Source organism: Pleurodeles waltl, chromosome 1_1, assembly GCF_031143425.1.
Source record: "Pleurodeles waltl isolate 20211129_DDA chromosome 1_1, aPleWal1.hap1.20221129, whole genome shotgun sequence".
Taxonomy (NCBI): domain Eukaryota; kingdom Metazoa; phylum Chordata; class Amphibia; order Caudata; family Salamandridae; genus Pleurodeles; species Pleurodeles waltl.
In genome coordinates, this window is record NC_090436.1 from 78,426,258 (window position 1) to 78,498,346 (window position 72,089).

Below are 72,089 nucleotides of genomic sequence, written 5' to 3' on the forward strand. Positions count from 1 at the left end.
GCTAAGTTTGTCAATGGGTGCCCTGGCCCAGCTGGAGAAGTTCGGGTGACTCCCTGTTCCCGCAGGAGCAGCTACAAAAGGTCAATGGGGCTGATCCCAGAACACTGCAGGGGACCACTTGAAAAATTACTGCACAGGCAGACTTAATGGTAAGTCCAGTGGGTCCCCTTGGGTTTTCGAGGTCACAAGGGGTGTGGGACCCATAGGGCACAGCTGGGCCTTCGGTGCAGGGCTGGGAGCAGAGTGAATCAGTGAGCCCTTTGTGCCCTTGCTTCTAAGGGCACAAAGGTGCCCTTGGAAGCAGGAGGTAGGTCACTTTTAGGGTTGTTTGCAGATCAGCAGGGGTGGGAGGTCCAGGTGGTTCCTGAAGTCCCTTGAATGGAGCTTCCTCCTGGTCCTTTTTCACTCCAGAATGGGCTGTACTTCTGGGTGTCCGATGTGAGGTGACCAATACCTGGGGCTATTGCATGGTTTGGCCACTGGAGGTCGCGGTGCCAACAAACTTGGCATACTCGTAGATTTTGTCCTCATTGCCCTACGGGTGAAGTTTGGTCCAGGTGCAGTGTCCTGTCCCTGGTCAGTAGCCAGTCAGTGAAGTATCCTACACTGGGTCTTTGGTCCCTTGGGGTTTTAGAGTGATGTCTTCACTCTAGAGGGAGACCTTTGGTGATTTTTGAAGAGCAGAGGTCCTCTGGGGGTTCCTGGAGTCTTCCTGATGGCCAAGCAACCCCTCAGAGCTGACTGTCTTGTCGAGTCCTTGGTGCAGCAAGCAGGGTTTGGCGCCTTTTCTTGGTGCAGCAGAACTTCAATTCTCGAGCCTTGGGTCTTCTTTGTTGCTGGTCTTCTTTTGTCCATGGAATCTACTTTCTTGTTCTAGGGATGCCCACTAAATACTGTATTTAGTGGGAGTTTTAGGGGGGACCCTACTAGCGACCAATGGGCCATGTACCTTAGGGTGGATACACCCACTAAATGACCACTTCCTGTGGGCAGAGGTCACTTCTCTACACCTGATTGGCTATTTTCCTTCCATGCAAATAGAGAAAAATTTAATGGAGAGGTCACCACGCATGCAACATCTTAGGGGTGGTGCAAGCCAGGACTGACCGCCTCCTCCTGTCCTTGCCTGGTTTCCCACTGTTGCTGGAGCCAAAAGTGGGGGTTTGCAATGGGGGCTGCCATCTGCTGCTAGCAGCAGGCCTTTGGGTTGATTTTCAAGGGTGCCAAGCCCTTTGAAGCTTACCAGCCGGGCAGTGCATATTCCTGAGGGAGGCGGTGTTCGCACCGCCACCCAGTAAGGGGTTTCTTCTGAATCCCAAAGAGCAGGATCTCTCACCCCAGGGATTCAGACTCTTGTCTGGTGGTGCCAGTATGGTTGTCAGTAGTCAGCAACCATGCCAGGGTAGCTTTTGCAGGGGGCACCTCTAAGGTGACCCCTGGATGCACTGTGCAATAAATCCAATACTGGTACCAGCTTGGATTTATCGTTCTGAATTGTTTGATACCAAACACCCCAGGGTTCAGGGTTTCCATCATTTAGCTGTGAAACTCTTATTGACCAGTGTCCAGCACATGCACTTAAAATGGCTGCTCTTTTTACTCACTATGTCCAAGGTTTGGTAAGGACACAGTGGGGACATATTGCTCATGTACCCATGCCTACACATACCATATAATGCACCCTGCCTTAGAGCTGGAAGGCCTGCCAGAGGGGTGACTTACCTATAGGGCATGCAGTGTATGGTGGACACTCAGCCTGCAATGGCAGTGCAGGGTGTTCCTGAATGCATGGCCTTAGAAGTGGCACAATCAGTGCTACTGCCCTCCGGGGCCTACCCTTAGTACCCCATGCCCTGGGTACCTAACTACCATTCACTAGAGATTTATAGTGGGTGGCAGCTAAGGGTGTCTCCACTTGTGTCTATGCATCACAACAGTTTTGTGGAAAGAGATCTGGCCCCAGGTACCTGGTTAGTAGGGGGACTGGGCACTAACAACTTTAATGCTATATCATTTACCAGGCAAAAAGTGGGGGGGCTAACCAAGTCAAAAGAGGCATTTTCTAACAATTGGGGTGTGAATCAAGATCATTCATATGAAGGAGTCGGCTGAGGGGATCACAGGAGATTGCCTTGACTATTTCTGACAAAACTGAGGCCCTCATCCTCAGCTCCACCCCCTCCGCCTGGGACAACACCTGGTGGCCTGCCACACTGGGAACCACACCGACACCCACCGATCACACAGGCAGCCTGGGGTTCATCCTGGACTTATCGCTATCAATGACCCAGTAAGTCAACGCTGTCTCTTCCTCCTGCTTCAACACCCTCTGCATGCTTTGGAAGATCTACAAATGGATCCCTACTGGAACCAGAAGGACGGTCACCCAAGCCCTGGTAAGCAGCAGACTGGACTACGGCAACGCCCTCTATGCATACAGAACCCCTCCGCACGCCTCATCCTGGACATCCCCCGCCACAGCCACATCACAGCCCACGTGAGAGACCTGCACTGGCTCCCCATCAACAAGAGAATCACGTTTAAGCTCGTCACCCACACTTACAAAGCACTGCAAAACAGCGGACCAGAATACCTCAACAGACGATTCGCCTTCTACACCCCGACCTGCCAGCTTCGCTCCCCTGAACTTGCTTTCGCCACCGTTCCACGCATCCACAGAACGACCGCCGGTGGCAGATCTTTCTCCCACCTCGCCGCCAAGACGTGGAACACTCTTCCTATTCACCTGCAACAGACACAGGACCTGCTAACCTTCAGGAGACCCCTCAAAACCTGACTGTTCGAACAGTAGCAACACCTCCCCTACCCCCAGTGCCTTTAGACCCTCACCGGTGAGTAGTGCACTTTACAAATGCTATGCATGATTGATTGATTGATAGTGCTGGATGATCTCCTCTTCATATAATGTGGGTTTCAGAAAAAGTTGCAGAGAGTTGGAGGTGTTTGTTGAGTGTTGTGGTGAGAGGAATATTGATGAGAGTGCTTGGGTTATGTGAATGTGGGTGTTATGATCCTTTTGCAGCATGCATGAGATGGTGAGGATAGTGCATAGAAGTGAATGTAGAAGGTACATGTGGAGTGTGAGTAAGCTGAGAAATGGGGCTTGTCTGATGCAGGGATTCTACTCCGTGGCCATTACAGGGCATGTCATAGGCCAACAGGAGTTGCCTATGAGCTCATTTGCAATCAAAGGATGAATCTCTTGCTGATGAAAGGAAGGGTCAAGACTTCTAGCTTCTTGCTGATTGCTTGTTTCCACGTGACGGTGACGTATATGACTCAATTCTTTGTAGTCCTTCAGGCTTGGCCTCCTATAGTTCATTAAGGACAAGATATCATGTGGATGGGACTTCCCTCTACTGCCTGGTTGATTGCTACTGGTCCTACATGTTACCAAACAGTGTTTTCCTCTATCCCAGATGCCTTGCTCATAGCAATGCACTATATCATGGTGTCTGTTTCTCTCAAAGAAGATTCACATGCCCTCCATGTTCCTCCCTATTGTATAGACATTGCCTTTCAGATTGTTCATTACTGCTGGTTTAGATCTATAACAGATCAGCCTTAAATGCCACAAAACATTTCAGCAGAAAGTAATGTATTAATTAGCAAACTGCTTTAGGTACTGACAACAGCAAATATCAGGATTGGCTTTTAGAAACTGATTGTTGGACTAAATTAAACTTGTTTTTTGACCTTTTTGAACCTGTGTGTTAAAGAAGTTGGACGGATATTAGTGATAGCTTTAGTGCTTATGTAATCTCTAAAACTGATGCAGATTGGGTCTGGCAGTCATTGCAGTTGTCTTAGCAGTAGGATGGCATACTTTTGAGTACCCTGCATGCATTTAGCAGTGTTATATATCCATCATAGCCTGGCTTTGAAATATTGGTAAGTGCGATTGCAGTAGACCAGCCATGCAGATGCTAAGAAGCCTGTGACTATGGAGTGGTGATCAGTGGGAGGAGGGTCAAAAATGTCTCAGCACCTTTAGTTGAATACCCATGATTTGGGTATGAAAACAATTTAAGGATTAAATGAAAGATTCTCTTCAAGTAGTTCCCCATGATTGGGCACTACCTTAATTGAAATTAGCTTAGGGTATCCAGCCACAAATTGGAGTCGCTAAGTACTTGTTGCTGACGATACTACCCGTGTTCCTATTTCCATTAGTGCTCACACAGTAAGATGTGGTACACCACACAAATGGCAACTGAGGGATCCAGTAGCTGATCAACTATTTGGCGAAAGTCATCTGCTAAGACTAGTAAGAGTTGTTCTGGGCCTTGGCTAGGGCCTGACGTAACATGGATGGGGTACAGCAGAAACAACAGGGGAAGGAAATTATGTTTTGAAATTGAGGTAATGGTGAGTGGGGAACCTCCAAAAATCAATATATGGTTTGCTGATGAATTTCATGACAATAGATGTGAGTATGTATGATGACATTAACTACAATTTATCAATTATTTTTCACCAGATATTTGTATTTACACATATGTAGAATATGGATTTAGGGCCTGATTATGACCCCACCGATATATATCACCAAGACAGCGATCAGAGAGATCCCTCCAAGCCAGCAGCCTCCTGACCTCCGCATTATGATGTTCCTGTGGGGATGGTGGCACAGTCTGTGTGGCAGCATTGGATTTGGCTCCAAGAGAGAGCCAATGCCGGTTGCACTAACTGCACTGCCAGTAAGTTGGGTGCACTGTTGGCATGCACCATGTTGTGCATGGCAGACAGTGCACACACTGACTGTGCTGCCATGGGGGGGCCTGTGTACTGCCCACAACATGGGTGATTTCCATTCTGGGGCCCCCTGGGGCCCATTACCTGCCTTTCAGCTGACCTTTTCATGCACCTTTTCATGGCGGGTGTCCCCACCATGAAAAGGTTAGCGGAAAGGCAAGTCATACTATAGAAGGTGGTGCCACTGCTGGCACCACCTCCATTTTCTCCAGCTCTCCCCACTGCCGCGGTGACACAGTAGTTGGCGGCGGTCTTGTGGCGGTCTGACTGCTACCATCCTAACCGTGCAGTCAGACTGCTGAGGACGCAGCGGTCACACTGCCAAAGTTGGTGTGGCGGTCTTGGGATCGCCATACTCATAATCAGCCCATTAGTTTTTTAGTGTTAGAAGTATGTTATGTTATGCTTGTTTTTATGGCACACATATCAGCCAGGGGTTATCCTGGCACCCAAAAAAGGGTAAAGCTGCCTTAACTGGAGCCTATTGATCCAGGCAGGTCTTTAGTTTCCTGTGGAATTCAGTGATGGACCTGGCAGCTCTGATGTAGAATATGAAGTCATTCCAGGAGTTGGTGGCCAGGTAGTAAAAGTTATAACCCGACTCTGATTTGGTGGTTATGGGGCACGTGGGAAAGGAAAAGATAAGTGAAGTAAAGGTGCTTGTTTGGTGTGTGGAAATAGAACGTTGTGAAGACCCTTTTAGAACCCACGCTGGTCACCCCTGTCTTTGCCTTGTTTTATAATTCATGTATATTCTGGCAGGCCAGGCTGTTCTAAGCAATGGCTTTTTTACACATTTCATCAGTAGTTTTATTCTAGGAAGGCAAGGTACACGTTGCTTGTTTAATCAGCCTTTTGTTCAACATAGAATCAGTATTGCTTGTCCAAGGATGTCACGCGAGGTACACAATGTGCTATGTAATGTTGCCTATTTTAGGAGCTCCTATCACCAAGACATTACAATAAATGAGAACTGTATTCCTAATGTAGTACAGTTTAGTATATAACCTGTGCACTTGAGGGTAGAGGGCATTCCGGTCACGAAAATTCTGGGACGTGTACTGCTTGTCTCTCGGTTTTGCTGATGCTGATCCTCCAGCTTCCTGAGGGGATTGCCATCTGTCTGACAGGTCAATTCCTGATACTCCATTCAGGTATGTGGCTGGGGCTGATCTCTTAGATCAGGCCAGGCAGAGGGTTACAACCACTGTGCTCTCAGTGGTAGGCATAGGGATAAGGTAGGAATCTATTGATTACATATAACATCTAGAACCACACACAACATGGTGGGGTTGTTTATTTTCTTCACCCTCATCATAATGTTGGTTAGCTTGCTTTGTTTCAACTGCCTAATTATCGCAGCCCATGCTTTTTACACCAGATTGTGATTGCTTCAATAAATGTATTAAAAAATCTTGCAACTTTGTGGCTCGCCTTAGCATGCGTGAGTCTGTTTCCACGACTTCCCTGTGGAATCCGAGTGTCATGCTCAGGTTGCCATAAAAACCTTTTACCCTGACAGGTTTGGAGGTTTGGGTGACGCACTGTGAGCTAGCCAGGAGTTCGGCAGACAGCTACTCATGGTGGGGGGGTAAATTCAGTCTACCACACTCTGCAGTGATGCCATCATAAATCACACAGTCATATTACCAAATGTAAATATAGTGCGGCAGAAAAGCCACTTTAGCGCCACCCTAGCATACAACAAATGGCGCTATGGCGGTGCTATGGTGGTGCTATGGCGGCATTAAGGTGGCGCTAGGGGCTCTTAAGTATGCCCCATTGTGTTTTCTTCACGTAGTCCCCCTACCAGTCCGCATTTGTCTCCATTTCCACTGCCCTTTTAGTCCCTCTCATGTGCCCTGCTTTTTGTATAATGTAATTTGACATTTTACATAACATAAATATTGGGAAATCTACAGCTCACCCCCTCAATCTTATTTACCAAGCTACACCCCTTGAATTAAGATTTCAATGAGCATCATGCGTGACCTCACTTGAACACAGAGTATGCCAGCCTAAATAGGGCTAATTTGAATGTCGATTCAATAACTAACTACAATTCTCATGCGCATCTTGTGCAAGTCATTTTGGCACTCAGACACCGGGTGCGCAACAGCACCCAGTGTCAGCAGTCGGGCTGCTTCCTCACCTAGACAAAGTAGAAGGACAGCAGCCTGTTTGAATGTGAGCTGTAATTTTACAGGTGGCTGTGTAAATCCACAAACATACACTGAGCATTATTTGGTTATGCAGTGCATTTTTGTAAGTTTGTTTTTGTAGTTTATTATCTTGTCTCCTGATCCTGGGGCTCTGCCTTTGTACTTCTTAGACCTGTCTGTGTTCATCACACTAAGCTTGAGTTGAGGTTGCACACTCCCTCATTTTTTGCCTGCATGAGCTCGGGGGACCCCCCGCACTGCAGTGGTTGCTGGGGGCTTTGTTACGTCCCTGCTTTGCATCCTGCAAACCGACCGACAACTAGATTTCAAAGGGATACCTCTCTGAATAGTAATACACTCCTAAGAGCTCCTTCCCTCGCCTCCTTGTTGGGCGAGGTAAGAAGATGTAGCCCTTACCATTGAACTAGTTTTCATGGTGTAATGAGGGACCTGATGATGAAGTATGCCACCTCAATGTGGGAGAGACTCACTGTCTTAAAAAAAAAGCCTGTACATTAGAGATATAGGCCCTCATTATGAGTGTGGCAGTCTTAGGACCGCTGCACTCGCAGTGGCGGTCCTACCTCTGCAGGGCTGGAGGCAAAGACCACCATATTAGGAGAGTGGTGGTTTGGCCGTAGCTAAACTGCCACAATGCCGCCGGTACCGCCAGGGTGGTCGGACCGCTGGGCCAGAGGTGGTGACTCCCAGCCTGGCGGCACCCGTGACACTCCCAGCGGTATTATGACCCAGCAGACAGCCAGGCTTTCTGTGGCGGTTGCACTGCCACGAAAACCCTGGTGGTAACGCACCTGGCAACAGGAATCTCCATTCCTGTCACCGGCACCCTTCCCCCCACGTCCACACACATGCAAGCACCTTCCCCCCATTTCCATGCACGCACCCTCCCCCTCACTTCCACACACATGCAAGCACCCTCCCCACCCAACTGCCCACAACTAGACACACTCATACAAACGCACCCCCCACAATCATGCACACCCTCACTCCCTCCACTCCCTCTACATCCATTCATGCGCTTCCCCACCACATCCATTCATGCACTCTCCACCCTGCATCTATTTAGACACTTCCCCTCTCCGCATTCATGCACACGCTCTCCCACTCTCCGCATTCATGCACAGGCACTGATGCACATGCCCAGACACCGTATCCATTCACACACATACACGCACACACCACACACATGCACCCAACACCCCTCCACCCCATCCCCTATTTCGGCCAATCAACTTACCTTTTCCGGCGAGGTGGTCGTCCGGGAGGGGATGGGTCCTGCCATTTTCCACCACCAGCACCGCACCGATGACAGGACTCCGCCATTACGTATTGTAATATGGTGGGTGGAGTCTTGTTGGCATGGCGGTGCTGGTGGTGGAACGCCTCTCTTCCTCTGTCGGGAAGTAAATGGGTGGAAATCCTATCTAACTCAAAACATGGCTGTCTTCGGGCCACCAGCACTGGCGGTCTGTTGGCGGCAGTGGCTTCAGCGGTCTTGGAAAAAGACTGCTGAAGTCATAATGAGGCCCATAGTATTGAGACTGAACAGTTTTTGTTTGGACCAAGTGCAAATTTGTGTGTTGTATATGATTGCTTTTGGGAAATGAATGCATGATTATTTGTAAAAAAATACTTCTGCTCATCCCTTTTATGCAGGCTTTGAGCCCTAATATTCTCCAGGAGGTTGGTTGTGTTGTGGTCAGTGTGAACTTTAGGGAAAAGTTGAAGTTGCCGATTAGAATAAGCGAGTAGGAGGTTAGCGCCAGCAGGATGATCAGGTCCACATCAGGTGCAGTGCAGAAGTTGGCTATTGGTCAGGGCTGCTGGAAGTGAAGGGTATCTCCCATTGTGAAGATGCTTGAGGTTCTGAGTTTAAAGTCCAGGTGTTCTATGTGGTTGTAGGATTTGCTGAAATAATGTAGCATTTGAGTCTTTCTTTGAAGTTGATGGCAAGACCTCCTCTGGGGTTTGCTGGCCTTGTCCTGTAATTCGTATATGGGAAGGAGGGAGGGGGATTTCACTACTCAAATGTCCATAGCGGATACTGGGTTAAGGCAAGCTTGATGAGGAAGAGTAGTTCTCGAGAGAGGTTATAGAGGAGGTCTAGAACGTCTGAGGCATATTTGTTGAGCGAACAGTTGTTGAGGAGATGGCAGGTGAGGATGGGAGTGGGTCTTATGTGTGGTGTTGTTTTGCGAGGTGCTGTTGTGTGCAAAGTGTGCAGAGGCTATGGGATGTGTGTTGTGGGGTCGCTGGAAGAGGTCAGAGGGTGTTGGTGGGAGATACACAGGAGAAGCATCAGGAGACACAAAGAACATACCTTACTTCTGGGTGGGGGAGATTTGGGTGCAGCACAGAGAGGGGAGTCTGGGTTTCAAGGAGTGGAGGACTTTGGCCGAGTAGAATCTCAGATTGTGGTGGGCAGGCGATGGACCAGGAATCCTGGTGCTAGGCGCTGTCAGGATGAGGATGGGTGCAGAAGGGCTTGCCTTTGGCATGCCAGCAGTGACTCTGCTCTGCAGTGACAATTAAGAAGGGCTAGGGTCAGGAAGTATATCTGAGGAATGGTGAGCAGGGCTAGGCAGGCAAAGTAGGAACGAAAAAGAGTAAAAGAACGCAAAACAAGGCAAAAAGGAGGCAAAGAGAACACAAAAAGAGTAAAGAGTGAATGTAGAGTGACAGAATGGATAAATGGGTAAAACGAGCTAAAGCGAGAAGATTGAAAGGACACTAAAGTGAGAAAAAGTGACAAAGCAAGAGAAAGAGTGGAACACAGGCAGAAAGAAGGAAAAGTGAAGTAAGTAGAGCTGGGAGAAAGAGAAAAAGAGTGAGAAGAAGCAAAATATGAAAATGAGAAACCAAAGAGAGAAGCAGAAAAGCCATTAGTAGAAAAGAGGCAATTGGAGGAGGTAGACTGGAAGCCACATTCTAATGCAATGGAGTAGGGTCTGCATGGGTCAGGCCTAGCCGAAAGACCAGTAAGATGCTCAGGCAGGGCCAGGCATCACCTTCTAATGGCTGGTCCACTCTGCAAACACCATTACGAATGTCCAAGGAGATATAGCGGGCAGTGTGTGGGGCTAGGTAGGTAGAGTAGGGGCAAGCAATGGGAAAGAGGTGCGGGAGCTGAATGTAGGTGAAAGGTGCAAAAAAAGGACTGAAAGAAGGTGAGAAGGAGACAAAAAGGAAGCAAAAAGGAGGCACAAAGAGGCAAAAAGAATGCGAAGAAGAGGCAAAGAAAAGGCAAAAATAGGCACAGTGCAGAGTCAATGAAGAGTGAGAGAGTGTAAAAATTAGGAAAATGAGTCAAAGGCGAGAATATTGAAACAGAGCTAAAGTCAGAAAGAGTAACAAAGAGAGAGGAAAAAGTGGAAAGTTGACCGAAAGAGGAAAAAGAGAAGTGGGTAGAGTGGGTAGAAAGACCAGAAAAAAAAGTCGGAAGAGGCTAAAGCAGAAAGTTTGCAGTGAGACACCAGAGGCAAAAAAGAGCCAAACAGAGGGAGAGAGGTTAGCATCTTTAATCTAATGCAATGGAACAGGGTCCTCATGGCTGGGCCTTGTGACGGGTAAGGCTGTCAGCCAGGGGAGGCACCACCTTCTTTCTAATCCATACCGGGCCATGCAGGGCCTTCTGTACCAATTGCAATTATAAATGGAGAATTAACACTTGTTTCCTGAAGGTTTCTTTAAATGGGGTACATTAGTGATGGTCAACATACTATATCTGGACAGTGATAATGCGTCCCGACCTGGGTACTTTACTTACACACTGACTCATTTTAGGCCAATGAATCTTTTGACCCTGATTGGAGACCCCTTAAGACGAGATCTCTATTGTGCATTGTAATCAATGAATCAATAACCCCATCACTATTTACAATAACGATCAATCAAATCAATTAATAAGAATCGAAACACGCCATGACCCTCCACCATGAATAACCACACAATTATAGTAAGAATTTTTATATTTATTCCCTATTGGTTACACTCTACTAGTAGGTTTATTAGTCTCAATACCAGAAAACACATCAACAATGTCACAATGTGGCAACTCAAATATGACTTAGGCAAAGCAAAGATCATGAACATTAGAACAAAGCACGACGTCAACATGAATCAACTTTAGCAGAGTATAATTAGCGCATTTATTCAACAAAGCAAAGATTCAGTCATTTGTCTATTTGCATTTGATTTAGTGAACTCCTTAACTATCCTCTAATCAGCATCAGCATGTTGGGCTTCATGCAAAACAGTTTAGTAACACAAATTTAGAAAACATCTGACTATGAGAGCAGTTGGTACCTAGAAAGGAAAGGCAAACAGACAATTACAATTCATCATCATATAGTTACCATCCGTTATGGGTCAGCATACAGAGTCAGTCTTCGTCCTCAGGACAGCAGGCGATTCGCCATCAGCCAGGATAGAACAGCAAAGTCTCAGCAAAACAGGGCAAAAGTTCTTCCCTCATAAGGAGGAGAAGTAAATATCAGGCAAGGCAAGAAGAGTGAGAATGGTTTAAAGTATCAGAACAGCAACGACTAAACCGGAATGTCAGAATAACACTAAGAGTGTCCCTCTAATGCCTCGATAAAGACGCGTAATGACTAGGTAATGGCTGAGTGAGAATGGCAGGATAAAAGGCACGCAATGGCTGATTTCTCCTTGTGACATGTTAAAATTGAATTTCCCAGACAAGTCTCTAATTTCCATTGGTCAATATTTGGTGCACCACTATCTCTGTCCAATGATCCGTTGATCACCTTACTAGAATTTTCACCTAAGGCAGTTCTCATGGAGCTTATTGGTTCCTGTGATTTACGTCTTCATCGGGTAAAATGGCAGGTAAGAAAAGTTACACGCGTTGCTCCAGTCAGTAGTTCCATTGTTTTTACCAGTTCAGGCGACCTTGCACCTGTTGCGAATTACACTGTTGCATTCGTCAAGAATGTCTCCTTGAGCAAGTCGGGTCTCATGAGAAAGAATTTACTATGGCTACACACACATCTCTAGCTTCTGGAAAAGTACAGTTTTATGTCCTTCAGGAAGACAGTACATCACACGTTAGAAAAACACATTTAATATGAGACCAGGCAGCTAGGCCCAGACCCTATGCTAACTAAGGCCTAGTGACTAATTTAGCAACATCTTAATATATCACTTTCAAAGCTAATACAAAATCAAACATTAGTACTTTGTTAATTCATTATTAGTCAATTTCATTTAGCATCGTATACATTGGTGGCCACTCCCCGTGGGCACATTTCAAACGCGTACATTAGTTGTGCATTAATACATTTTCTCTACCGTTTTATTATACATTATTTTGCAAGCATGTCATGTTAATATTGAATATAAAAGCTACACTCCAACAATCCCTCCTCTGATAACTCTTGTCATCACAGAAAATCCCCTTCTTCTGAAACTAATTCACTTTCTTATCTCTTTCATTTCTATTTCTTCCCCTGATTTTGTCTTTTCATATTTTGCTCTGAACAATTTTTCCCTTTTCTTTTCTTCCTTCCTTTCATTGCGTTTTGCCAAACTTGCTTTAATCCTTTTACTAATTTTGCATGATCCAAATAAACAAGCCAGAATAATCACTATTCCCTGTATTAACTTTCCCAATATCCCATGCCAAATATTACTAAACCAGCTTCCCACTTTAGCACGTCCTTTTACAACCTTTTCCCAAACTCCTGGTTCTTTCAGTTCCTTCAAATCTGCACTATCTCTTGTTAGGTTAGTAAGCATACTTCTAATCTCATTACTATTATCAGGTATATAGGCACAGCAGTGACGCTCATTAAGCATCTTACAGACTCTGCCATTTTTCGCTAAAAGAATGTCTAAAGCAAACCTGTTTTGAAGAGTCATAGCCCTCTCCGCAGCAAGTTCAGTATCCATCAGGAGTATAGCTCCTGTGAAGTTTGTCAGCATGTTATCTACAATGGTAGACAACTTTTGAATCTTTATGGAGTTTAAGATAACCCCTACTGAAGGAATTATTGCTCCAAATATATCTCCTTCTACACCAGCAGCAGTTTTTCTCTTTTGTCTAGTACAAAGTAATTCAGTCACTTTCGGGAATTTCTTTAAATCTGCTAGCTGATAGATCTTTCGGAAAACTATTGCCAAATAACATGTCCCATACCATCCCTTTGGAAGACGGTAATAAGCATTAAGTCCACAAATATAGTAGACCCATGGGATCGCTTGGTCCATTCCATTTAACATGAATGTCCCTTTACTCTGAAACAAAAACACATGCTTACATTCACTCGTTCCCACAAACACATTGTCATAATATGACTTTGGCCGTGTTATGCAAAGCTTACCTACATGTCGCGCATCTAAAGCTAGTTTCCCTTGTTCCCTAATTCCATTGTAACTACCACTACTAATGAAGGATCGTTGCTGCAAGCCTTTTTCTAATTTCCCCTTTAAAACCCTTCTTCTCTCTTCAGTGTGATCTAAAAAGCTTTTCTCTACTGGTGTAAGCAAGCATGTCAAATTATTGCGGTGTGTTTAGGATGTACTAATTGTTACTCTAGGTTCAAAGAACACTGTAATCAGCTTCATGGCATAATATTTAGCTACACTATTCAAATCTTCTATGATAGGCACATAAGAGAACACCAAGTCATGGTTGGAGTAAAAATATTGCACTTCTTCTTGGTTATAGAAACGTGTTAGTAGAAAACTACAACTTATCCCATAAGTTAGTGGCAAGCTGTGATATGTAACTCCCTCTTGGACTGAAACAGGAATTTGTGTACACACATAACAAGCTTTCGCATCCATAGTGTCAACATACTCACTCAGCAAGCGATAGAAAACATTAGTAGACAGTTCCCCTTTTGTGTAAGTTTCGTCATGCAGATACCTCGTATCTTGCTCAAACCTCTCCCAAGGTGTTAGTGTAGCAGTCTCAGAAACTGTATAATTGTTAGCTTCATTCTCATCCACCAATCGCATCTCCACAAACAAAGCTATAATGAATATCACACATACAACACCAAGAACAACACCCAAATATTTACAACACCTCCTCCCCTCACTATCATCTCACGTGCTAGGCATGATCTGTAAAGAATCAGAAAGTAAAGTGCTAAAGTACTACAACTGTAAACAACTAATTGAGGATGGCTAGATACCTTTTTTTTTTTCTTCAGCAAAGCTAAGCAAAGTCTCTCTTCAGCAAATATTTACAGCTTACTCATTTGCTCCCAGGATCCTTGTCAATTTAGGTTAGCAGCTCGTCACAATCGTTTTTCAAAAGTCACTTCAGGTTAACAGTGTCACATCCGGTAATTTTATTAGTTTCTTTGCTCAGATTTCTTTAACTCAATTTCAGCTTAACACAGTCTCTTTTCCTCGTGGCCCAACTCAGGTACCATAGTATTGACCTGGGACTTCTCGATGAAAACAGAATGCCAAGAACTCTTGTTGCCACTCAGCTGACGTTGCATAAGCCCATTCAGGACCTGGGTATCTTCTGTTTGCTATACTCTTTCTTTTCAACTTGAGGTCACCTTGCAAATCCCCTTCGCTCAGGTCCTCTTTCCTTGTGTTATCGGCCTCTTCTTTTATTGTTTCATCAACAACCACCTTTCCTCTTATCACTTGCGGTTCTGGCCACTTATCTCCTTTCAGTGTCCCTTTATTGTTTGGCTTTCCTGGTTGCTGTTCAACGCCCTCCTCTTGTGCTATGGTGTTTTCTCTTGCTGGACCTGCAAGCAGCTCAGGAGGAATCTGGACACTCTGACTTCCTTCGGCCTCAACTCCTTCGCCTTCTGGGTCTGTCAGGGTTTCAACTTCGAATCTGTATCCGTCTGCTTCTGGGAGAACCTCTCTTTGGGTCAGTCCTCCTGGTGCCTCAGTTGAGATAGGCTTACCGTCACCCCTCTGGATCTCGTTTACTGTTTGAGTGACCAAGCCATCCTCAACGGGCTCTCCTCTAGTCTCAGTTCCCCTTTGATTACTCTCTGGCCCTGAGACTTCCTTTTCTGTAGCTGATATTTTCGACAACTCAATTTCCTCATCAGTTGGACACGTCACCTTCTTTGTGTGACTGGCATGAATCCAGTTTGGAATTCCCGCACACTTCACAGCAGTAGTAGTTGTTAATATCACTTCCCCTATCTGATTCTAAAGAGATTGGGAACCTGAAACGTGGTATCAATTCCCTAAGCAGCAACTTGCTACTGTGAGGCTGTCATTCCTACATGCGGGATAAGCTTCAATCTAGTGACTAAAGATCACCAACAAGTATCTCAGACCTCCACACACAGGCATCTCAATAAAATCCAATTGCATTCTGCTAAATGGACCTCCTGCACTCCCAATGTGGCTCAAGTTCACCACTGTCCCTTTCCCTGCAGTCATCTGTTGACAGTTGATGCACCTGTGACAAATCATTTCTGCGTCTTGTCTGAACTTGGGGTTAAACCAGTCAATTTTAAACAACCTGATCATGGCATCTCTCCCAATATGTGCTTGACCATTGTAAAACCTTGCAAACTGAGACAAAAGGCTGTTTGGCAAAACCATTTTCCCCTCGTCTGAAACCCACAAATCATCTGGCCTTTGTACACATTGCATCTTAAGCCATGAACGTTTCTCTTCTCTGCTGGCACGTCCCTGCAACAATTTTAATTCTTCCATCGTGTCAACCACTCTCAATGCGTAACCTGTGCATGTCTCATTTCTCTTTCAGGTAACAATTCCCACTGGTCCTTGAATGATATACAGTTCAATGCACAAAACCTTGCGACTTGATCTGCATATCCGTTTCCCATTGACGCAAAGTCTTGTGATTTCACGAGTGCTGCATTTCACCCCGGCAATTTCAAGAGGTAACTGAATTGCGTGCAACAACTCCTTAATTGTTTCACCATTTTTCACTGGAGAACCAGAAGAGGTCATGAAACCCCTCTGTGACCATAGCTGGCCAAAATCATGGACAATTCCAAATCCGTAACTGCTGTCAGTATAAATTGTGACTTTCAATTTGTCAGCGGCATGGCACACCCTAGTAAGAGCAACCAATTCAGCAACTTGAGCAAAGTATAGTCTTTCAAGCCAAGATGCTTCTAGGATACCAGTGATTGTACACACAGCGTATCTGGCTCTCAGTACTTCAACTGAGTCTCTCAGGCACGAACCATCAACAAAGATAATGTAGTCATTTTCTTCCAATTGGGTGTCTTTAATGTCAGGTCACGGTTTGGTGCACAGTTCTGTTACCTCAAGACAATCATGTTCTACCTCCTCAGCATCATCAACTTCTGTATTATCATTGGGAAGCAAAGTTACCGGGTTTAACACAGTACATCGTTTCAGTGACACATTTGGTGACCCCTATATAATTGTTTCATACTTCGTTAATCTGGCATTTGTCATGTGCTGAGTTTTGGTTTGGGTCAGCAAAATTTCGACTGAATGTGGGACCATACCTGTTAAAGGGTGTCCCATCACTATGCCTTCACACTGTGTAAGGCTCTGACCAACTGCTGCAACTGCACGCAAACAACCTGGTAAGGCTGCTGCGACTGGGTCCAAAGTAGCTGAAAAACATGCTACTGGTCAGTTTGCACCTCCATGGACCTGTGTCAGGACAGACAAAGAACAAGCATCACATTCATGACAAAACAAGACAAAAGGCTTCGTGTAACCAGGCATATCTAGAGCTGGAGCCCTGCCCATACACTCCCTCAACTTAATGAACACCTTCATCTCTTTTTCGGACATAGTTAGGGTATCTGAGCCTTCCTGGACCTCCTTAACTGTCAGTCTCACCAAGGGCTTGGGGATAGCTGAGAAATTCGGGATCCACTGACGACAGTAGCCCACCATTCCCAGAAACATCCTAACATCTCTCTTGGATGTCGGGGGGTTCATCTGCAATATGGCTGTCACTCTTTCTTTAGATATCTGCCTCGACCCCTTCTCAATCAGATGAACTAAATATTTCACCTCTTTCTGACAGTACTGCAGCTTCTTTCGGGACACTTTGGGGGTCATTCTGACCCTGGCGGTCGGTGACCGCCAGGGTCACCGACCACGGGAGCACCGCCAACAGGCTGGCGGTGCTCCCAAGGGCATTCTGACCGCGGCGGTTCAGCCGCGATCAGAAAGGGTAAATCGGCGGTCTCCCGCCGGTTTACCGCTGCCCTAGTGAATCCTCGATGGCGGCGGAGCGCGCTCCGCCGCCATGGGGATTCAGACACCCCCTACCGCCATCCTGTTCGTGGCGGGAAACCCGCCATGAACAGGATGGCGGTAGGGGGTGCCGCGGGGCCCCCGTAAGAGGGCCCGCAAAGTACTTCAGTGTCTGCTAAGTAGACACTGAAATATGCGACGGGTGCAACTGCACCCGTCGCACCCCTGCAACTCCGCCGGCTCAATTCTGAGCCGGCGTCCTCGTTGCAGGGGCATTTCCGCTGGGCCGGCGGGCGCTCTTTTGGAGAGCGCCCGCCGGCCCAGCGGAAATGTTTAAATGGCCGCCGCGGTCTTTTGACCGCGTGCGGTGATTTGACGGCGGTACCTTGGCGGACGGCCTCCGCCGTCCGCCAAGGTCAGAATGACCACCTTTATGTCCATTCTTTCCCAAGTGGTTCAGTAGGGCAATAGTATCATACCTACAGACATCTCTAGTTTTGGACGCAATCAACAAATCATCAATGTATTGCACTAAAGTCGAATTTAAAGGCAATTCCTACGATTCCAGATCCTTCTTCAATATCTGATTGAAGATGGAAGGCGATTCCGAAAACCCTTGAGGAATTCGACACCAACTGTAAACCTTGTCCAGAAATTTGAAACTGAAGAGAAATTGGCTATCCTCATGAAGAGGCACAGAAAAGAACGCCTGAGACAAGTCCACAACTGTGAACCATATGCATCACATGGGACCTGGAACATAATCACAGCTGGATTTGGCACTATTGGACAACACTTCACCACTATGTCATTCATTTTCCTCAGATCTTGGACAATTTGAACTTTCCCACAAGGCTTTCTCAACCCCATTATAGGTGAATTACAAGGGCTGCTCATCACTTCTCTCAGAACTCCTTGCTTCACAAGGTCTGCGAGTATCTGCGTCACCTGTATGAGGACATCCTGTGCCATGTGGTACTGTGGTACCTGGGGAAACACAGCATTTGGCTTTACATCGACTTTGACTGGTTCTACTCCTTTTATGAATCCCACTTCCTTTCCTGTTAAGTCCCACACTTTCTCTGTGACTGTTCCCTGCAAGTCCGCAGGCAAGTCAGTCACCGTGAACATCGGGAAGAATCTTATCAAGGAGTACTCTTCATCTGTGGTCTCTGTTTCAGGCTCTGAGATCTGACCATCATCCCCCTCATCATCACTGTTTGTCTGCACTTCAATTCCCTCATTAGAACAGGTGATAGAACACCTCGTCTTGCACAATAAGTCTCTTCCCAGTAGGGACACGGGACTTGAGTTACAAACCACAAATCTGTGCAATCCCTGGAAGGTACCAATCTCAACCTGAACTGGATCTGTAATCGGGTTAGTTAGGAGCTGGTTTGCCACTACAACTACCTTTATTGTATGTCCTGAAAGGGGCAACTTCGGAACCTCTGCACTTCTGACTGAAGAGCGTGTAGCTCCTGTGTCAACCAAAAATGAGACCTTGTGACCCATCACCTTTCCTTGCACATAGGGTTCCCTCTGATCTACTTCTAGGGACGCTGCAAGCCTGCACTCCTCACTATCCGAACTGTCATCCGACCATTCATCGTTTATTCCATTCTCACCACGCAATGGGAACTGTTGTACTGTGTAATTTTGACCCATTCCTTGACTTGTGACCTGTTGAGGAAGCATCACCTGTTGCTGTCCCATTAGCACTAAGGGCAACTGCATTTGGTGTCTAGGTACCACAGGAATCTGCTGCTGTATTTGTTGCATCTGTACTGGCTGTACGCGTTGCATCTGCAATTGTTGCATGGGTTGAAGACCCTGCATCTGAACCATGTTATTCTGAAAATTCGGATTTGGACCCCTCATTCTAGGTCCTTTAACATTTTGGAATGCATTGACATAATTGCTTTGTTGGACAGCACCCTCCTGCACTATCATCGGGCATTCCCGCTTCCAGTGTCCCACGCCCCCGCACACATGGCATGGCAACACCTTCTTCATCCCTTGTACATCATTCTGAACCAATACTGTATTCAAATCTAGACCATGGTGCACAAAACCTCCTCGACCTCTGCCTCTCGCTTGCATCTGAAACATTCCATTTCCCTGAGGCTGTTGCACCATCTGTTGTACTCCGTTTCCCTGCGTCCCTGCTTGCGCTGCCTTAATTTGCATCACCATCACCTTAACTTTCAGCTTTCTCTGCTTCAATGTAATCTCGTCACTACAGTACTTCGCATTCTACAGCACCTCATCCATCGGCTTCGCTTGCCAACAGATCAAATGATTCTTAATCATCTGGCTAATCTCTGGTCTCAGCCCTTCAACGAACCTGAACACTAGGTGATTCATGTCCTTCGCCTCTATGACCTCTGTACCACTGTAGTGTTTGAATGCCTTCAACAACCTCTCATAGTAAGCATGTATTGACTCTTTGCCTTCCTGTGCAGTTCGATCAATCTTTTGCCAATCAATATTCTGCGGCGATATCTTCTGCTTCAAAAAATCTATCACCTTGTAATAATACCTCATCACCTCAGGAGACGGTGCTCCTGTTACTCTGTCCCTTGCCGGTTCTTCTGTCGGCCAATCCACACTTCTCTTGCACTCGAGCCACAAATCAGCTGGAACTATGATCTCAAACAGTGTATTCAAGTGTTCCCAAAGACACTTCGCAAGCTTCACAAACCTGTCTGTCTGCTGGTACCACTCTATTGGCTTCTCCCTCAGCCTGGGGAAGTCATTTGTGAATGAAAAAATGTCACCTCTAGACCATGGTACATGAACAAGAACCACTCCAGCTGTTTCTCTCATTGGTAACATCTTTATTGTACCCGTATCTGGCACGACTTTCACCTGCTGCTGTTCCGAGCAGTCACTTTTCCTCCTATCTCTCTTCTTTGCCCATCTGCCTTCCCACTTCTCTAATGCTCCCCAAACTTGAGCACTCTGTAGTATTTCTTTGAGGTGTGCCTTCATTCCAGTAGACCTCATGTGATCAAAATCTTTCGGCTCGAAGTCTAACCTGTAGCTCCTCTTCAGATGCTTAGTATTGTCTAAGTCTATGCCATATTTGTCTGCTAAGTTTGCCAACCTCTGGTGCACCTTACTCACTTCTTTGGTTATCTTGGGGCACCGATACCTCAATTCTACTTTAGTGTATGACTCTAGCCTGTTCACTACCATGCTCCCTTCAACTAACTCAGCTGCTTCCACGCCCAACCTCACAAAATTCAGGTATTCCTCTCTCTCTGACCGCTCTGCTGTTGCAGGAGTAGTCTGTGGTGAATTAAGCTTGTCTAACCATTCCTTCAATTGTTGCGCCGTTAAACCTTGCAACAAGCTATTTCCGGCCTGCATCATCGGTGTTTGCGAAATGTTCGCACTTGGTATCTGCGGAGTCAGCAGTCCCAAGCCTGACTGCCTCATTGTCTCTAGAGGAACCTCTATCGGACTGAAGTCCAACAAGGATCTAGATCTCTCCACTGTCTGTTCTCCCGGTGTCATCCCTTGAGAGCTCCCGGTGAACCCTCCTCTTATCATCTCTTGAGTCATTACTCCTTGATCACATATACTAGGCTTCACCCGCGCATACAGCAGTACTGGTGGACTAACTGTAATCGGCAAAGATATAGCAGCTGGCGCCTGTCAGTTTCCCAAACCCTGGGGAGCATTAACTCCCATAGTCTGATTCATTACGGGTGCTATGACTGACTGCGGTCATGTGACCGAAGTGTAATTGGGAACCATCTGTTGCTGCGGCTGGGGTAGCAGAAGTGGAGTTGGCTCAATCTGTACCAGCTTTGATCTTGTACATGCTTGATCAGGCGGCACCATCAAATTCGTAGTTGTCTCTAATACTGGGACATCAGGGTAGAGCCTCTGAACCGGTGGTGGCTGCAACTGTGTCTGCATCTCTGGTGCAGTGGATACACTACCACCATTCTGTATCAGAGCTGATGTGGTAACATTATTTGCCTGTGCCGTATCTGTGGTCCCCTTGTTCTGTGTTGAATTTACAGGACCTACACTAGTACTTGGTCTATTGTCATCTATAGCATATGGCGGCGGTCGATCATGCAACAACCGAGTAAGAAACTCATCATCATCTGAGTCATCTGCATCTGCCCAAGACTTCTTATTCTCCTTTTCCTTGCTAGAGCCCTTGTCCGTTTTACAAGTGGCCTTTCTTCCCTGCGTGTCAGCTTCTTGAGTTATTGGTGGAAACATCCTAACTCCGTCTATTATTTCCCTTCTCCACATCCTGTGCTCTCTATCCCATCTAGCCTCCGATAGTGTCTTTTCTGCTTTCCTCATCCTCCTCTCAAACTTCTGTTGCCTCTGTCGTATGGCCATTAGTTCCCAAATCGCTAGCGCCTCAAACTGGGCTGGCCTCAGAGGCAGCTTTTGCTCATTTAACGCCTTCCACAAATTCGCTAGGATCCCTATGTTAAACGACCCATTGTCTGGGAACGCCAAACACCCATCTTTCTCTGTTAATTTGCACCATTGCTTTAGCCAAAGACATGGTGCAACTCCCTTCTCCTCCATTACGGCATAAGCCGGAGTATCCTCTGACGATCTAGGCTTCCCCACACTCGCGGTAATGTACACATCTCCCCTCAAAGCGCTCCTTAGAGCCTTGAAGAACTTAATTTTTGAGTCTTTTATTTCGTTTATGACTGAATCAGGAAGTGACTTTAATTACCAGAACACCCTTTGCCTACCTTCTCAACCAATTGCCTCTCATGGACAGCTGCCAATCCGTGCGCGACTCTTCTCACTAACTGACCTATCCCAGCGCGGCTCCAATGACGTCACACACACACACACTGCGGCTGTCAAAGTCTTGCTGCTTGTCTCCCTCACTCTTGATTCACACAAAACTAAAGCAATATATTGCGAGCACTAACAAAACTCAAATTTGCCAGTTTACTACAGGAAGGGTAACACAATTGCTTCAGAACTTTACAGATATTTCACTTTAAGCCTCAGCCGCTACTCTCTCCTTCTCAGATCCCGCACTCACAAGCAGAATTTGACCCGTAAATTCTACTCTCGACTTGTCAATGGTTCGTCTTCATGCACTTTAGAACTTACCAAATCTCCATTGAAGTTTGCATTCACTCACTTTTGACTCAACTCGACTCGTCAACCATGCCCGATTGACCTATTAAACCGCGCAAATTACAACATAATCCAAGTGTCTCATACACTTTATCAATATACTCCAGAGTCTTAGACCAAGCAGGGTCCATACATCACCAACAACCACGTGGACAATTTTTGAGCACAAAGTGCCACACTCACATGAAGTTTGCCGACTTCCCTACTCTCATACTGCAGAGTACGCCCACTCCTACTAAAACATCACCTGGCCTAAATTCTCAAAAACTTCACAATTCATCTGAGGTATGCATAAGCTGGTTGAGCGCAAATCCTACGCCACTCACTCTATCACTAGAACGCCAAAAACATACCCACCTCACTGCAGCAGGCTCCGGGGTCATGGGAAAGTCATTTGGGACTTAGGGGAACATCATCTCTCCAAATTGCATTATTTCAAAACAATTCTAAAACAATGGACCCTCGTCTTAGGGTCCCCACGGGGCCGTACCGTCCTCTGCTACTAGAACTGATAACGCGTCCGGAACTAGGTACTTTACTTACAAGATTCAGTCATTTGTCTATTTGCATTTGTTTTAGTGAACTCCTTAACTATCCTCTGATTAGCATCAGCATGTTGGGCTTCATGCAAAACAGTTTAGTAACACAAATTTAGAAAATATCTGACTATGGCCTCTATCAAAAGAGCAGTTGGTACCTAGAAAGGAAAGGCAAACAGACAATTACAATTCATCATCATATGGTTACCCTCCGTAATGGGTCAGCATACAGAGTCAGTCTTCGTCCTCAGGACAGCAGTCGATTCGCCATCAGCCAGGATAGAACAGCAAAGTCTCAGCAAAACAGGGCAAAAGTTCTTCCCTTTTAAGGAGGAGAAGTAAATATCGGGCAAGACAAGAAGAGTGAGGATGGTTTAAAGTATCAGAACAGCAAAGACTAAACCGGAATGTCAGAATAACACTAAGAGTGTCCCTCTAATGCCTCAGTAAAGACGCGTAATGACTAGGTAATGGCTGAGTAAGAGTGGCAGGATAAAAGGCACGCAAAGGCTGATTTCTCCTTGTGACACGTCGTTAAATTGAATTTGCCAGACAAGTCTCTAATTTCCATTAGTCAATATTGGGTGCACCACTATCTCTGTCCAATGATCCGTTGATCACCTTACTAGAATTTTCACCTGAGGCAGTTCTCATGGAGCTTATTGGTTCCTGTGGTTTACATCTTCATTGGGTAAAAGGACAGGTAAGAAAAGTTACATGCGTTTCTCCAGTCAGTAGTTCCATTGTTTTTACCAGTTCAGGCGACCTTGTACCTGTCGCGAATTACACTGTTGCATTCGGCAAGAATGTCTCCTTGAACAAGTCGGGTCTCATGAGAAAGAATTTACTACGGCTACATACACATCTGTAGCTTCTGGAAAAGTACAGTTTTTTGTCCTTCAGGAAGACAGCACATCGCACGTTAGAAAAACACATTTAATATGAGACCAGGCAGCTAGGCCCAGACCCTATGCTAACTAAGGCCTAGTGAATAATTTAGCAACATCTTAATATATAACTTTCAAAGCTAATACAAAATCATACATTAGTACATTGTTAATTCATTATTAGTCAATTTCATTTATCATCGTATATATTGGTGACCACTCCCCGTGGGCACATTTCAAACGCGTACATTAGTTGTACATTAATACATTTTGTCTACCGTTTTATTATACATTATTTTGCAAGCTTGTCATGTTAATATTGAATATAAAAGCTACACTCCAACAATAGCCAGCCACATTGTTCATGATTCAAATATTTTCCTGTGTTTTATAATTGAAAGCATTTGCCATTTAAGAATTTAAATTAAACCTGGTGATTACTGCTGAAGAAGCCATGTTTACACACATAAAGGCTTTTTTATTGCTTGGGGCCAGCCTGTATGGGAAGCCGTTCATGTCAAAATTGCAGCTCCCCATATTGGACACCTCCTGAAATGAATAGTGTGCTGCAAAAGGAATCTGACACACAGCAGAATGAATGTACTATGGCCCTCATTCTGACCTTGGCGGGCGGCGGAGGCCGCCCGCCAAAGTCCCGCCGTCAGGTTACCGTTCCGCGGTCGAAAGACCGCGGCGGTAATTCTGACTTTCCCGCTGGGCTGGCGGGCGGTCGCCTTCAGACCGCCAGCCAGCCCAGCGGGAAAGAGGCTTCCATGATGAAGCCGGCTCGGAATCGAGCCGGCGGAGTGGAAGCTGTGCGACGGGTGCAGTTGCACCCGTCGCGTATTTCACTGTCTGCGCAGCAGACAGTGAAATACATGTAGGGGCCCTCTTACGGGGGCCCCTGCAATGCCCATGCCAGTGGCATGGGCACTGCAGGGGCCCCCAGGGGCCCCGCGCCCCCCCCTACCGCCATCCGGATCTCGGCGGTCCGACCGCCGGGATCTGGATGGCGGTAGGGGGGGTCGGAATCCCCGCGGCGGTGCAGCAAGCTGCGCCGCCGCGGAGGATTCAATGGGGCCGCGGTACACTGGCGGGACCCCGCCAGTGGTGCCGGTCCGACCGCGGCTTTACCGCCGCGGTCGGAATCCCCATTGGAGCACCGCCGGCCTGTCGGCGGTGCTCCCGCGGTCCTCCGCCCTGGCGGTCAAAGACCGCCAGGGTCAGAATGACCACCTATGTGTCAAAATAATTATGATACCTGGCAGAGTGAATCTGAATTGAACCAAAACAAATATGAAACCTGGCAGAATGAATATGCTACATAGTGATTAATATGAATAACACACACACACCAAATTGAATAAGAAATATATTGAAATATATATAAATCATACTGAAATTAATATGGCCCTCACTGTAAACAATAAGGCAATCACTGAAACGAATACAATATTCATCAAAAAGAATGGGGCATTTCTTGAAATTATTGACTTATGCCAAGAGAAATATGACATATATTGAAATTAATATGGCAGATTGGAAATAATATAAAGTATTGAAATGAATATATTATATTCTGAAAAGAAAACAATGCACATTGAAACTAATACAGTGTACATTGAATTGAACATTAAACATGTTGCAATGAATTTGAATTGTGTTGAAATCAATATTACTGAGATGACAATGAATATGAGACACACAGAAATTAATAGGAGATGATTGAAAATGAATATGGCTTGTGTTGAAATTAATACAATCCCATTGAATTGAAGTTGACATGCATTCAAATGAGTATGACCCCAGCTGAAATTCACATGAGATTTGATAAAATGAATATGGCACACCTTGAAATTAATATAACACATATTCAAATGAATATGATACATATTCAAATGAATATGATATATGTTAAAATTGATATGTTGCATCTTAAAATTAATATGACAAGTGTTAATATGAATATGACATCCATTGAAATAAACTTAACATTGATTGAAAAAAATATAACACATGTTAAAATGAATATGACATGAGTTGAAATTAATATGACCTTCATTGAAATGAATTTGGCATGTTTTAAAATTAATACGAGTAACATTAAAATGATCGTGACATTTATCACAATGAATATGGCTTGCATTGAAAGTGATATGATATACATTGACATGATTATGATATATGTTGCAATGGATATGATTCATGTTATAATTAAGATGTGTTAATATGAATGAAGCATCCATTGAAAGAAATATGACACATGCTAAGATGAATATGACATGCATTGAAACAAATATGAGCTCCACTGAAATGAATTCAACATGTCTTAAACTGAATATGACCAATGCTGAAATTAAAATGAAACTTGTCAAAATTAATATGTTCTGCTTTGAAATTGATATGATACACAGCTAAATAAATACTGCATATATTGAAATTAATATGACCTATGTTGAAATGGATATGACCTGTGTTAAAATTATTATGACAGGTGTTAAGGTGAATATGACATCCATTGAAATGAATGACATTCATAGAAAGGAATATGACACATGTTAAGATGAATATGAGCCACTTTGAAATGAATATGACACCTGGTAAAATTAATATGGCCCACATCAAAAGTAATATGACATTCTGTAACATGAATATCACACTTTTGTAAATGAAAATGAAACTGTGAGATCAATGTAACATGCTTTGAAATGATTTTAGGCAAATATTGAAATGAACACAAGCCATGTTTAAATGAATATGACTGCTGTTTAAATTGAATATGGCTTGCTCTGAACTTATGTTGATTTGCTTTAAAATTAATATTACACATTGAAATCAATGTTACATATTCTCAAAGGGTCACATTACGAGTTTGGCGGTTTGTGCACCACCATGGCGGTGGTGTGACCGCCATCTGCTTGGCAGTCAGACCACAGTATTACGATGCTGGCAGTCCCATAGGGAAAGACTGCTGCAGTCCCACCAGCACCACCAGGCAGCGCAGACCACCGCGGCGGTGAGGCAGGCTAAGAAGGCCGACAGAGCCACTGTTTCGGATGGAAACATTATGATGTTGCCTACCGCCAGCATGACTGTGACAGCCCAACCACCACACCCCAGCAGGTGGAAACGGAAAGCATAAAGGAAGCAACTCACCTGCAAGCAGTGTTACATGACCTGTGTTGCCATGGAGCCCATTACACACCCGTCCTGCCGCAGGTGCTGCTCATCGATGGACCCACACAGCACCCACATTGCAACACAATGGAAGGTCAATGGGATGCACAATAGGTTGTGAAACACATATCCAAAGCTCACAATGCAAACAATACCTGCATAATAGTGATGGCGACATCAGGAGCATTCATGGACACATTTCACTTTGCACATGCCTCTAAAACAGCATTTGCATAGGAACTGGCCCTTCATGTATCTCAGGGACAAACAATATTTGAGCCAAGTGATATGCCTAGCTGCCAAATGTGTAAGCGCAAGTCAAGAAAGCACATACAACTGCATCAGCATGGTCCAGACATCTAGATGATGTAGCTGTAAGGTACACACATCAAAGTGGACACATGGTCAGTCAAATCCAAAGGAAGCTACCACAGTTTAACACCCTCCATGTGTGGACAAACAAAACTCTAGCTCCCGCACATGAGACAAAAGTACAATCTATATCAGGGGACAAATCTACACCATACATGCTGAAATTGGCCAACACAAGATGAAATACTTACCCTAGCAAGCATAATACAATGCAATGACACCCCAATTGGATCAACACCCACATATCCATACAGTGAACATCTTGGGTGACCAACACTTCCCACAAAGTCAGATTTTGAAAAAACAATGGCAAATGTGGTGGATGTGTCTGTGGGTGTTGTGGTGGTGTCTGGGGGTATGGGCGACTGAGGTGTGTGGGGCTGTGGGTTGTGAGCTGTTGTAGGAGGCTGGCCTGGCTTGTAGTGGGGACCTTAGGAACTTACACCTTATACCAGGTCCAGTTATCCCTTATTAGTGAAATGTAGTAGTGGTCATTTGTAGCAGCTTAGGCTGATAGAGGTAGCTGTAGCAGAGCAGCTTAGGCTGAACTAGGAGACATGCAAAGCTCCTGCAATACCACTTGTAGTTACACAGTACTTATACACAATAAAAGACAATACTCAGTGTTACCAAAAATAAAGGTACTTTATTTTAGCGACACAAGGCCAAAATTATCTTAAAGGCAATACTCCTTCTGAAGGTAAGTATTATACACAATACAAAATCAGGTAAGTAAATAGTCATAGGATAGTGCTAACAATAGAAAATACCATAGAATGCAATAGGCAGAAATAGGCCTTGGGGCAACACAAACCATATATTAAGAAATTGGAATGCGAATCACAAATCCCCCACTAGGCAAGTTTAGTGTGTAGAGGGACGCTGGGAGTGTAAGAAAACCACAAAGGTTGGTAAAATACCCCACCCCAGAGCCCAGGAAAGTAGGAGTAAAGTACTGCAAGTTTCCTCAGGACACACTAAATGTTGTGAATAGAACCAAGCAAGACTGCAAGCAAAAAATGGTGGATTCCTGGACCTGAAGACCTGTAAAGAGAGGAGACCAAGTCCAGAAGTCGCAGAAGATTCCAGGAAGGATAGGAGCCCCTGCCAACCTAGAAGATTGTGCAAAAGAGGATTCTCCGGTTGGAAGAAGTCTGCAGAAGAGCACCAAAGAAGATGGCTGTGGATTCCTGCGTGATGCAGAGGATGTCCCACCTGGAGATGTTGGATGCAGGTGAGTTGTTGAGCTGGATTTGTCCAACAAGCCTTGGTTCAAGCAATGTCGCTGATTGTGTCAAAATTGTGCTGCCTGGACCCAGGAGGGACCTGGAGGCCTAAACTCAGACTGAGGAGGCAGAGGGGGCTCCCAACACTGGAGGGAACCCACAGATGACCAGGCAGCACCCACAGAGGTCCCAGGACACAGGGACAAAGAAGGTGCAAATTCTGGTTGCTGCAGCACTACAAAAGAAGGTCCCACGCCGCCAGAGAACAACTCAGCCAGTTGAGCATCACAGGATAGAGTGCTGGGGACCTGGGCCAGGCTGTGCATGAAGGATTCTTGCAAATAGTGCACAGAGGCCTCAGGTGACATGGTGCATAGGGGTACTGTTGCAAACGGGGAAGGCTAGCTCTTACCTCCTCCAAGTTTGGACAGCTGGACCTTAGGACAGTCTGTGTTGAAGGTGTCCACCACCTGTGTTCCAAGGAGCACGCTCGTTATCAGGAGAGGAGTCCCAGAGAACTGGTTGTCGTCTTAGAAGGGCAGGGAAGTGACTCTGTCACTCCACTGGAGATTTCTTCGGTCCTTCTGGTGCAGGGTGAAGACAGGGAGTCCCCAGAGTGTGCACACCATGGAAACTGTTGCAGTTTTTTTTCCCTCCCATGCCTTCCTTTTGAGTGCTTCTTTATCTACTTGAATCTTACCTTCGGTATTCTTCTTCCCTCTTGCTCACCATTCATCTTGCAAATCGCATTATCCCCTCCTTTTCCATTTTTTTCCCTCCTACCATCCCTCAGTGCCCCTCTTCCACCCCCCTCCCTAATGCCTGGACGAGTTTTATCAAATATGGACTGCCGTAACAAGTAGTTTCCAAAAAAGACTAAAATGGCCCTAGGATATTTGGATTCTGTTGAGCGCCTTCCTTCTCGACGGACTGCTGGGAACCTATGGGCCCGCTGAACCTCGGTTTCCCAGTCTCAATTGGCGTGAAGGCCCCACGTAGGAGTTTGATCATAGAGGCCCGAATGTCGCTCCCTTCCACCCCTTCATTAATACCCCAAAAATGTAAATTATTCCTTCTCTACGGATTCTCGTGGTCTTCTAGCTTCCACATTATATCAATCAGTTGTCCCTCTTGTGTTGCACACTGTTCTCTTAGGGCCTCAACATCCGCTTCGACCACCGTCGTCCTTTCCTCCATTGTGTTTAGCTTGGCTTCAATTTCAGCACATGACTTCGCAACTTTGCAACTGTCCCTTGCAGTCGCTTTGTAGCAACCCTTGCGCAGCGGTTTTCTATCCTAGTTTCTGTTTGGAATTCCTTAATTGAATTGTATACCGACTGCAGCATCCCTGTCTCGACATTAGCAGCGCATGTGTTACTTGCTGGACCACCTATATTCCCTTCAATGCTGTTACTGGTCATATGCTGACCATTTGCAGTGGATACATCTGTTAGCCTAATGCCTGAGTAATCCCATTTGAGTGTCTTACCGCCACTGCGTGTGGAAAGTTCGGTGCCCTCACTAGGGCCGGACCGTGCTGTGGCACGCTTATGCTGTCGGTGCTGCTGCTGCACTGTAGGCTCATTGCTTGATGATATGCTCCCCGTCTCTGTGGATATACTGCGGGCGGACTCACTCAGACTATGCTCACTGCTGGTAAGATCAGACTCCTCTGTTAAGGAATAAAATTTGTCGCCGCCGTCCTTGACCCATTTTGGGGGTTCTATACTTTTTTACAGTTTCCTTGTCTCCTACTGCCAAACTTGGCTCCACATGTTTCAGAGCTTCCGTACTCAATGTAGTGGTTGTGTCGCCAATATCGCCTATATCGCCTATCGCCTCCCCCCTAACAGAGATCTCAGACCGCTAAGTTTGGTGCCAATTTTCGCTGATAGTGAATCCAGTCCCCTTTTTTTTGTCGCTTTGGTGACCACTCTATTCTCCAAAACACCTGGTAGACCAACGTCGCCTTGTGAGACCTTTATAAGAGATTCGCTAACTTCAATATAGGCTTTCTCCCTGCTGGTTCCTGAGGGTACTGCTTCTACTATGACTTGGCTATTTACTGGGGGGGCAATATATATACTCAGTGTAACTTTCTTGTACTCCTACTGCAAGAAAGGAGGTGATTGTAGGCTGGATTTTGTCCGTCCCCCTGACCTCCAAGGGGGGAATAACCCCGTTGCCATTCTTAACTTCCCTACCAGCACCAGTCATATTTTTTCCACTTGAAAAAAAAAAGGGGGGGGGGATGACTAGGTTTCGAACAGCATCAGTCAATGTTTGTGGATTAAATGATCCCTGAAAAAGGCGAAAAGTTGCAGAGGATTTAAAAATTCTTAGGGCTGACATATGCTGTTTACAGGAGACCCATGTGGATTATAATAATAGCAAAATTCTAGGCTCATTGGGTATGAGAGTGGTGGTCTGCTCAGAACAAGGTGTCAAGACTAAAGGGGTGGTGGTATTGGATTGGAGTAATAGATTAAAATATGCAAGACATAGGGCAGACAAGAATGGGAGATGGGCAATAGCAGAATGTCACTACAGAAAAGGATGCTTTACCCTATGTTCTTTATATGGCGCAGTGACAGATTATCCTGCTGTAATGGATTTTCTGGCAGTGGAGTTAGCAGGATGGCCCCCCGTATATTCTTTGTGGGGATTTAAATTTTAATGGCTCCTGGGACGGATCACGGGATCTACTAGTTACTACATCTAAGGGATATCAGAGTTGCAAGCCTCGGGTATATAACGCGATGGTAGGGTTGCAGAAGGAGCTAGGGTTAGTGGATGCCTGGGCAAAGCTATGCAAACCAGATCCTGGGTATACTTATTTTTCTGCCCCTCATGCAAAGCTGGGCCGGCTAGATTTTTTTTACATCTTTTGAAATATTGGCGCAAGCTAGGATGGAATTGTATCTGCGGTTTATGTCAGACCACAACCCACTAGTATTGGATTTAGATCTAGTTGGCCTTGAGCGCAAATTTCTGGAGATTAACCAGGGGACCGCCCGGCTAGAAACGGTTTGGGACACCCTAAAAGCAGGAGTGCGAGGGGAAACCTTAAGCTTTAGCCTTAGAAAAAGTGCCCAAGCTATAATGAAGGATACGTATATGAAGCTTAGAGCCGTAGAAAGGCAGTTGATTATAGCTATAGAAGGGGGGGGGAGAGATACAAATAGCATACAGGAGCAGATTGCTATTGTAAAAGCTGTAATGAACGAGGCTACGGCAAAGAGAATAGCGGAAAAATATTTGGCTAAACGTGCTGAAGGATATGAATATGGAGAGAGATCTGGGCATTTGCTGGCTGTGAGAGCATGTCATAGAACAGCAGCCGTGGTCATTAGAGAGCTTAGGGATCAGCAAGGATGAATAGTAGCAGATGCGGATGGAATTAGAGAGGTTTTCCAGGGGTATTATATGGAGTTAAACACTATACCTCCATATACAGAGGTAGAGATGCTGGAATTCCTTAGTTCTATCAAGACTAGTAAACTGTCAGATGAAGACCGCTTGAATTTAGAAGGACATATCGATAGTTGGGAGCTGGAAATGACAATGAGGGATCTCTCCACGGGGAAGGCCTTCGCCCCTGATGCAATTCCCTTAGAGTTTTATAAAAGTTTCAAAACACTCCTGTTTCCTCTGATGATGGAACTATTCACCCAGGTGCAAAATGGCAATAAAGCCCCGTCATCTTGGGACTTGACTAATATGGTGGTCTTCTTGAAGAAAGGGAAGACTCCACAGAATCCAGGCTCATATCAGCCAATTACATTGATAAACAGCGATGTGAAAATCTACTCAAACATTTTTGCTGCGCGATTATCTTCAGTTATCGAGAAACTAGTAATACCCAGACAGCACAGGTTTATCCCGGGGAGAGATACTACCGAACATTTTCGGAGGGTTATTACGCTTTTCGATGCTACAGAGGTCGCGGAAGAAACTATGGCAGTGGCACTGTTAGATGCTGAGAAAGCATTTGACAGGGTAAATTGGAACTATTTGTGGCAGGTATTGGAAATGTATGGATTCGGGAAGAAATTTATCTTAGCAATAAATGCTATATAATGGGAGGGCAATCTGAGTGCATTCAAGTGAAGCGGGGTACTAGACAGGGGTGTCCTTGCTCCCCATTGCTATTTGCTGTCTATATAGATCCCTTGCTTAAACAGCTAGAAGGGAATAACATGATATCGCCAGTCCGAAGTTTTGGTTGGGACACAAAAGTCTTGGCATATGCAGATGACATAGCTATTATAACTTCTAACCCAGATGTAGCATTGAAAGAAATCGAAGACGTGACAAACAAATTTGGAATGTTCTCTGGTTATCTGCTAAACAGATCCAAAACCTAGCTGCTGACTAACAGATACGTGAGCACACAGGACAATCGGAGGGTAGATCATGCTGTATACCTTGGCATCGATATCACCCCACGGGTAGAAAAGATTGTTAATTTGAACTTGGGCCCGATATTAGTGAAAGCCAAACAAGATGTAAACAGATGGAATAACTCACATATGACCATAATGGGAAGATGTAATATGGTTAAAATGATTCTTCTTCCTAAATTGCTGTATATTTTCCATACTGTACCATTGAGTTTTACAAATTCTCGGTTTGAGGAGATAGATCGACTGGTAATGAGATTTATATGGGCATATGGTAAGTGCAGAAGGGCGAGCAAGTTCTTGTCTCTACCTCGGGAAATATGAAGTGTTAGACTTTTTCATCCTTGGCGTGGTCTCCCTTAACTTTTTGCCTCTGTTCCCCAGGTTGTTGATGTGTGCTGGACTCTGATTTTGCTGTTTTTGTTACTCTGGGCACTTTACCACTGCTAACCAGTGCTAAAGTGCAAGTGCTCCTGTTTAAATTGTATGTAAGTGGTTCATCCATGATTGGCATATTTGAATTACTAGTAAGTCCCTAGTAATGTGCACTAGAGGTGCCAGGGCCTGTAAATCAAATGCTACTAGTGGGCCTGCAGCACTGGTTGTGCCACCCACATAAGTAGCTCTGTAATCATGTCTCAGACCTGCCCCTGCAGTGTCTGTATGTGTATTTTTACACTGTAAATTCGACTTGGCAAGTGTACCCACTTGCCAGGCCTAAACCTTCCCTTTCCTTACATGTAAGGCACCCCTAAGGTAGGCCCTAGGTAGCCCCAAGGGCAGGGTGCAGTGTATGGATAAGGTAGGACCTATAGTAATGTGGTTTATATGTCCTGACAGTGAAATACTGCCAATTTTGTTTTCACTGTTGCAAGGTCTGTCTCTCTCTCATAGGATAATATGGGGGCTACCTTTAAAGATGATTAAAGTGTAGATTCCCCTAGAGAGTAGATGGACATGTGGAGTTTGGGATCCCTGAACTCACAATTTAAAAATACATCTTTTAGTAAAGTTGATTTTAAGATTGTGAGTTTGGAAATGCCACTTTTAGAAAGTGAGCATTTTCTTGCTTAAACCATTCTGTGACTCTGCCTTGTTTGTGGATTCCCTGTCTGGGTCAGTTTGACAGTTGGGTTGTTTTTCACCTCACACCAGACAGTGACACAAAGGGAGCTGGGGTGTGATCTGCATTTCCTGATTAGCCATCTCTGCTAGGAGGGAGGGGTGGAGTGGTCACTCTCATCTGAAAGGACTGTGCCTGCCTCTGACAATGCTGTCTCCAGCCCCCTGGTGTGTGTCTGAGGCCTTGCCTGGGCAAGGCAGGATTTCACAAGAAGGTGTGAGTCCCCTTTGAAGGAAGGTGACTTCAAAGACTAAAATGGGTATAAGAAGGGCACCCAAACTTACAAACTTTAGAAACACTTCTGGAACCAAGGGGAACCGCTGCCTGGAGAAGAGCTGATAGCTGAGGAAAACGTGCTGCCCTGCCTGTGACTGTGCTTTGTGGAGCTTTCCTGCAGTGCTGCTTCTGCCAGAGTAAGAGGGCAAAGACTGGACTTTGTGTGCCTTCCATCTTGAAGAAGAAATCTCCAAGGGCTTGATGTAGAGCTTGCCTCCTGTTGTTGAAGTCTCAGGGATAGCAAAGACTTCTTCCTGCCAGCACCTGGAGTCTCTGGAGAGACCCCTACTCTGCTCTGTGGTGCCCTTCCAGTTCCTGGGACCCTGAAAGGAGAGGCTGGCAGCCTAAGGACAAAAATACACGCACCGAGCGCCGTGCGGAGAAAAGATCGACGCGAATCCGATCGCGGCTGAGAAAACGACGCGACGCCGGCTCCGCAGCTGAGAAACGACGCCGCAGGAAACGCGACCGGAGAATCGACGCCCGGAGCAGGAGAAACGACGCGCAGCATCGCTGACGAAGGCTGAGAGATCGCAACCTGCGCCGCGGGACTTTCGGACCGTCGCGTGGCTGGCTTTTTCGACGCGCATCGCCGTGCCGAGTTGTTTTCGACGCATATAACCGTGCAGGGTTATTTTCGACGCACACCGCCCGTGCGGGGTTATTTTTGACGCAAACCAGGTACATTTACACGCTAGCAGCGCTAGTGTGTTGTTACAACTACCTAAAGACTCTTTTTATTTTAAACCTTTAAAAAATCATAACTTGACTTGTGTATGTGGGATTTTTGTCGTTTTGGTCTTGTTTTGTCTAGATAAATATTTCCTATTTTTCTAAACTGGTGTTGTGTCATTTTGTAGTGTTTTCATTAAGTTACTGTGTGTGTTGGTACAAATACTTTGCGCCCAGCACTCTGAGGTTAAGCCTACTGCTCTGCCAAGCTACCAAGGGGGTAAGCAGGGGTTAGCTGAGGGTGATTCTCTTTTATCCTAACTAGAGTGAGGGTCCTTGCTTGAACAGGGGGTAACCTGACTGTCAACCAAAGACCCCATTTCTAACATTGGTGATCAGCGGTCGGGATTTGGACTTGTATTTGTACTTGACATACAGTAATTAAGTGTACACTACTGTTTTGATCTCAGACCACTACGTGACCACATACTACTAGTCTTGTGATTTTTGTTTTTTACTTGGACTGTTTTTCTCTGCATTCAGTTTCTTTTTTTTCGCTGATCCCGTGATTGACTTTTCTGAAACTTCATTTGAGAACTTGCTTTTCTGTTTTTGGAACTGTGCATATTTTTTTTAACCTCTCATCATGTCTCAGTCTGGAGATGCCCTAGCTGAAGCTGCTTTTGACTTGGAGAAATTGGAGAGCTACAAAGTGGCTCAGTTGAAGCAGTTTTGTAGTAATGTTGGCTGTCCCATTAAGAGCTCATCCAAGAAGGATGAGCTGCAAAAGGCGCTGAGGGCCTGGGTGACAGCCAAAGCAGCTGAGGGGCACACAGATGAGGAGCCAGAGGGGGAAGAGGAGTTGCAAGTCACTCACACTGATGTAGTGGGTGGGCCTGCTATGTCTCAGGGGAGAATCTCCAGGGCAGGTAGCAGTGTGTCCTCCAAGAGTCTGACACCTGGAGAGTTACAGGACAGACAGGCAGAGAGGGAGTACCAGTTGGAGCTGAAAAAGCTCAGTCTAGAGGTGGAACAGAGAAAGCTGGCCCTTGAGGAAAGGAAGATAAACATGGCTCATGAGCTCAGTTTAAAAGAGATTGATCAGAGGAGTCAGTCCAGTAGGGATGGTGGCAGCAATTCTACAGTGCAGCCTGAGAGAAGGGTACACATCCCAAAAGACCTTGTGAGGGATTATAAGAGGGAGGATGATATCTACTTGTGGTTCAAGGGTTATGAGTCAGCTCTCCACATGAACCTGGTCCCTAAAGCTCATTGGGGGGCAGCCCTGTGGAAGCATTTTGAGGCAGAGGGGAGGGACACACTGACGGCCTTAGGGGATGCTCAGAGTCTCACCTACCCTGCCATGAAGGAGGCCTTACTTACCAGGTATGGTCTCACCCCTGAGCAGTACAAGGAGAAGTTTAGATCCTACAAGAGAAAGGAATCCCAAACATGGTTGGAATGTGTTGATTCTTGTTGCAGGTCACTGGATGGTTGGGTGAAGGGCAGTAAGGTAAACACGTATGAGGGGCTTTACAATTTAATTGCTTGGGAGCACTTGTACAGTTTATGTTTTCCAGAGCTGCGCCAGCACCTCATTGACAGCAAGCTGACTGACCCCAGGAAGCTTGCACAGGAAGCGGACCGCTGGGAGAGCACCAGGGTCCAAAAGAGGTATGGGGGAGACCACGCCAAGGGTGGGCAGGGTCCCTCTCAGAAGAAAGGGGGGGGTAAGGGCAAACAGGATGAGTTCTCTAAAGGGCCCCAAACTGATTCCCAGGGTAAGGATTCCCAACCCCCCAGTGAAAAGAAGCCATGGTTCTCCAAAGGGAAGCCAATGGCCGGTGGTCCCCTGCGTAAGTGCTATTCATGTGACCAGGTGGGTCATGTGAGGGGGGACCCCAAATGCCCCAAAAGTACACCGGCACCCACTGGTGCACCGTCCCAGGGTTTGGCCAGTGTAGCGCTTGGGGAGGAGTTGGTTTCAGGTGGGTGGGAACCAGCAGAAATGACCCTTGTCTCACTAGGGGACAGTGAGATGGTCCAGAGAAACCTAGTGCCTGATAACACTAAGAAGTACAGGCAATGGGTGACCATCAATGGACAGAGGGTGGAGGCTCTAAGAGACACTGGAGCCAGTGTGACTACAGTGAGGAGTCACCTGGTGTCTGAAGAGCAGATTGATCCCCGGGTACTTCACCAAGTAGTTGCAGTAGACAATTCTGAGCGCCTCTGCAGAGTGGCGCAGGTTCCCTTTGAATGGGGGGGGGTCTCAGGTTCCTGGAAAGTAGCTGTGAGTCCAACCATGCCTGTTGATTGTTTGCTAGGCAACGACCTGGAAGATTCCCCTTGGAAGGAGGTGGAACACAGGTCTCACTTGGAGATGTTGGGTCTGCCTGGGTGGGTATGCGTATCCACCCGGTCTATGGCAGCCAATCAGGGTAGTCAAGAGCCCCTGGAGCCTGAAACAGTGGCCCAGGGGACCGCCAAGAAGAGGAAAGGCAGGAGGCGCGGGAAACCCGCCCCAGAAGTTCCCACGGTCCGGGAGGAGGCAGAGCCTGAGGGTGATGCCCCGGAACCTACAGGGGAACAGGTGGCTGAACTGGGGGAGGTCCCTGAGCTGTCGCAGTGGCAGCAGGAAGGGGGACCCACCAGGGAAGTATTCTGCACAGCGCAGAAGGTGTGCCCTACTCTTGAGGGACTGCGGCAGCAGGCTGCAGCCCAGGCGGCTGGCGGGGCGCCAGGTACTCACCTGATTTATTGGGAGGATGGCCTCCTGTATAGTGAGCCTAAGGTTCCTGAGCCGGGGTCAGCTCGTATGCTGGTAGTACCCCAGGGCTTCAGGACCTTCCTACTGGGTTTGGCTCATGATGTGCCTTTGGCAGGACATCTAGGGCAGGACAAGACCTATAAGAGGCTTGTCTCCCACTTTTACTGGCCCTTGATGAACAAGCAGTCAGCTGCTTATTGTAGATCTTGTCAGACTTGTCAGGCAAGTGGTAAGAGTGGGGGGAAATGCAAAGCTCCCCTCCAACCTTTACCGGTAGTCAGTACTCCCTTTGAAAGGGTAGGAATTGACATTGTGGGGCCTCTGGATCCCAAGACAGCCATGGGCAACAGGTTCATCCTGGTCTTGGTGGACCATGCCACACGGTACCCAGAAGCTATTCCTCTAAGGACGGTCACCGCCCCCGTGGTGGGACGTGCCTTGATGGGGGTTTTTACCCGCATGGGGTTCCCCAAGGAGGTAGTATCTGATAGGGGTACAAACTTCATATCCACTTATATGAAGTCTCTGTGGAAGGTGTGTGGGGTAACCTACAAGTTCACCACCCCTTACCACCCCCAAAGTAATGGTCTGGTTGAGAGATTCAACCGCACCTTGAAAGGCATGATTCAGGGCCTGTCAGAGCCCTTGAGGCGTAAGTGGGACGTCCTCTTGCCATGCCTTCTGTTCGCTTACAGGGAGGTGCCTCAAAAGGGACTTGGCTTTAGCCCCTTTGAGCTCATCTATGGCCACCCTGTGAGGGGACCGCTCAGTCTGGTGAAGGAGGCTTTGGAGAAAGCTCCTAGTAAACCACCCCAGGATGTATTTAGCTACATGCTGGCACTAAGAAACCAGACTGCCCGCTTCAGGAGTCTCGCTCAGGAGAACCTGGAAGCAAGCCAGGAGGATATGAAACGGTGGTACGACCAGAATGCCACTCTGGTCGAGTTTCAGCCTGGACAAAAAGTGTGGGTCATGGCACCAGTGGAGCCTAGGGCTCTCCAAGATAAGTGGACTGGGCCTTTTGAGGTGGTGGAAAGAAAGAGCGAGGTCACCTATCTGGTAGACTTGCAATCCCCCAGGAACCCCTTGAGGGTCCTACATGTCAACCGCCTCAAACCACACTTTGAGCGAACTGAGCTATCCATGCTCCTAGCGACAGATGACGGGGTGGAGGAAGAGAGTGAACCTCTTCCTGACCTCCTGTCTGCAGGAGAGAAAGATGGGTCTGTGGAGGGAGTGATCCTCTCCCCCTCCCTGACTGAGGAACAGCAGAGGGACTGTCGCCACGTGCTGGGACAGTTCGCCTCGCTGTTTTCCCTGATCCCAGGAGTCACACACCTGTGCACACATGATGTGGACACTGGGGACAGTACACCTGTTAAACATAAGGTTTACAGGGTGACTGACAGGGTGAGGGCTTGCATTAAGGAGGAAGTCTCCAAAATGTTAGCCCTCAGGGTTATTGAGCACTCCAGCAGTCCTTGGGCCAGCCCAGTGGTCTTGGTTCCAAAGGCTGCTGCTCCTGGTGCCACTCCAGAACTTAGGTTCTGTGTGGACTACCGGGGTCTCAATGCGGTCAGCAAGACTGACGCACACCCCATCCCCCGAGCTGATGAGCTCATTGATCGGTTAGGAGCTGCCAAGTACCTCAGTACGTTCGATTTAACATCTGGGTACTGGCAGATTGCCTTAACTGAAGGGGCAAAGGAGAGGTCAGCATTCTCTACCCCCGATGGGCACTTCCACTTCAATGTGATGCCCTTTGGGATGAAGAATGCCCCTGCCACCTTTCAGAGGTTGGTCAACCAGGTGTTGGCAGGACTGGATGAGTTCAGTGCCGCCTACCTGGATGACATTGCTGTGTTTAGTTCCACATGGGAGGAACACCTGCAACACCTCTGGAGAGTGTTAGAGGCCCTGCAGAAGGCAGGCCTCACTATTAAGGCGAGCAAGTGCCAAATAGGGCAGGGTTCTGTTGTGTACTTAGGACACCAGGTGGGGAGTGGCCAGGTGGCACCCCTACAGCCTAAGATTGACACGATTCTGGCTTGGGAGCCTCCCAAGACCCAGACTGAAGTGAGAGCCTTTTTAGGTCTCACAGGATACTATCGGAGGTTCGTTAAGGGATATGGTACCATTGTTACCCCCTTAACTGAGTTGACTTCTAAGAAGCAACCCAAGAAAGTGATCTGGACAGAGGCTTGCCAGAACGCTTTTGATGCCCTGAAGGCTGCCATGTGCACAGCACCTGTGCTGAAGGCACCTGACTACTCCACGGAGTTTGTTGTACAGACAGACGCCTCAGAGCATGGTATTGGAGCAGTACTCTCACAGCTGAATGAAGAGGGCCTAGATCAACCCGTAGCCTTCATTAGCAGGAGGTTACTACCCAGGGAACGTAGGTGGAGTGCCATAGAACGTGAAGCGTTTGCTGTGGTCTGGGCACTGAAGAAGCTAAGACCCTACTTGTTTGGGACTCACTTCCGAGTTCAGACCGACCACAGACCCCTCAGATGGTTAATGCAGATGAGGGGTGAGAACCCAAAACTGTTGAGGTGGTCCATTTCCCTACAGGGGATGGACTTTACGGTGGAACATCGACCCGGTACAGAGCACGCCAATGCTGATGGTCTGTCCAGGTTCTTCCGCCTTAGTGATGAGAACTCCCATGAGGTTGGGTAGTTGCTCCCCACTTTTAGCTGGGGGGGACACGTGTTAGACTTTTTCATCCTTGGCGTGGTCTCCCTTAACTTTTTGCCTCTGTTCCCCAGGTTGTTGATGTGTGCTGGACTCTAATTTTGCTGTTTTTGTTACTCTGGGCACTTTACCACTGCTAACCAGTGCTAAAGTGCAAGTGCTCCTGTTTAAATTGTATGTAAGTGGTTCATCCATGATTGGCATATTTGAATTACTAGTAAGTCCCTAGTAATGTGCACTAGAGGTGCCAGGGCCTGTAAATAAAATGCTACTAGTGGGCCTGCAGCACTGGTTGTGCCACCCACATAAGTAGCTCTGTAATCATGTCTCAGACCTGCCCCTGCAGTGTCTGTATGTGTATTTTTACACTGTAAATTCGACTTGGCAAGTGTACCCACTTGCCAGGCCTAAACCTTCCCTTTCCTTACATGTAAGGCACCCCTAAGGTAGGCCCTAGGTAGCCCCAAGGGCAGGGTGCAGTGTATGGATAAGGTAGGACATATAGTAATGTGGTTTATATGTCCTGACAGTGAAATACTGCCAATTTCGTTTTCACTGTTGCAAGGTCTGTCTCTCTCTCATAGGATAATATGGGGGCTACCTTTAAAGATGATTAAAGTGTAGATTCCCCTAGAGAGTAGATGGACATGTGGAGTTTGGGATCCCTGAACTCACAATTTAAAAATACATCTTTTAGTAAAGTTGATTTTAAGATTGTGAGTTTGGAAATGCCACTTTTAGAAAGTGAGCATTTTCTTGCTTAAACCATTCTGTGACTCTGCCTTGTTTGTGGATTCCCTGTCTGGGTCAGTTTGACAGTTGGGTTGTTTTTCACCTCACACCAGACAGTGACACAAAGGGAGCTGGGGTGTGATCTGCATTTCCTGATTAGCCATCTCTGCTAGGAGGGAGGGGTGGAGTGGTCACTCTCATCTGAAAGGACTGTGCCTGCATCTGACAATGCTGTCTCCAGCCCCCTGGTGTGTGTCTGAGGCCTTGCCTGGGCAAGGCAGGATTTCACAAGAAGGTGTGAGTCCCCTTTGAAGGAAGGTGACTTCAAAGACTAAAATGGGTATAAGAAGGGCACCCAAACTTACAAACTTTAGAAACACTTCTGGAACCAAGGGGAACCGCTGCCTGGAGAAGAGCTGATAGCTGAGGAAAACGTGCTGCCCTGCCTGTGACTGTGCTTTGTGGAGCTTTCCTGCAGTGCTGCTTCTGCCAGAGTAAGAGGGCAAAGACTGGACTTTGTGTGCCTTCCATCTTGAAGAAGAAATCTCCAAGGGCTTGATGTAGAGCTTGCCTCCTGTTGTTGAAGTCTCAGGGATAGCAAAGACTTCTTCCTGCCAGCACCTGGAGTCTCTGGAGAGACCCCTACTCTGCTCTGTGGTGCCCTTCCAGTTCCTGGGACCCTGAAAGGAGAGGCTGGCAGCCTAAGGACAAAAATACACGCACCGAGCGCCGTGCGGAGAAAAGATCGACGCGAATCCGATCGCGGCTGAGAAAACGACGCGACGCCGGCTCCGCAGCTGAGAAACGACGCCGCAGGAAACGCGACCGGAGAATCGACGCCCGGAGCAGGAGAAACGACGCGCAGCATCGCTGACGAAGGCTGAGAGATCGCAACCTGCGCCGCGGGACTTTCGGACCGTCGCGTGGCTGGCTTTTTCGACGCGCATCGCCGTGCCGAGTTGTTTTCGACGCATATAACCGTGCAGGGTTATTTTCGACGCACACCGCCCGTGCGGGGTTATTTTTGACGCAAACCAGGTACATTTACACGCTAGCAGCGCTAGTGTGTTGTTACAACTACCTAAAGACTCTTTTTATTTTAAACCTTTAAAAAATCATAACTTGACTTGTGTATGTGGGATTTTTGTCGTTTTGGTCTTGTTTTGTCTAGATAAATATTTCCTATTTTTCTAAACTGGTGTTGTGTCATTTTGTAGTGTTTTCATTAAGTTACTGTGTGTGTTGGTACAAATACTTTACGCCCAGCACTCTGAGGTTAAGCCTACTGCTCTGCCAAGCTACCAAGGGGGTAAGCAGGGGTTAGCTGAGGGTGATTCTCTTTTATCCTAACTAGAGTGAGGGTCCTTGCTTGAACAGGGGGTAACCTGACTGTCAACCAAAGACCCCATTTCTAACATGAAGTTATACCAGCTAGCAGGAGCCTTTCAATACATGCGTCCACTATTAGGGGGGGAAAACGGGTAAGACTGGGGCAGAATACTATCCAACTTCCTATGAGCTGCTGGTAGGACCAATAGCGAATGGATGTCTGTTAACTTTTCACGAGCCCAGGTATTACAAGAAAGTACGACATAAGGTATTAGAGGCTACCTATAGGTGCTGGCGACCATGGCGGAAGAAGAACGGGTTGGGGAGATTCAATCACTATACTATAATAAATAATAACCCGTCCTTGCCTGTAATATTTAAGGATAACTATGCTGCAAAATGGGCTTCCCTAGGCATAAGAAGGCTAGGAGACTTCTTTGATGATTGTGGGGTTAAGTCTTTCATAAATCTTCAATAACTGTTTGGACTTGAGCAAATGGATTTTTTTAAATATTAAAAAAAAAAAAAAAAAAAGATAAAAAAAAGGAAACTCTTGCAGTTGCTGGCTGGAGCTGAAGTTGCAGAGTCGACGTAGCCTTTCTGGATACTTTGTTGCAGTTACAGTGGTTCCTGAAGCAGTCTGCGGTTGATCCGAGGTCACAGGATGAAGCAGGAGTTGCAGAGGATTCCTGGTGATAACTTGCAAGCCAAATCTGAAGAGGAACCCACAGGAGAGATCCTAAATAGTCCTGAGAGGAGGATTGGCTAGCTACCCTGGTATGCATCTATCAGGAGGGGTCTCTGATGTCACCTGTTGGCACTGGCCACTCAGAGATCTCCAGAGTGTCCCCACACCTTGGAAAACAAGATGGCTAACACCAGGGACACAATTCAGGAGCTCTGGGCACCACCCCTGGAGTGGTGATGGACAGGGGAGTGGTCACTCCCCTTCCCTTTGTCCATTTTCGTGCCACAGAAGGGACAGGGGGTCCCTGAACTGGTGTAGACTGGCTTATGCAAGGAGGGCACCATCTGTGCCCTGTAAAGCACTTCCAGAGGCTCTGGGAGGCTACCCCTCCCAAGCCTGTAACACCTATTTCCAAAGGGAGAAGGCGTAACACATTCCTCCCAAAGGAAATGCTTTGTTCTGCCTTCCTGGGTCTGGGCTTCTTAGACCCCAGGAGGGCCGATCCCTGTCTGTGAGGTGGCAGCAGGTGTAGCTGCGGTGCAAGCCTCAGAGAGCTGGTTTGGCAGTACTGGGGCTCCATGGTGGAGCCCACAGGATGCATGGGATTGGACCCCCAATACCAGATTTGGAATGGGGGGACAATTCCATGATCCTAGACACCTTACATGGCCACATTCGGAGTTACCATTGTGAAGCTACATATAGGTATTGACCTATATGTAGTGCATGCGTGTAATGGTATCCCCGCACTCACGAAGTCCAAGAATTTAGCTCTGGACTGTGTGGGGGCACCTTTGCTAGTACAAGGGTGCCATCACACTTAGTAACTTTGCACCTAACCTTCAGCAAGTGAAGGGTAGACATATAGGTGACTTATAAGTTACTTAAGTGTAGTGAAAATGGCTGTGAAATAGTGTGTGCACTATTTCACGCAGGCTGCAATGGCAGGCCTGTGCAAGAGTTTGTCTGAGCTCCCTATGGGTGGCAAAAGAAATGCTTCAGCCCATATGGATCTCCTGGAACCCCAATGCCCTGGGTACCTAGGTACCATATACTAGGGACTTATTAGGGGGGTCCAGTGTGCCAGTTGACATTGGTAAATGAAGTCACTAGCCTACAGTGACAAATGTAAAAGCAGAGAGAGAATAAGCACTGAGGTTCTGATTAGCAGAGCCTCAGTGACACAGTCAAGCACTATACATACACACACATTGGGCCATAAACTATGAGCACTGGGGTCCTGACCAGCAGGATCCCAGTGAGACAGGCAAAAACATACTGACATATGGGTAAAAATGGGGGTAACATGCCAAGGAAGACGGTACTTTGCTAACCCACCCCAAACGAGGGACAATAAGGCTAACCTTGCCCAGTTGAGTCTTCATTGTCTAAGTGGAAATATCTGGAGAGTCCATCTGCATTGGAGTGGGTACTCCCAGGTCTATGTTCCACTGTATAGTCTATCCCCTGTAGGGAAATGGACCACCTCAACAATTTAGGGTTTTCACCTTTCATTTGTTTAAGCCACAATAGAGGTTTGTGGTCTGTCTGAACAATGAAGTGAGTCCCAAACAAGTAGGGTCTCCGCTTCTTCAGTACACAGACCACAGCAAAGGCCTCCCTCTCTATAGCAGACCAATGCTTTTCTCTAGGGACCAACCTTCTGCTAATGAAAGCAACAGGTTGATCCTGGCCCTCTGAGTTCAGTTGTGATAGTACATGCCCTAACCCCTAATTCAGAAGCATCTGTTTGAACAACACATTTTTGGAGTAGTTTGGGGTCTTTAAGACAAGTGAAGAGTACATTTCCTGCTTAAGCTCCTCAAAAGCTTTCTGACAGCTAGCTTTCCACAATACCTTTCAGGCATCTTTTTTGCTGGTGAGGTCATTAAGAGGGGCTGCAATGGAGCCATAGTTCTTAATGATCCTCCTGTAATACCCAGTGAGACGTAAGAAGGCTCTGACCTGGGTCTGAGTAGTAGGGGGAGCGCAGTCCATTATGGTCTGAATCTTCCCCTGTAGTGGTGCAATCTGTTCTCCACCCACCAGGTGGCCCAGATAAACTACTTTTCCCTGCCCTTCCTGGCACTTTGAAGCCTTGATAGTTAGGCCTGCCTTTTGCAGGGCCTCCAAAACTTTCCAGAGGTGGACCAGGTGATCATCCCAGGTGGAGCTAAAGACATCAATATCATCTAAATATGCTGCACTAAAAGCTTCCAAACCTTGGAGGACTGTATTCACCAGCCTCTGAAAAGTGGCAGGTGCATTTTTCAAACCAAAGGGCATAACTGTGAATTGATAATGCCCTCCTATGGTAGAAAATGCAGTTTTTGCTTTCTTATCTTCTGACATTTTGATCTGCCAATAGCCTGCAGTCAAATCAAAAGTGGTTAGATACTTTGCAGATGCCAGTGTATCTATTAGCTCATCTGCCCTGGGTATAGGGTGAGCATCTGTTTTGGTTACTATATTGAGACCCCTATAGTCCACACAAAACCGCTTTTCTCTCTTTACTCCTTTGCTATGCGGTCTGGGGACAAACACCACTGGGCTCGCCCAGGGGCTATCAGAGGGCTCAATAATTTCAAGGTCTAACATTTTCTGAACTTCAGCTTTTATGCAATCTCTGACATGGTCAGGTTGCCTGTAAATTTTACTTTTGACAGGTAAACTGTCTCCAGTGTCAATTTTATGTTCACACCAAGTAGTTGTACCAGGTGTGAGTGAGAAGAGTTCAGAAAACTAATCAAGGAGATTTTACAGTCTTCCTTCTGCTCAGCAGTAAGGCAGTCTGCCAGAACCACTCCTTCCACTAAGCCATCAGTGCAGTGTTGGAGAAGAGATCAGGAAGAGGGTCACTCTCTTCTTCTTGTCCCTCATCTGTAGCCATGAGTAGGGTTAAGTCAGCCCTCTCATAGTAAGGCTTTAGGCAATTGACATGAAGCACCCTAAGGGGGCTTCTGGCAGTGCCCAGGTCCACCAGGTAGGTGACCTCACCTTTCTTTTCTACAATTAGATGGGGTCCACTCCATTTGTCCTGGAGCGCTCTTGGGGCACGGGCTCCAATACCCACATCTTCTGTCCTGGGTGGTACTCTGTCAGGACAGCCTTCTGGTCAAACCATTGCTTTTGGAACTCTTGGCTGGTCTGAAGGTTTTTGCTGGACTTTTTCATGCACTCAGCCATTCTACTTCTCAGGCCAAGTACATAGTCCACAATGTCTTTTTTTGAGCTTTTAAAGGTTGTTCCTAACCCTCCTTAACAAGAGCAAGGGGACCCCTAACAGGGTGACCAAATAGGAGTTCAAAGGGGCTGTAGCCCACTCCTTTTTGGGGTACCTCCCGGTAGGTGAAAAGGAGGCATGGTAATAGGACATCCCATCTCCTTCTGAGTTTTTCAGAGAGTCCCATAATCATAACTTTGAGAGTTTTATTAAACCTCTCAACCAGTCCATTAGTTTGCGGATGATAAGGGGTGGTGAACTTGTAGGTAACACCACACTCCTTCCACATTGCTTTTAGGTATACAGACAAGAAGTTACTTCCTCTGTTTGACACCACTTCCTTAGGGAATCCACCCTGGAAAAGATTCCCAGGAAGGCCTTTGCCACTGCAGAAGCTGTAATGGTCCTTAGGGGATAAAGGGGGTCATTCTGATCTTGGCGGGCGGCGGGAGCTGCCCGCCAAGCGGGAACCGCCAGAAGACCGTTACGCTGTCAAAAGACTGCGGCGGTCATTCTGAGTTTCCCGCTTGGCTGGCGGGCGACCGCCAGAAGGCCGCCCGCCCGCCCAGCGGGAAACCCCCTTCCACGGGGATGCCGGCTCCGAATGGAGCCGGCGGAGTGGAAAGGGTGCGACGGGTGCAGTTGCACCCATCGCGATTTTCAGTGTCTGCTATGCAGACACTGAAAATCTTTGTGGGGCCCTGTTAGGGGGCCCCAAGACACCCGTTCCCACCAGCCAGGTTCTGGCGGTGAAAACCGCCAGAACCAGGCTGGCGGGAAGGGGGTCGGAATCCCCATGGCGGCGCTGCCTGCAGCGCCACCATGGAGGATTCTTCAGGCCAGGGGAAAACCGTCGGGAAACCGCCGGCTTCCCTTTTCTGACCGCGGCTTTACCGCCGCGGTCAGAATTGGCCTGGATGCACCGCCAGCCTGTTGTCGGTGCATCCGCGGTCCCCGGCCCTGGCGGTCTATGACCGCCAGGGTCGGAATGACCGCCAAAGTCTGGGTACCTTGTGGCATGGTCCACCACCACAAGGATAAATCTATTGCCGGAAGCTGTTGGAGGGTCAAGGAGGCCAACATTATCAACCCCTACCCTTTCAAAGGACACCCCAACCACTGGCAGTGGGATCAAGGGGGCCTTTGGGGTGCCACCAGTCTTGCCACTGGCTTGGCAGGTGACACAGGAGCGACAAAACTCCTTTGTGTCTTCTGACATATGGGGCCAGTGAAAATGTGGAACACATCTGTCCCGTGTTTTACTCTGGCCTAAAAGCCCAGCTAAAGGGATGTCATGAGCCAGAGTTAGGAGGAATTCCCTGTACTGAAGGGAGATGGCCAGTCTCCTGGTGGCAACAGGTATAGGGTCCCTTGCTTCAGTATATAGGAGATTATTCTCCCAATAAACTCTGTATGTGTCAGTGACATCACAATTTTGCTGCTTGACAGCTTGCTGTCTGAGGCCCTCCAATGAGGGACAGGTTTGCTGTGCCACACTCATCTCTTCCCTGGCAGGCTCCCCTGCACCCAAAAGCTCAGCTGTATCAGCTTCCAGCTCCTCTGGTGTAGGTTCTGCACAGCAAGAGAATTCCTCTTCCTCAAAAGGGGAATCATCTGTGGAGGGAGGGATAGTGGACAAGGGTTTGCCCTTCATATCCCTAGTTTTTGGGAGCACTTGGTCCATTATTCCAGGATCCAAGTTTCCCTGTCCTCGTTGCTTCTTGGTCTGAGCCATGGTAGGAGCAAAGACATGCCCAGGAATGCCCAGCATTGCTGCATGGGCCACCAACTCCACTTCTGCCCAAGCTGAAGTCTCCAAATCATTGCCTAGCAGACATTCTACAGGCAAATCAGCGGCTACCACAACTATCTTTGGACCAGTAAACCCCCCCCCACAGTTGAGATTTACAACAGCCATGGGATGGCTTACAGTGTTGCTATGGGCGTCTGTCACTTGGTACTGGTGACCGAATAGGTGCTGCTCAGGGGCAACCCGTTTTTCCATCACCATGGTGACACTGGCACCTGTGTCCCTGTAGGCCTCAACCTGAACACCATTAATCAGGGGTAGCTGCTTGTACTTATCAAATTTAAGGGGACAAGCAAATGTAGTGGCGAGGTCAATGGCCCCTTCAGAGACTAAAACAGCCTCAGTGATCTCCCTAACTAGACCAATCCCAATGACATTACCAATGGTAAGCCCAGCTACACCCTTTGATTGGCTATTAATAGTGTTTTTCCCATCACATCTGCTATTACTAGGGGCACTAGTGGTTGCAGTTGGGGTTGTGGTGGTGGGAGGTTTGGTGTTTCTTTTTGGACAATGACTGTCAGTTGCCCAGTGGCCTTTGGCTTTACACATATATTACCAAGGTTTCTTATCTTTGTGACAAGAGGATTTGGACCCACCACCCCCAGAGGATTTTTGTGGGCCTGATGAAGACTCTGATGATTTTCTATCTTTGTCCCCACCCTTGTCATGTAACTTACCATCCTTCATCTTGCCATCCTTGTCACGCCCTGTATGAGCTTTTCTGTTCACCCTTGTTCTGGCCCATTTGTCTGCCTTCTTTCCCAATTCTTGGGGAGAGGTCAGATCTGAGGCCACAATATACTGATATAACAAGTCAGACACACAATTATTCAAAATATGCTCTCTCAGAATCGAGTTATACAGGCTTTCATAGTCTGTCACCTTACTGCCATTTAATCAACCTTCTAGGGCCTTCACAGAACAGTCTACAAAGTCTGTCCAGTCCTGTGATGACTCCTTTCTGGTCTCTCTGAACTTAAGTCTGTACTGTTCAGTGGTTAAGCCCAGACCATCCAAGAGTGCATTTTTTCTGAATTTGATAGTTATCTGCATCATCCTCTCTGACAATAAGAAGTCTGTCTCTCCTCTTGCCAGAGAAGGATAACCAAAGGATAGCAGCCCACTGTACATGAGGGACCCTCTGAACTTTACAGGCCCTCTCAAGTGCAGAAAACCACTTGTAGATGTCATCACCATCCTTGTAAGGAGGGACAACTTAGTGCAGATTTCTGGAGTCAAATGAAGGTTCCCTAACATTTGAATTTCTAAAAGTGCTGCTGCCACCATGGGGAACTAACCCCAAACCCTGCCTCTCTTTCTCCACAGCCAGAGATTCCCTGTCTAAGGCCAACTGTTGCTGCTTTAGCCTCAGTCTGGCCTCCTCTAACCTCAGCTTTCTGAGTTCCCTATCTAGGGACTGGTCCTCAGGGTTAGAATTGTGGGATGCCTCTGAAACAGAGGCAACATGAGAGTGTGCAGAGGTAGATATATCTCTAACAGGGGCCACTCTAGTGACCTGGCCTCTAGTGGTGAAGGGAGCCCTACTTGTGTGGACCCTTCCCACCACCAGTTGTACTAAGTGACTTATTGACAGATAGATCTGTGGAAGTACCCTCCCTAGGTTTGTCAGTTTGCTCCTCTGAGCCTTCCCGGTTGGAATCATCCTCTACCTCTTCCCCTGTCTGATCTGCACCAGTGCGGAGTCCCTGGTCATCTTGGAGGAGAAGATTTAAGAGGAACACCTTATTGGGGTTCTTCTCAATACCCAACCTTCTTTCAATACAGAGACCCCTCAAATTTTTAAAGTTAAGATCTTCATATCTTGTTTTCACAACTTTAGGGTAGCATCTACAGAAGGCATATTGAAAGAAAAAAGTTGAGGAAAAGTGAGTAAAAAGTTAGTAGAATAACAGAGCTGACTTTTTAGAGAAAAGAAGAAAACTTTTCAGAACTTTGTAAAAACTTTTTCAAAGTTAAACAGAACTTTTAGAAAGTTAGAAAATTACTTCTAGGTATATATTATATATGCTCTAAGTATTGGAGCAAGCTTTTCTTGTGAAAGGCACAGGTAACAAAGTGGTAAAGCAATTGCAAGTACTTATCCCACCGCTGCACCACCAATGTTGGAGGCTGGCCTGGTTTGGGTACTTACACCTTATACCAGGTCCAGTTATCCCTTATTAGTGAAGTAGTAGTGTTCTACCAGCTTAGGCTGATAGAGGTAGATATAGCAGAGCAGCTTAGGCTGAACTAGGAGACATGCAAAGATCATGTAATACCACTTATTGTCACGCTGCGGCGGCCGCGGCCTCAAGCATGGGCCGCCGCCGCGCGGCATTCGGTAAACACCGCGGCCTGCATGCAAGCCGCGGGGGAAGCCACGGCTTGCAGATGGGCCGCGGGGGAAGCCGCGAGTCCGGCCAGGGGTCGCGGCACTCGCCGCGCCCCCTTCTTTCGTTTCTACCGCAAGGGCAGATGCGGCAGGAGATGAGACCCCGAGTTGGGTCTTGAACCTGCCGCGCATAGCGCATTTAGTGTGCTTAACATTCTGGCATATTAGGAAACCCTCTTTTCCACCACTTACCGGCCATACAAGCAAAAGCTGGATCTTTGCACATGATCCTCTTTAATACATGTCCTTCTCTTTCCCAGCATGCTGCTCACTTCCTCTCTTCCCAGCATGCATTGTTTCTCTTTGTTTGGACGCATGTTCTTTATTCATTGTTATACTCTCTTCCCCAATCCAAGATGGTGGTGTTTCTACTTCCTGTTTCCTACTTCCTGTCTAGGGGTATATAAGGGTAATTCAGCTTCTTGCTCATTGCGTTGCAACACTCCTTTGGATGTAGTCACGCTCCGGCTGGTTTCCTCTTGTGGATCCAGTTATTCCTGACCTGTCTTCGTCTCCAGTTTTCCTGTATTCTCGGATCATCAGTTCTAACGTCCTTGTGTCCTCCTTCTGTTTCAGGGAGTTCCTGTTGGAGGTTTTTTACCCTTTTGGGGTTTTTCCTCTGGGACTCCTTCTGGAGGGCACGGACTGTAGTGGCTTGCTATTGTCAAACAGCACCGTGGCTACCGGAAGGGGTCGCCCCTACCTCGGCCAGAGCAGAACCTGCCGGAATCGGGGTCGTTCCCCAACCTTCATCAACTTCAACGGTAAGCCCAGTGAAAACCGTGACACTTATAGTTACACAGTACTTATACACAAGTAAAGACAATACTCAGTGTTACCAAAAATAAAGGTAGTTGATTTGGGTGACACAGTACCAAAAATATCTTAGAGGCATTACTCCTTCTGGGGGTAAGTAATATACACAATACATACTCTAGACACCAAAATAAGGTAAGTAATTAGACATATGATAGTGCAAACAATTTGAAATGCTATAGAATGCAATGGGAGAAAATAGGTCTGGGGCAAAACAAACCATATACTAAGAAAGTGGAATGCGGATCACAAATTCCCCCCTAGACAAGTGTAATGTGTGCAGAATCGCTGGGGGAGTAAGAATACAGTAAAGGTAAGTAAATTACCCCACCCCAGAGCCCAGAAAAGCAGGAGTAAAGTACTGCAAGTTTCCTTAGGACCCTACACCTCGTGATATGGATTATTGCAGTAACCAACCAAGCCTGCAAACACAAACTGCTGGATTCCTGGACCTGAAGACCTGCAAAAGTCTAGGACCAAGTCCAGAAGTTGAAAGAAGTTCCAGGAAGGACAGGAGCCCCTGCCAACCCAGAAGAGGGTACAAAAGAACAGTCCCAGGTTGGACGAAGACTGCAGGAATGCACCCTAGGAAGATGCCAGCGGGCTCCTGCATGATGCAAAGGATGTCCCACAACGTGAAGATGGATGCAGACGTGATTTCCTGTCCCCAACAAGCCTTGGTTACGACAAATATGTGTTTTGCATCAAAATGGTGCCGGCTGGACCCAGGAGGGACCTGGGGGCCTCAACTCTGTGTGAGGACGAAGAGGGGGCTCTCAGCACTTAAGAGAGCCCTCAGGATGCCAGGCAGCACCCACGGAAATCCCAGGACATGGGAACAAAGGAGGTGCAAAACGTGGTTGGTGTAGCACAACAAAGGAAGGTCCCACGCCGCCGGAGAACAACTCAGCAAGTTGAGCGTTGCAGGATTGAGTGCTGGGGACCTGGGCCAGGCTGTCTGTGCACGAAGGAATTTTGCAAGCAGTGCACAGAGGCCTCAGGAGGTGAAGAAGACACAGTACTCAGGGGTACCATCACTCTCAGGGAAGGCAAGGTCTTACCTCCTCCAAATTGCATCAGCAGGACCTCAGGACAGCCTATGTCGATGGGGTCCACCTTATGTGTCCTTAGGAGCACGCTCGTTGCTGTGAGAGGAGTCCAAGGGTACCGGTCATCATCTTGGAAGGTGGCTGCGTGAGCAGGTGAGTGACTCCGTCACACCAGGGAGATTTCTTCAGTCCTTCTGGTGCAGGATGAAGACAGGGAGCCCCCAGAGTGTGCACACTCTGTTGCAGTTGCTGGCTGGAGCTGAAGTGGCAGAAGAAAAGTATCCCTTGTGGATACTTTGTTGCTGTTACAGTGGTTCCTGGAGCAGGCTGTGGTTGAGCCAAGGTCAGAGGATGAAGTAGTAGTAGCAGAGGATTCCTGAAGGAAACTTGCAAGCAGAATCTTAAGAGAACCCACAGGAGAGACACTAAATAGCCCTGAGAGGGGCATTGGCTACCTTATCAGGTAAGGACCTCTCAGGAGGGGTTTCTGACGTCACCTGCTGGCACTGGCTACTCAGAGCCCTCCAGAGTGCCCCTACACCTTCCAAAGCAAGATGGCTGAAGTCTGGGACACACTGGAGGAGCTCTGGGCACCATCCTTGGGGTGGTGATAGACAGGGGAGTGGTCACTCCCCTTTCCTTTGTCCAGTTTCGCGCCAGAGCAGGGGATAAGGGGTCCCTGAACGGGTGTAGACTGGTTTATGCAAGGAGGGCACCACCTGTGCCCTTCAAATCATTTCCAGAGGCTGGGAGAGGCTACCCTCCCCACCCTGTAACATCCATTTTCAAAGGGAGAGGATGTAACACCCTGCTCTCAGAGGAAATGCTTTGTTCTGCCTTCCTGGGACTGAGCTGCTCAGACCCCAGGAGGGCAGAACCCTGTCTGTGAGGTAGCAGCAGCTGTAGTGCAAGCCTCAGAGAGCTGGTTTGGCAGTACTGGGGTCTATGCTGAAGCCCCCAGGATGCATGGAATTGGCTCCCCAATACCAGATTTGGAATGGGGGAGAATTCCATGATCTTAGACATGTTACATGGCCGCATTCTGATTTACCATTGTGAAGCTACATATAGGTATTTACCTATATGTAGTGCACATGTGTAATGGAGTCCCCCCACTCACAAAGACCCAGGAAATGGCCCTGAGCTATGTGGGGGCACCTTTGCTAGTGCAAGGGTGCCTTCACACTTAGTAACTTTGCACCTTACCTTCAGCAAGTGAAGGTTAGACATATAGGTGACTTATAAGTTACTTAAGTGCAGTGAAAATGGCTGTGAAATAGTGTGTGCACTATTTCACGTAGGCTGCAATGGCAGGCCTGTGCAAGGGTTTGTCTGAGCTCTCTTTGGGTGTCAAAAGAAATGCTGCAGCCCATATGGATCACCTGGAACCCCAATGCCCTGGGTACCTAGGTCCCATACACTAGGGACTTAAAAGGGGTGTCCAGTGTGCTAATTGAAATTGGGAAATTAAGTCACTAGCCTACAGTGACAAATGTAAAAGCAGAGAGAACATAACCACTTAGGTTCTGACTAGCAGAGCCTCAGTGACACAGTCAAGCACTATACAGACACCCACATTAGGCCATAAACTATGAGGACTGGGGTCCTGACCAGCAGGATCCCAGTGAGACAGGCAAAAAAATTGGGACATACAGGTAAAAATGGGGGTAACATGTCAAGGAAGATGGTACTTTCCTACAGCAGTATTTCATTATCAGGACATGTAAAATACCCCAGTATATGTCCTACCTTTTAAATACACTGCACTCTGCCCATGGGGCTGTCTTGGGCCTACCTTAGGGGTACCTTACATGTAGTAAAAGGGAAGGTTTGGGCCTGGCAAGTGGGTGCATTAGCAGGTTGAAATGGCAGTTTAAAACTGCACACAGACACTGCAGTAGCAGGTCTGAAACATGTTTACAGGGCTACTCATGTGGGTGACACAATCAGTGCTGCAGACCCAATAGTAGCATTTGATTTACAGGTCCTGGGCACACATGTTGCACTATACTAGGGACTTACTGGTAAAACAAATATGCCAATCATGGATAAACCAATCATCAGAGAGCACTTGCACTTTAACACTGTTCAGCAGCTGACATTATAATTTTAACATGAGTCATATTCATTTTAACATAGGTCCAATTCATTTCAATGTATGCGATATTCATGTCGAAGTATATCATATTGATTTCAAAGCACAACATTCATTTTGACAAGTTTCATTTTAACCCCTTCGCTGCCAGGCCTTTTCCCCCTCCTGTGCCGGGCCTTTTTTTGCCTATTTGGGGCAGTTCGCGCTTAGGCCCTCATAACTTTTTGTCCACATAAGCTAACCAAGCCAAATATGCGTCCTTTTTTTCCAACATCCTAGGGATTCTAGAGGTACCCAGACTTTGTGGGTTCCCTTGAAGGAGGCCAAGAAATTGGCCAAAATACAGTGAAAATTTCGTTTTTTTCAAAAAAATTGGAAAAAGTGGCTGCAGAAAAAGGCTTGTGGTTTTTCCCCTGAAAATGGCATCAACTAAGGGTTTGCGGTGCTAAACTCAGCTGCTTCCCAGCTTTCAGGAACAGGCAGACTTGAATCAGAAAACCCAATTTTTCAACACAATTTTGGCATTTTACTGGGGCATACCCCATTTTTGCAGTTTTTTGTGCTTTCAGCCTCCTTCCAGTCAGTGACAGAAATGGGCATGAAACCAATGCTGGATCCCAGAAACCTAAACATTTCTGAAAAGTAGACAAAATTCTGAATTCAGCAAGGGGTCATTTGTGTAGATCCTACAAGGGTTTCCTACAGAAAATAACAACTGAAAAAGAAAAATATTGAAATTGAGGTGAAAAAAACTTAAATGTTTCTCTACGTTTTACTCTGTAACTTTTCCCTGCAATGTCAGATTATCGAAAGCAATATACCGTTACGTCTGCTGGACTCCTCTGGTTGCGGGGATATATAGGGCTTGTAGGTTCATCAAGAACCCAAGGAACCCAGAGCCAATAAATGAGCTGCACCCTGACGTGCGTTTTCAATCTATACCGGGTATAAAGCAATTCATTTGCAGAAATATAAAGAGTAAAAAATTGCTATCAAGAAAACCTTTGTATTTCCAAAAAGGGCACAAGATAAGGTGTTGAGGAGCAGTGGTTATTTGCACATATCTGAATTCCGGGGTGACCAAACTAGCATGTGAATTACAGGGCATTTCTCAAATAGATGTCTTTTTTACACACTCTCCTATATTTGGAAGGAAAAAATGTAGAGAAAGACAAGGGGCAATAACACTTGTTTTGCTAATCTATGTTCCCCCAAGTCTCCCGATAAAAAAGATACCTCACTTGCGTGGGTAGGCCTAGCGCCGGCGACAGGAAACACCCCAAAGCGCAACGTGGACACATCCTAAATTTTGGAAAAAAACAGAGGTGTTTTTTGCGAAGTGCCTACCTGTAGATTTTGGCCTCTAGCTCAGCCGGCACCTAGGGAAACCTAGCAAACCTGTGCATTTCTGAAAACTAGAGACCTAGGGGAATCCAAGGAGGGGTGACTTGCGGGGCTCGGACCAGGTTCTGTTACCCAGAATCCTTTGCAAACCTAAAAATTTGGCTAAAAAAACACATGTCCCTCACATTTTTGTGGCAGAAAGTTCTGGAATCTGAGAGGAGCTACAAATTTCCTTCCGCCCAGCGTTCCCCCAAGTCTCCCGATAAAAATCATACCTCACTTGCGTGGGTAGGCCTAGCGCCGGCGACAGGAAACACCCCAAAGCGCAACGTGGACACATCCTAAATTTTGGAAAAAAACAGAGGTGTTTTTTGCGAAGTGCCTACCTGTAGATTTTGGCCTCTAGCTCAGCCGGCACCTAGGGAAACCTACCAAACCTGTGCATTTCTGAAAACTAGAGACCTAGGGGAATCTAAGGAGGGGTGACTTGCGGGGCTCGGACCAGGTTCTGTTACCCAGAATCCTTTGCAAACCTCAAAATTTGGCTAAAAAAACACATGTCCCTCACATTTCTGTGGCAGAAAGTTCTGGAATCTGAGAGGAGCTACAAATTTCCTTCCACCCAGCGTTCCCCCAAGTCTCCCGATAAAAATGACACCTCACTTGCGTGGGTAGGCCTAGCGCCGGCGACAGGAAACACCCCAAAGCGCAACGTGGACACATCCTAAATTTTGGGAAAAAACAGAGGTGTTTTTTGCGAAGTGCCTACCTGTAGATTTTGGCCTCTAGCTCAGCCGGCACCTAGGGAAACCTACCAAACCTGTGCATTTCTGAAAACTAGAGACCTAGGGGAATCCAAGGAGGGGTGACTTGCGGGGCTCGGACCAGGTTCTATTACCCAGAATCCTTTGCAAACCTCAAAATTTGGCTAAAAAAACACATGTCCCTCACATTTTTGTGGCAGAAAGTTCTGGAATCTGAGAGGAGCTACAAATTTCCTTCCACCCAGCGTTCCCCCAAGTCTCCCGATAAAAATGATACCTCACTTGCGTGGGTAGGCCTAGCGCCGGCGACAGGAAACACCCCAAAGCGCAACGTGGACACATCCTAAATTTTGGAAAAAAACAGAGGTGTTTTTTGCGAAGTGCCTACCTGTAGATTTTGGCCTCTAGCTCAGCCGGCACCTAGGGAAACCTACCAAACCTGTGCATTTCTGAAAACTAGAGACCTAGGGGAATCCAAGGAGGGGTGACTTGCGGGGCTCGGACCAGGTCTGTTACCCAGAATCCTTTGCAAACCTCAAAATTTGGCTAAAAAAACACATGTCCCTCACATTTCTGTGGCAGAAAGTTCTGGAATCTGAGAGGAGCTACAAATTTCCTTCCACCCAGCGTTCCCCCAAGTCTCCCGATAAAAATGACACCTCACTTGCGTGGGTAGGCCTAGCGCCGGCGACAGGAAACACCCCAAAGCGCAACGTGGACGCATCCTAAATTTTGGGAAAAAACAGAGGTGTTTTTTGCGAAGTGCCTACCTGTAGATTTTGGCCTGTAGCTCAGCCGGCACCTAGGGAAACCTACCAAACCTGTGCATTTCTGAAAACTAGAGACCTAGGGGAATCCAAGGAGGGGTGACTTGCGGGGCTCGGACCAGGTTCTGTTACCCAGAATCCTTTGCAAACCTCAAAATTTGGCTAAAAAAACACATGTCCCTCACATTTCTGTGGCAGAAAGTTCTGGAATCTGAGAGGAGCTACAAATTTCCTTCCACCCAGCGTTCCCCCAAGTCTCCCGATAAAAATGATACCTCACTTGCGTGGGTAGGCCTAGCGCCGGCGACAGGAAACACCCCAAAGCGCAACGTGGACACATCCTAAATTTTGGAAAAAAACAGAGGTGTTTTTTGCGAAGTGCCTACCTGTAGATTTTGGCCTCTAGCTCAGCCGGCACCTAGGGAAACCTACCAAACCTGTGCATTTCTGAAAACTAGAGACCTAGGGGAATCCAAGGAGGGGTGACTTGCGGGGCTCGGACCAGGTTCTGTTACCCAGAATCCTTTGCAAACCTCAAAATTTGGCTAAAAAAACACATGTCCCTCACATTTTTGTGGCAGAAAGTTCTGGAATCTGAGAGGAGCTACAAATTTCCTTCCACCCAGCGTTCCCCCACGTCTCCCGATAAAAATGATACCTCACTTGTGTGGGTAGGCCTAGCGCCCGCAACAGGAGACACCCCAAAGCGCAACGTGGACACATCACAGAAAACAGACCTGTTTTTAGCAAAGTGCCTACCTGTAGATTTTGGCCTGTAGCTCAGCCGTCACCTAGGGAAACCTACCAAACCTGTGCATTTCTGAAAACTAGAGACCTAGGGGAATCCAAGATGGGGTGACTTGTGTGGCTCGGACCAGGTTCTGTTACCCAGAATCCTTTGCAAACCTCAAAATTTGGCTAAAAAAACACATGTTCCTCACATTTCTGTGGCAGAAAGTTCTACAATCTGAGAGGAGCCACAAATTTCCTTCCTCCCAGCGTTCCCCCACGTCTCCCGATAAAAATGATACCTCACTTGTGTGGGTAGGCCTAGCGCTCGCGACAGGAAATGGCCCAAAACACAACGTGGACACATCACATTTTTTCATAGAAAACAGTGCCTACGTGTGGATTTAGGCCTCTAGCTCAGCCGGCACCTGGGGAAACCTAGCAAACCAGCGCATTTTTGAAAACTAGAGACCTAGGGGAATCCAAGATGGGGTGATTTGCGGGGCTCTGACCAGGTTCTGTTACTCAGAATTCTTTGCAAACATCAAAATCTGGCTAAAAAACACTTTTTCCTCTCATTTCGGTGACAGAAAGTTCTGGAATCTGAGAGGAGCCACAAATTTCCTTCCACCCAGCGTTCCCCTAAGTCTCTCCATAAAAATGGTACCTCACTTGTGTGGGTAGGCCTAGCGCCCACAAAAGGAAATGGCCCAAAACACAACATATTTTTTCACAGAAAACAGAGGTGTTTTTTGCAAAGTGCCTACCTGTGGATTTTGGCTTCTAGCTCAGCCGGCCCCGGGGGGGGGGGGAATGCCCTAAAATAAATTTGACCCCCCACCCCCCCCCTGCCCTGGTGCGACCCTTGCCTACGGGGTCGCTACCCCTGCGTGACATTGGCGCCAAAAAACAAATTCCCGGTGCCTAGTGGTTTCTGCCCCCTTGGGGCAGATTGACCTAAAATCTACCAATCTGCCCCCAAGGGGGGCAGAAATGGTCTAAACACAATTTGCCCCCCAGGGGAGCGACCCTTGCCTGATGGGTCGCTCCCCATCTCCAAAAAAAACCAAACAAACAAAAAAAAAAAACAAAAAAAAAATTTGCCCTGGCAACAAGAGGTTTCTGCCCCCCCTGGGGGCAGATCGGCCTAATAATAGGCCGAACTGCCCCCAGGGGGGGCAGAAATGGCCTAAAATAAATTTGCCCCCCGAACACCCACTCCCCCCCCCCCCCGGAGGGACCCTTGCCTACGGGGTCGCTCCCCCTGTGTGACATTGGCGCCAAAAAAAAGATCCCCGGTGCCTAGTGGTTTCTGCCCCCTTGGGGCAGATCGGCCTAATAATAGGCCGATCTGTCCCCAGGGGGGGCAGAAAAGGCCTTCCCAAAAAATTGCCCCCCCTGGGAGCGACCCTTGCCAAAGGGGTCGCTTTGTTGTGTGACATACGCGCGCAAAAACAAACTCCCTGGTGTCTAATGGTTTCTGCCCCCCTTGGGGGCAGATTGGCCTTATCAAAATAGGCCAATCTGCCCCCAAGGGGGGCAGAAATGGCCTAAATATATATTGCCCCGTAGGGGAGCGACCCTTGCCTAAGGGATCGCTCCCCACCTAAAAAAAAAGAAATCATCACAAAAAAAAAAAAAAAAAAAAAAGTCCCTGGTGCCTAGAGGTTTCTGCCCCCCCTGGGGGCAGATCGGCCTAATAATAGGCCAATCTGCCCCCAGGGGGGGCAGAAAAGGCCTTCCTAAAAAAATGCCCCCCTGGGAGCGACCCTTGCCCAAGGGGTCGCTCCCTTTTGCCAATTTCAAGGAAAAAAAAAAAATCCCTGGTGTCTAGTGGGGTTTCAAAAGCCGGATTGCAAGCAATCCGGCTTTTGAAACCTGTGAGAGACTTCAAAGGGAAGGAAATACATTTCCTTCCCTTTGAAGCCTCTCGGGGCCTCCCCCATGGGATTGAAAAAGAAATGCAAAAGCATTTCTTTTTCAATCGCGCTGGAAGCTCTGCTTCCAGCGCGATGGGGGAGACCCTGTGACTAATCAGCGCGCGCTCGCGCGCTGACGTCACAGGGGGGGTTGGGGGGGGTCGGAGGTGGGAGGGGAAGGGCTTCCCCTTCCATCCCTGACTTGGGGGGGTGGGGGGGAACCCCACAGAGGGAGCGAGAGCGCTCCCTCTGGGCTCTGTGCACAGGACGTAATGGTTACGTCCTGGGCACAGCAGCACTGTGCCTCAGGACGTAACCATTACGTCCTGGGCACAGAAGGGGTTAAAGTCAGCATTGGTCATATTCAGTTTAAGGCATGTTGAATTAATTTCAAAAGGGCTCATATTAATTTCATGTCATATTCATCTTAGCATGTGTCATATTCCTTTCAATAGATCTCTCATTCATATTAACGCTTGATATTGATTTTAACATGACTCATACCAATTGCAACACATATCAAAATCATGTCAATGTGTGTCATATTACTTTCAATGCAAATCATATTCATTTTTTTATAAATGTAATATTCATTGCACATTATATTCCTTTCAGAATAATGCATTTCCATTTCAGTACCTTATATTCATTTCAAGCTGTCATATTCATTCCAATGTGTGTCATATTCCTCTTGGCATATGTCAGTCATCTCAAGAAATGTTGCATTCTTTTAAACAAATATTGTATGTGTTTCAGTGATTGCTTTATTACTTACAGTGAGGGCCATATTTATTTCAGTATGATTGATACTTATTTCAGTATATCTCTTATTCAATTCTGAGTGTGAGTTATTCATCATAATCACTAAGTAGCATATTCACTTTGCCTGGTTTCATATTTGTTTGGGTCAAGTCAGATTCACTCTGCCAGGTATCATATTTATTTTGACACATAGTACATTCATTCTGGTATCTGTCATATTCATTTTGCCGCACGCTATGCATTCCAGGAGGTGTCCTATAAAGGGAGCTAGAATTTTGACATGAACGGCTTCCCATAAGCCTGTGAAAAAGACTGACGATCGCCTTCATTAACAGCTGGTTTATTTCTCTTCTTCTCCTAAACGTCCAAACAACCAGAATTTATACTGATAAACTGAAGATATATAATTTACTTCTAATCAGAATAAAGTCAACCTCATAAAAAATTGTGTGTGTGTGACTGTACTGGTTCTGCCATTTCATTTAAGTAAAAGAGAAAAACATTTCATAGAAAATGTTTAATTGAAAAACTATATCAGAAAAGTGCAAAGCATAGGGTCAAGATTAGTACAAGGCACAGCATTAGAGTGTAAAATGTTTGGTTGAGCACTGATTTACAAGTCCTCTAAAAATAAAGGTGTTATATTTGATAATGTACAATGTTTTAACACTCAAATTACAAGTATTGTGAAATCTGTTTGTTTTTATTTACGCAATATATCCAAAGCGACTCCCCTTCTTGTCACAAATCATATCAATTTGATCCAAGTTGTTGTCTTATTCAAGTGACAGTACTGTTCAGTAGTCTCCTTAAGCATGTCCAAGGAGAAATTGTCAAACTCCAGGCAATCCAGACCCGAAGAATCCAAATAATGTTTTGCTTTTGCAAAAATCGATCATTTAAAAGGCCACCATTCATGGCTGGGTTTGCTTAGAATCAAGAACTTGGGGCCAGATGTAGCAAAGGTTTTTACCCATTCTGTGTCTATGGGAAAAAGTGTTCGTACATATGGCCCTTGATTCTTTTCTAACACTCTACAGCATCTGGAAAACGCCGAATGGACTGGCTCCTGACTACTTAAAAAGCACAGCTGTACTATCACAAATCTGCAAGAATGTAACATTCTAGAATGATCCAAAAGTAATTTGCTCTACATGGAAATGTACATTTTTTTGGATGAATGTTGAAGGTGGCTGGCATTCAACAGTGGAATGTTCTTCCTTTAACTCTGAAATAGCCCTTATTTTCATTGTTTTATACAGAAACTGAAAATATTCTGGCTGCCTAATGACAAGTTCAAATGTACAAAAGGTGGTGAGAGGTATGCGTGCAGTTGGGTATGCAGCCTAACCACTGACAGTCGCTCGGGGTAGTATTCCAACCGTGCCACCTCAGTTTGGGCCCAGCCATATGCAAAGAAATCTAAATAGGATCAGTCCAGCCTGAACTGCGAGGCTTCTGCTTGTCTTATGGCTCAGGGAGGACCCGGACTGGCTGACCTGATACTACTGGAGCACGCTCGAGACTGATTTGCATATGGCTGTGTCAAATCTGACATAGCATAATGGACAAAAGAACGATGGGTTGGTTGGCATGCCGCCTTAAGCGATTGACAGTGGTTAGACTTATTGTAAGCATTTCTCCATATTTGATGTACCGCCCTAAATCACAAGGATATGCTCAGACGTGGGTAGAGTGTTCACTATGCCACTGGAACCAAGCTACATCCAACTGATGAACTCTGTCGGAAGCGGTCCGTTCTGGGTGGCTGTGATGGTGCTCCAGCCAGGCAAAACCTGCCACTCCCATTAGCGGTGGGTGATTACACTCACTGTATAACCTGTGCTCACCTGTGCGCACAGAGGCAATGTGTAAAGCATTGGCACAGCACTCCCACAATAAATACAGTGAGCGTCACAAAAGAGACTTCACACATGTGTTATGTAAATAAACATTGTGGTCAACACACACATTGATATGAACATTGTGAACTTCTAGGCATATATCATACTTGGAAATATTACTAGCAGTACTGGGCCCAAACCTGGGTTAAAATGACATGAGTAGTATGCACACCGGGGAGAGATCCTACGATACCTCCCTAGCACCCTCATTCAGTGATACCGTGGCAATTTTTACAATGCAGTATTACACAGTTTAGGGTGCACGCCAGATCACAATGATATCAGAAATGTGTACACACAGATGACAACACTTTTAAGCAGTACCGTGGGTCAAGGCCGTACGGGTAAAACCAATGTCAAACGTAGTATTCTGTTGGCAAGAAGTCAAAGTGTAAAGCAACACCACTGGCTGATGTAATTGCTAACATGAGGTCCTCAGACAGTCACTCCTACATGCATGCACTCACTCAGCACTGATACCCGGTGCCCCAGATATCCGGCAGGTTCGTATGGAACACACTAGCGCACACATGCACGCAGCAACGCAATGCGGTGCAACTATTTGGCATGTCAATTGATAGCACAATGCAGACCCCATTACTCAAGCCTTCCTCTAGCTCACCCTGACTGCCCCACGCCAACGGGTTGGAGAGAAATCATGCTCACTCTGGTACACGGCCTATTGCAGCCGGAGTCACACTGAGTCAGGATCCTAGGGGAGAAGGTGGGGGATAGGTAGCAGGACTGATTAGGAGGCTGTTGGCAAATGGGTAGTTTGGCCACCACCCGGGAAGTTCACACCAAAGATGGGGAGCAGAAGTAGCTGAGGGCAATAGTTTGTTCAACCCAAGGATTCCGTAATGTGCCTTCTGGCACCAGCCCAGTTCTGCTACGAACCAGGGGACGAGGTCCTGCAGCCTCTTGACCCTCTTCCGTTTGTTCACTGAAGCGTTCCTTCAGCCCAGTCAATTACTTCCACTACCCAGGCCCGATCAGGGCAATACTACCTGACAACACAATGTCCTCAGGAGTCGGGTAAGGAGAGGGCATGTAGTTCGCTTCAAGGAGGCTCAAAAGGAACTAACAATGAAACAGAATATAGCAGGGGTGCCTCTTTGGAAGAGAGAAGCCCCCCGTCAGGTACATATTGATCAGAGTCGCACTTAGGCAATCCAGGCACAACGCCTGGTGCACGTTGATCCAGGCTGCACCAGACAGTTCCGACCACACACAACAAAGAGTTATTAATTCAGTGCCTCCCGGGAAATGTACAATGTCTGGTACATGGTGAAACAGGTCACACCAGACAGTTCAGATAACACACAATGAAGAGATGCAAATCCCATTCCTCCCTGGAAATGAGGCACAACGCCTGGTGCAGGTTGATATAGGAGCCCCAGAAACTTCTTCTCACACGCAGAGGCACAAGTTCAGCAGTGCCTTAAGAGGTAGAATGAGGCACTCTTATGGGTTCACCTTCACCTCTGAGGGTCACCCCCTGTGAATCAGACACTGCACGCAATGAGTTGGTGAGTTGCACAAGAAAGATGTGGCACGTACGACGAAGGGTGCCATGCAAAGTCCAAAAACTGGTGAAACCGCTCACCACCAACAAAACGCTTATAAGTGTTGAGGCTCTACAATGTGGGAGCCACACTTCTTAGATGCAGCTCTTGGGGCTCTGCTCCAGGCAATCCAATCTCCAGGTACAATTCTTAGTTCCATACTCATGCTGCGTCACCAGTTGGGATTCAGCACACGATGCGGGCACTTATGCGGGCACCACTCTCCAGGTGTCACAAGCAGTCGGTGTGGGTCCTTAGCGGGAGGTCTTTGATGCCCTTGAGACCTCCACAAGAGAACAGGGGGCAAGCCAACAAGCCTATGGAGAACACACTTCAGAGTACCACACAGCAGTAGCAGGTAGTCACCCCAGGCCAGCCACTATTCAGGAAGGGTGTGCGGTCTCTACTAATGGCAGTAATCCTCCTTGTGCACGACAGATTCCTCTGGCAATGTGCACTGCGTGGACCATGTTCTTGGTAACACATCCCCACACGTGTATCTCTCCCCTGCTGAAGAATGGCACCTGTAGTTATACTGTGTTGTGCCTTTGAAGTTGGGGGTAGTTCAGAGGTTCTCTCTTTGAACCACAGATGTGTTCCCTAAATTTCGGTCCTGTCTGTCATGGGGCAGGGGACTGCAGATCTTAATCCTTAGTGGGGGCATGAGCTGGCTCCCAGTGGCCTAGTGTCAAAACATCTCCTTCCAATTTATCCAGCCAGACCCTCAAGTATCAGAGATCTGTTGTTCCACTTGCATGCCCAATGTTTATAGCTGTCACTAGGGAATGCACAGATGTGCTCTCCCAGACTCCAGTGTGGATTAGAGCCAAGTAGAAAGGTACACAACGAATTTTAGAGCAGAGAAATGCCCACTTTTCAGAAGTGTCATTTCTAATCTAGTATTGAAAAAAACACCTTTACCATAGGAAGGAGTTTGTCATTGAGAAGCCAATGATAGGAATCATTATGAAGCTTCTTACTGCAATCCACTTTTGCAGTTTGGAGAGGTTTTAATCTGTCTCCAATGTTAGCCTTATGGGAAGAGCAACCTTCAAAGAGGGAAACACGTATGGATATTCGTCACTACCTGGGCAGTGAACACCTCTGTGTACCTACCCTGCCTTTCACCTACCCCTCACTTCACCCCGCAAGGACTTGCCCTAAGGGGACCCTATTGGTAGGGGAAGGTCTCCTTAGGGTTGGCTGGGGATTTAGAAAGGCTAGCCCGAGCATATGTGCAATGTTGCTCACACAGACCTGCAATGGCTGGACACATGTTTAAAACATCATGATGCAAGCTTGCACACTCAGGCCTGCAATGGCAGGCTTAGTACATGTTTAAAAGCACCCTTGGTGAAAGTGCACACCCACTGACCTGCACTGACAGGCAGGACGCATGTTTACAACACCATGGTGCACACTCAGGCCTGCAATGGCAGGCTTAGCACACGTTTGAAAACACCTTTGGTGCAAGTGCGCACACACATTAGAAAACGCCACTTCCTAACGTGTAGGAACGGTGCGTGCACTTTCACACTGTACTTACAGTGGGAAAGTGCCCAGAGCCATAAGGCCACTAAAAGAGAATCAGCAAAACCTATGGGAAAGGCAAAAATGTTTGGGGAAACACTACCTCAAACGTGTCAGGTCTAAGAAACTCCAATCAGGGTGAAACTGGTCTTGGACTGTTTTTGTTCCGGTTCAGGGAAGACCTGGTCTTGCAGTTCAGATTGGACTGTTCCTACTGGAGCAGAGTCAAGACTGATTTGCATATGGCTGGGTCCCACATAAGGATGCATAAGAGGCCAAAGAACAGTAAGTTGGAATGCTACCCCAAACGAATACCAGTATTTAGGCCTAGTGCAAGGATTCCTCCCATCACCTTTTGTGTGATTAATTTACTGCCATAAGTGACAAGGGTATTCCCAGATGTAGGTCCGATGGAACCAAACTACATCCAATTGATGAGCCCTAGTCAGGGCAAAACTGGTTTTGAGTATGTTGTGTTACTACCTGCAGTAATTGTCAAGGTTACAATAATCCAGAGTTGGTCATATGGTCAGTGGCATAATGAAGTTTGAGGAAGTTTCCCTGCAAAATACATGGAGAGGCCCTCTCTCCGGACTCACTCAGAAGGTCTCAGGTCAGGGCACTGGCAGGGGCTGCAGGGGCCTTTGTTACACCACTGCATACGGTACAAGGAAAGGATGTGGGCCAATGATGTGGTCAAGATGAATAATGGATTTTAAGTCACATTCAAATTAATGTAGGAGTAATTGTCAAGGTGAGTGCTACGAAGTGTCTAAGGTTAGACTAAGATTATGGGAAGGATTATGACCAGGGTTAAAGTTAATCTAAGAGTAAGGCTCGCAATTAGGGGTTGGGCCAGGCCAGCTTAGTGTTTGAGTAAGGTTAAGCATAAAGGCTACTGCAAAGTTCATCATCCCTGGTAGGTTATGGTCAGGGAAATTGTCAGGGCTGTGGTTGTGTAACAGTCAATGTAATGGTTAGTGTAAGGACTGAGACAGAGAAGAGTTAGTTTAGGATTTTCAAAAGACCACAGATCTAAGCAAGTGTGATAGTGTTGCAGTTCAGTTTAAATGTGTTACTATATATAACATACAAAAACAATTTAAAAGGACTGGGGGTTTCACTAGTAATCGTAGTGTTTTTTCCTATGAAAGCAATTCAGTCAAACAATTTTCATTGAAAAGTAAATTGTCCATTTCAGTGTAGCAGATGGCTCTCAATGAAAACATGTCTCTGAAATATATTCAGATACAAGGGCATATATTGCAGTATCTCTTTAGCCTAGTAGGATGAACAAGCACTTAGGGGAGGAGTGAAGATTACTGATATAGAGTGCACGAAGAAGTGCTTAGTGAAATACTAAAGTCTCTCCACCCTAGTGTAGTTATTAGGGTCATTTAGAAAGGCCACATACCAGATATGAGAGAATAAAATGGGAAAAAAAGATTAGGTACAGCAATGTGAGGCAAATATCGGCTGTTATTATCCCTGCCCTAGCAACAAAGGAATTGATAAAGCCTACCACAATGGATTTACCAGGCGGTGACAGAGAAAGAATCAAAGGGCCATCTGCTTAGAGAGATGGACAGCCCTGAAGCCCCAACCAGACGCATTGTGCCTCCTTGTAGCCTTTGCCTGCAGAAGGAAGGTTACATTGATGTGCCTATTCATAATTTGGGACAGTGCTCAAGGACAAAAGCAATGGTTATGAGACTGTGAGAAAGGAAGAACCCAAGACACATAAGTGAAACAAAATCAGTGCCCACATCCTCTCAGACTGACTGGACTACAACTGCAGCAGCTTTCACAATGAAACCTAGACAGATCTCACTTCTTTGCTGAGGTGCAACCTTCCCTTCTTTATTAAGGCGTTAACATCAATGTTCACCATCAGGCACCACCCCCACACACAAAACACACAAATCATGGATTGGCTGGGCTCACACACCCTTGTAAATCAATACAAAGCATTTGGGAGCAATGGGTAATACGCACCTTCAGACAATCCACACCCAGTGCGGTGTTACCAAATAGGCAACGTAGGCACCAGCCTATGGGCTCCACTCCTTTTAGGGGCCCGCAACAATGGATCAAAATAGTATTGATTTGATCTTTAAAGAAAATTACAATCAAGCTTTCTTAAATTGTTTCCAAAAGATAGAAAAAATGAATCAACTCAAAGTAACAAAAACAGAACATTAAAGACTATGGCCCTCATTATGTACATGGTGGTCAAGACCGCCATGCCGGCGGCAGTGGTAATTACCGCCACCGGCATGGCGGTCTCGACCGCCATATAAACAACAAGGGAAGACCGCCATAGGTGGTCCTCCGCCACCGCCAGGCTGCCGCCGACAGGCAGCCTGACAGTGGCGGATTACACTATCTGACAGGGAAGCGCTGCAAGCAGCGCTGCCCTCCGGATAATGTACCCTGGTTCCCCCGCCAGGCAAAGGCTGGCAGAAGGGATGCTCCCCGGCCCCCCTGCACTGCCCATGCACTTGGCATGGGCAGTGCACCGTCGCGCAGGTCACTGCCCGGTTTACGGGCAGTGATCTGTGCAGCGGGTGGTGCGACAGATGCTGCTGCACCCGGCGCACACCAACATTGGTGGCAGCTCCATTTGGAGCCGCCATCACTGTTAAGGCCCTTTTTCCTGCTGGGCCGGCGGGCGGAAACACTGTTTCCGCCCGCCGACCCAGCAGGGAAAACATTATATGGGCGGCGGGGGGGGTCATCGCGCTCTTCTGTTGACCGCCAGCGATGATCTCGGCGGGCTTTACTGCAGAGATCATAATGAGGACCTATATAGAGATAATACTGTTTTAAAGTAATGTACCCATTAACAACTTAAAGTACATAAACAATACACATTAGATTCACATAACAATTTGTTTCTTAAAAACTCATCTTCTGTCAGCTGTCAGTTTGTAAAAACATTTGGTGCAAACTACCTACTTGTAATATGCAATAGTAATAATTGTGTAATAAAGTTGGTTTATTAAAATTGGTAAAATAAAAAATGCATTGGAAGATAATTTGCGAGTCCCTTAACCCCCCCCACCCCCCCCAAAATATCAACTGCCTATGTGGGCCTCCATAAGGTTTAATCCGGCACTGTCCACACCCTCTCCAGTCAAGACACAGAAGACATCATACCATCTTATATCAACTTGCAATTAATCAGGAGAGGTGTGGGGTGTTTTAATTGCTATGTACCAAGTCCCAGTTTAAAGAGGAAATATGCTCAAGTTGCATTCTTGTGGAGTAGCATACCATGCATACTCCTAAATCTAAAAAAATGGAGGTAAGGTGGTCTAGTAGCTAGGCTGCTGACCTTGGAACCTAAGGACCTGGATTCAAGTGGTGACCTTGGCGCTTAACTGAAAATTGTGTGATCTTGGGAAAATCATGTAACCTACCTGTGACTAAATATGGAAATATTTTAAAGACAGTTGTAAATGTGTGTAATGAATAATGTAACATTCACACTTGATGCACACCATCCCAGGATGTACAGCCCTACACTGGTTCCCAGCTATGTTCCCACTATAAACATGCCAAGACATACAAAAATAAAAAAGCATTCTAAAAGTGTCTGCCGTGGCCTGGGACAGTCCAAAATTGGCTGTGGGACGTCTAGTGCAGTTTGAAAATTTGCAATCCTTCTAGGATGCGTTCTCTTTATAGCATCCATAACAAATCCTCCATTCTTTTGTTTTTTATAATTAGACAGTGACTAATTGCAGCAGGGTGATGCACAGGGCACATTTTAAAATATGGCATGTTTGCATGTGTAGAAAAGTTTAACTTCATTTTCTAATGCAAAGCGCCCCTAAAGTGCACTAGGTGTCCCAGTTTTTAGACATCTCTTTAGAAAATGTTTTGCCATTTTATTTGACCCGATTCCCTCATGTTTAAAAAATTTTAATGGAAGAAATGTTATGGGTCATAGAGAATAAAAATCTCTGCCTTACTAGGGAAGTTGGCAAAAGACAACACTACTTCTGCCAAAATTAACACTTTTCAAAATACATTTGTATGTATGGATATTTTAGGGAATCCATGATTAGTTTAGTATATTCCAATTACATGAATGTATTATATGTGTGTATATATATATATGAATATCTAACACTCATTCGCCACCTCCATGCGGGAATGAAACACAACGTAGATGACGGACCGCAGCTCATATCCACACAACGTAGTTTATTTCAATTTACAGCAGCAATATCAACCCAACGCTTTTTGGAGCCCTCGCTTCTTGATCACGGGTTTGGGTGGTCCTATTTCATTCCGCTCAAGTAAATTTTATAAAAAACTTAGGGCCTCATTATGACCCTGGCGGCCGGCAGTACACTGGTGGTAACACCGCCAACAGGCTGGCGGTGTTCCGCCAGTGAATTATGACCGTGGCGCATTAGCCACGGCCATACCGCCGGCCCCTCCACTTGACCGCCAGGTTTCCGCCAGGCGGTCATAATCCCCAGGGCAGCGGTGCAAGCAGCGCTGCTCTGGGGATTATGAGTCTTCAACCGCCAGTAAAGGCTGGCGGTAAGGGGGACTCGGTGCCCCTGGGGGCCCCTGCACTGCCCATGCACTGGGCATGGGCAGTGCAGGGGCCCCCAGGCACAGCCCCATCACGCAGTTCACTGCCAGAATTTTGGGCAGTGAAATGCGCGACGGGTGCTGCTGCACCCACTGCACATCGACATTGCTGCCGGCTCTATTATGAGTGGCTGCAATGTTGATGTGACTTTTCCGCTGGCCCAGCGGAAATGTTAAAATAGGGAGCATACAATACTGCCAGCACTGGCGGTATTGTGGCACACCCGGCTTCGGCGGTCTTCTTGCAAGACTGCCAAAGTCGTAATGAGAGCCCCAATGTGCTCATAAACATCAATGACAGACTAGCAAACATTACCATACTTTTCAAAAACATGTCGGCCATTTTATAACATCTAGTGTACTTATATAACCTTGTCCTCACTCGTTAAACCGTATGCAGCATCCCTTATATTTTATCGTATCAATCTTGAAGGACTGTTAATCCGACATCAGATAACGACGTTTTTTTCATCCATCGGGAAACGTGGTAAGTGAATGCCAGCCGACACAAGCAAAGTTGTGTGATCTGTGTCCTTAAAGCGGTGACGGTGATGCGGAGAGGCTAGCGGGTTTGACTTAGAGCCCCTGTTTAAAGACTGCAGTCAGACATCACAACGTATTAAGGAATTGAAAAGTGGAAATATTTATAGAATTAAAGAGAAAAAAAATGGCAGCAAAGAGAGAAACAAAAAGGAGGGAAGCGGCTGAGAAACCGTTTGCATATTCAGTTGGTAAACCTAATGGCTGTGACATTGTATGCGGACAAAATGAGGAATATACCAAAAGGCAGTTATGGGATAATTTTGGGAAAGTCTCCAAACAGGAGCAAGCAAAATGGTGGGAAGCCACCACATTACAAAAATATGTGGAATGTGATAGAATACCAAGAGGATTAAGATTTTTTATAATGCCAACATTTAATAATCCTGACCCAAATATGATTGAAGAATGGACAGCAAATAATCATAATTGTTCAATTTTGATGATGAAAATATTGATTAATTATGCTAATGAAAGAATTCGAAAGACTGCCACAGGAAATATAGAAAAGCACAGAAAAGTTGAAACAAAAATGCAGTAATGATGAGTTTTATAAAGAAATGGAAAAAGTAAATCGTCGATTCGAAAAATTGGAGGAAGAAATTATGACAAAAAAACAATGTAAATTTTATAGAGATGAGGTGTATTATGAGAAAGGACAAATATTGATTTTTGGGTGAACATTTGACTATTTAAGAAGAAGTACAAAAGACATAGGACATGGAGAACAACCATCTACTTCAGGAAGTGCTGCTGCAGAATCATTAAAACAAACCACAAGGTTGAGATGTACTTAGGAGGAATCGACTGGGAGTGATAATAGTGAAAGTGATGTGTCAAATCAATCCGAATCGTGAGGAGTAAAATCATTTTTTTTTAAAGGAATTCAACCTGATAGCACAAGGGAGGTTAAATACACAAGGAGGCAGAAGTGCACAACGTAACAGAGGTCGCGGATGAGGCGGCAAAGGAGGCAACAAAAGAGGTGGAATGAGACAAAGAGATATCGAAAGTTCCATGGGAATTCGCACAATTGGGCAGATAGCATCAAAATAATGAACAAAAGACAGTGGTAAATTTATCAGGACTTTCCTTTTGTCCTACTGC